General features: G+C 49.5%; 1 protein-coding gene across 2 annotated transcripts; it reads left to right on the top strand.

Annotated features, from left to right (window-relative positions):
- The first annotated feature begins 21,590 nt into the window (after positions 1-21,590).
- On the top strand, positions 21,591-47,213 carry LRRC73 (leucine rich repeat containing 73). 2 transcript variants are annotated; one of them, XM_030194603.1, is made up of 8 exons: positions 21,591-21,693; positions 23,555-23,892; positions 25,360-25,520; positions 28,716-28,838; positions 31,314-31,414; positions 33,807-34,002; positions 41,035-41,128; positions 46,910-47,213. In XM_030194603.1, the coding sequence occupies exons 2-7, from the start codon at positions 23,621-23,623 to the stop codon at positions 41,103-41,105; spliced, it is 924 nt and encodes a 307-aa protein (XP_030050463.1). In that variant the 5' UTR covers positions 21,591-21,693; positions 23,555-23,620; the 3' UTR covers positions 41,106-41,128; positions 46,910-47,213. The 2 variants fall into 2 exon arrangements, with proteins under 2 accessions (XP_030050463.1, XP_030050464.1); XM_030194604.1 differs by lacking the exon at positions 41,035-41,128.
- The last annotated feature ends 24,575 nt before the right edge of the window (positions 47,214-71,788 follow it).

Below are 71,788 nucleotides of genomic sequence, written 5' to 3'. Positions count from 1 at the left end.
CAGCAGCCCTTCCAGGAGACCCGGAAGAATGGCTCGAATGCTCTCCTCCAGAGTCGCTGTCAAGAAAAGCTGTGGGGCCGGTACCGGAGTCGAAGTCAGAATCTGCGAAGGCCTGGGAGGCGGTACCGGGCTGTCCGAAGCGTCGGCGCTTTCCGGGTGCCAAGTCCCTCAACGCCCCAGAGCTCCCGGTACCGTGTCTCAAGGGAGACCGGTGCCGATGCTTCTTCGCCTTCGCTCGCACGTCAATCCTCGGTACCGACGAGGACGTGGAATCCACATGCCTCCTTGGGGTCGGTGGGCCTGCACAGCAGGAGCCTTCGAGACCCACTCAACAGCTCACTACTTCCAGCTACAGGGGAAGTTCAGACAGCCATTACCTGCACTCCCGATGTCGATGCCATCCCCGGTGCTGATATCGACGCCACCGACCATTTATTAACATTTCAATCTCTGGTGTGTATTCTTTAGAAAATTTTACTAATTTGTTTGGTGATAATAAGTTGACCACTTACCTTGTTCTTCTTTGTCATTCCTGTAGTCTCTTCCTGGGTACTGTTTAGACCGTATACAAATGTTTAGTTAGCTTTCTACTTGATCCATTTTTCATTTACTTGTTACTGTTTGCACATTTTTTTTTTTTGGCCACTGTTCCAAGTTCTAAGAATAAGCACAATTGTTTGTTTGTTCTGCTTATCTGGACTGGTAAAGAATCCTGGTGGCTTGTGTGTTAGGTCTGTGAGTGCTTTTTGGGAACTCTTCAATATTGCTTTCGGCACCTAACCTTTATACCTTTGTACCTTTCATGTAATCGTGCATGCCCCAAATTGACTACCCCTACTTGACTGACTCTACACTTGTCCATTAGATTGTAAGCTCTTTGAGCAGGGATTGTCCTTCTGTGTTAAAATTGTACAGCGCTGCGTAACCCTGGCAGCGCTTTAGAAATGTTAAGTAGTAGTAGTAGTAACTGTTTCATGACATCCAAGTATAGCAAAATTACTATGGGATGTCTGTATGGGGGGAATTTAGTAGATGTGGTAGGGTAAAAAAAGATAGGCCCTGAAATGATGCACACTAAGGGGGATCGGTGAGGAACGATCGTTAAAGAATATTAGCTTAGCATGCATTTACTCCCCGGATTCTATGTATCGCGCTTAGGGCCCTGTTTACTAAGGTGCGTTAATGTTTTAAGCACGCCTACACTTAGCACATACGCTAACCATGTAGACGTCTATAGGGATATTGTAGGCACATACATGGTTAATGCGTGTTAAAAATGTTAATGTGCCTATAAGGCTACTTAGTAAACAGGGCCTTTAGACTTCCACACCGAAATACACGTGCATGTAGTAACAAAGTGTGTAACTTAATTGGCTTAACAAGGTAGTCAGCGTTGATAACAGGTCTTAATGAGCAACAATGAGCACTAATTGGCAATAATTAGAATTTACACGCACAATTCGCTAAGCATATTCTGTAACACTGCACCTAAATTCTAATGCGTGCAGCCAAAAAGGGGCGTGGTTATAGGCAGGGAAATGGTCATTTCATGGACAGTCCGAAATTTACGTGCACTCTTATAGATATGGCCCTGTGCGCCTAAATCTATGTGCCGGCATTTACCCCACGTTTTCTTTGGTGTAAATGGATGTGGGTAGTTTTAAGCGCTGCGATATTAAAGCGTATTGTATATACCGTGCCTAAATCTAGGCACCGCTTACAGAATATGGATAGGTGGAAACTTCAAACACCATATATCGAATCTGGCCCTTTGTGTCTAACTTTCGGTTTGAGCATTTAGGTGTGCAAACCCAGCTATTCTATAATGTCTCATCTAATTTCTGGAAATGCTCCTGACCCACCTATGCCCCTCCCATGGCCACACCCCCTTTGGAGTTATATGCTATGAAATGTAGGCATGCATGTAATAGAATAGGGCGTAGAGCAGACCCATGTGTATCTCCTAATTCTTTAGATTGTAAGCTCATTTGAGCAGGGACCGTCCTTCTTTGTTTATTTTGTACAGCGCTGCGTAACCCTAGTAGCGCTCTAGAAATGTTAAGTAGTAGTAGTAGTTATTGCCAATTAAGTGCTTGTTGACAGCTATTGTTAGCACCTAACTAAATAGTTTACTTGTGAATCTTTTTGTGTCCAAATTGGCAGCTACATGTATAATGGTTCACATTTACATATTTAAAATACCAGCAATGCTGTTGTTTTTTTTTTTTTTTTTTGGTTGTGTTGCTTACTAAGGGGCCCTTTTAAAAAGGCGCACAGATGTCTATGCGTGTCTAACGCGTATCAAATTGGAACTACCGCCCGGCCCTGGGCAGTAATTCCATTTTTGACGTGCGCCCAAAACACACGCTAGAAAATGTTTTTTACCGTGTGGCACTTACCCGGCGGTAATTGGCATTTTACACGCGCTGGCCGCTTACCGCCCGGTTAGTGCATGAGACCTTAATGCTAAGTCAGTGGGTGGCGGTAAGGTCTCAGGTCGAAAATGGATGCCTGCTGGTTTTAATTTTGCCACATGTCCATTTACGGACACAAAAAAAAGCCCTTTTTTTCTAGGCTCATTGAAAAATGGACCTGTGCACATCCAAAACACGTGCCTACACCAGCACAGGCCACTTTTAGGTGTGCCTTAGTAAAAAGGCCCCTAGGATGGCTATTCCCACTGAATGGGCCAATACATACATGTGATTTTTCCTGATGTCCATATACATATTTTACAAAAGGCTGTTTGTACCATGAGCCTTTTGTAAAATAGCTGAGAAATTGTACATATTCTGAGCTAGAAGTGCCAAATCCTGTCTAGATGCCCTATGGAAAATTGACCTTCATACTGCCAGTGCAAATTTCCACAATAGTGCTGTCTCTCTCAGAGGTGTAACTATATTATGGAATGAAAAATTTCCCCTCTCCATGTACCTCCTGCAATGAGTATGTCAGTTGATCTGTTACAGTGCAAGTAACAGACCTGCCAAGTCTCCCACACTCCCGCTGGGATGCCAAGAACTTCCGTTCAGCAGCCTCCATCTCTATAAGACGTCATCTCCTGCTGCTGTGGAACCAGTCTCGGGCTAAGAGCTGTGAAATCTCACAGCTCTTATTTCTATACTGGCCCCGCAGCAGCATGAAATTAAACTTTATTAAGATGTCTCCTGCTGCTAGAGAAGGAGGTGACTTGTTGATGCCACGGCCCTGGAATTGAGGTGTACCAGGAGGTCTCATTTGGAGTACTGTGTGCAGTGCTGGAGACTGCACCTACAAAAAGATATAAACAGGATGGAGTCGGTCCAGAGGGCGGCTACAAAATTAGTAAGCGGTCTTGAACACAAAAAAATATAGGGGCAGGCTTATGAACCTGAACATGTATACGCTGGAAGAAAGGAGGGAGAGAAGAGACATTTGAATATTTCCAGGGCACTAATGTACAGGAGGTGAGCCTTTTTCAACTGAAGGAGAGCTCTGGAACGAGGGGGCATACGATGAAGTTAAAAAGGAACAGGCTTAGGAGTAATCTAAGAAAGTATTATTTCACGGAAAGGGTGGTGGAGATGTAGAATGGACTCCTGGTGGAGGTTGTGGAGTTGAGGACTGTGTCGGAATTTAAAAAAGCATGGGATAAGCATGTGGGATCGCTCAGAAAAAGGAAGAGTTAGGGGTTATAGAGGATGGGCAGACTGGATGGGCCATATGGCCTTTATCTGTGGTCATGTTTCTAGGTAGAGGCAGAATGGATGGGACTGGGCTGAGTGGGTTGGGGTGTTGTCCTAAAATCTCCTGCTCAAAAATTGGGCCCCACTTAGCAGCTCTGTAGTAGTATACTGTATTTTTCTCTTTTGCTATAGTGCTATCAACTACCATTATAGTGTAGTACAGTGGTGTATTCAACGTGTGTGTTGCATACCCATTCCCTGTCAGACTGGGGGGGCCCCACCTGTGCCTTAAAATCATCTCCGCTCCAGTCTTTGCCCGGGCAGCGGCAGTGACACTCGTAGGCTGCCTGCGGCCTGCACCTGGACTTTCTCTCTGAGCCATCCCGCCCCTTCAGACACAACTTCCTGTTTGTGAAGAGCAGGATGGTTCAGAAAGGAAGTCTTGGTGCAGGCCGCAGGCAGCCTCCTGAGTGCCGCTGCCCAGACAAAGACTGGAGCGGAGGTGATTTTAAGGTATTGGGGGGTGGAGGGGGTGAGACAGGATGATGCACCCCTTGTTAAAAATTTCTGGCTACATCACTGGTGTACTACAAAAGACAGGGAGGCCAGCCACCCACCCACAGAAACACAGCAAGTCTGTCAGCTCATGTTTGTGCTTCTTACAAGTAACACTGACCTCTTCTGAGAGTCAAATCACTAAAACAGAGCTGCTGAAGTGTTTCCTGATACTACAGAACAGAGTGCTAATGCCTTGTATAACACCAATGGGAAGGATGGCCAAAGAGTGAATGACTTAAATTCATAGAGTGGCCTAGTGGTTAGAGTGGTGGACTTTGGTCCTGGGGAACTGGGTTTGATTCCCACTGCAGGCACAGGCAGCTCCTTGTGACTCTGGGCAAGTCACTTAACCCTCCATTGCCCCAGGTACAAATAAGTACCTAAGCAGCATTGAGCCTGCCATGAGTGGGAAAGCGCGGGGTACAAATTAAAAAAAATAAAAAAAAATATATATATATCTTTCAGCATGCTGTGAAATAAACAATGTCCTTTCATCTTATAGAGAGAGCAGCAGAGACAACCAACACCCTTCATCTACTGTCTGGGTCTCAGCTCAGGACTGGAGGCTGGAAATAGAAAGAAAACAATTGGCAGATGTATAAACTGTCAAGCTCCTCCCTTAGAAACAAAAGCTGTCACGGGATTGGAAGATTCAAGCTATGCAGCACCAAGCTCCTCCCTTTTAGAAACAGAAGCTGGCATGGGATTGGCAGATTCAAGCTATGCAGCACCAAGCTCCTCCCTTAGAAACAAAAGCTGTCAGGGGATTGGCAGACTAAAACTGTGAACTCCTTCAGGTTCCCTAGCCTTTCTCCCCCCTGTGCTCAATATTGAGATAAAATAGTTTTTCAAATACCTAAAATGGCTGCCTTACCATAGAAATGGCATAAACAGCAATATACAATAAGGTTTCTAGATTTTTGGTGTGTAGGTTTAGGACACTTGGAAGAGGCAGGATCTTCCCTTGCCCTGAGGACTGTCCCTTTACAAATTATAAACTAAATAGTAGTTCCTTCATATGTTAAAGTATATTATTTAAGCTTCTTACCAGGCTCAAGTACAAAATGGTTGTGCATGGAGGAGAACTGTGCTCTGAAAAAGCCAAATCACTGATAAAATGTAGCTGTTTCTAACCTGTAAATAGCATGTGTGACATATGTTCAGATTAAGAGACTGACCTGGGTCCTGAGACATTTTACACTGCTTAGTTATTTGTTATTCTCCACTAGACAATAAAGCAGATTCTAACCTTTGATTTTGGGGCTTAGCATCGCAAATGCTTTTTCATTATCTGTTTATTTCAGTTTATTATTTTATTTTCTGTCCATCTTCCTATTTTTGCTTTACTTCTTTCTTTTCTTTGTTTCTTTTCTTCATCATCAGACATTTTAATACTTCTTATTATCCCAATCTCTGGCTTCTTTGCTCCTTCCTCTGTTCTCCTTTCCCTGTTCCTCCTTCTCTTTTCCATCTCCTGCACGTCCTCTTCTCTTCCATGCCTCCCCATATTGTTTCTCTGGATTCCTCCCTTCCCATTCCAATACAGGGTGCTCTCTGTGTGCACCCCCCCCCCCCCCCCCACCAGCCCTAGTCCCAGGGCTTTTTTTGAGGGGGTACTTGGGGGTACTGAGTACCGGCACCTTTTCCACTGTCTGCTAAACTCGACCCATTGTTCTCACATTTTAATGAAAGAGCTCAGGTTCTACATACAAATTCTGCCTTGTCATAGATTCTATGACTGATTGCAGGGGTCCTGGCTATTGTGGGGTGAGTCCCTCAATGATCACTCCACCCCTGAAGGTTGGCCTGGCATTTGAGTACCGGCACCTTTTTTGCTAGACAAAATACACTGCCTAGTCCACTCACAAACACCCCTTCCTGGATCTACTACTCGCCCTTTCCATCATTCCCATCTATCCTAGGTCCTTTCTTCTCTTTCTCTCCTCCCCTTACAACCTCAGTGCTGTCCTTCTATTTACAGTTCTCTCTCACATACACTTATTGTAGGTCCTGTCTCCTCACTCCAAACCAAAATACAGTAGAGTCTCGATTATCCAATGTAACCAGGACTGGCCCATTTTCAGATGAGTGAAAAAAAAAACCCCATAGTAACATAGTAGATGACGGCAGAAAAAGACCTGCACGGTCCATCCAGTCTGCCCAACAAGATAAACTCACGTGCCATTTTTTGTGTATACCTTACCTTGATTTGTACCTGTCTTTTTCAGGGCACAGACCGTATAAGTCTGCCCAGCACTATCCCCGCCCCCCAACCACCCACCCCGCCTCCCACCACCGGCTCTGGCACAGACCGTATAAGTCTGCCCAGCACTATCCCCACCTCCCAACCACCAGCCCTGCCTCCCACCACCAGCTAAGCTTCTGGGGATCCCTTCCTCCTGAGCAGGATTCCTTTATGTTTATCCCACGCATGTTTGAATTCCGTTACCGTTTTCCTCTCCACCACCTCCCGTGGGAGGGCATTCCAAGCATCTACCACTCACTCCGTGAAAAAATACTTCCTGACATTTTTCTTGAGTCTGCCCCCCTTCAATCTAATTTCGTGTCCTCTAGTTCTACCGCCTTCCCATCTCCGGAAAAGGTTCGTTTGTGGATTAATACCTTTCAAATATTTGAACGTCTGTATCATATCACCCCTGTTCCTCCTTTCCTCCAGAGTATACATGTTCAGGTCAGCAAGTCTCTCTTCATACGTCTTGGAACGCAACTCCCATACCATCCTCGTAGCTTTTCTTTGCACCGCTTCCATTTTTTTTAACATCCTTTGCAAGATACGGCCTCCAAAATTGAACACAATACTCCAGGTGGGGCCTCACCAACATCTTATACAGGGGTATTAAAACCTCTTTTCTTCTGCTGGTCACACCTCTCTCTATACAGCCTAGCAACCTTCTCGCTACGGCCACCGCCTTGTCGCACTGTTTCATCGCCTTCAGGTCCTCAGATACTATCACCCCAAGATCCCTCTCCACGTCTGTACATATCAGACTCTCCCCGCCTAACACATACGTCTCCCGTGGATTTCTACTCCCTAAGTGCATCACTTTGCATTTCTTCGCATTGAATTTTAATCGCCAAACGTTAGACCATAATATGTCAGATAATATGGAAAACAATGAGAACCCATCACAACGCACAGAAAACATACTGTATGCATGAAGAACAGCAACAAAAACATGACAAAAATTGTACAGCAGGCAATTTGAGCACAAATACTGTACAGAGTAGTACACACAGCACAGCAATTGTATAGCAGGCAATGTGAACAGAAGTACTGTACAGGTACAGAACAGAGCAAGGGAAACCATGTTTATCAACTGTATCCACTACTGCCAACTCCAGACTTCGCCCCTTCTGTCTCGCTGCACCCTACGCCTGGAATAAACTTCCTGAGCCCCTAAGTCTTGCCCCATCCTTGGCCACCTTTAAATCTAGACTGAAAGCCCACCTCTTTAACATTGCTTTTGACTCGTAACCACTCGCCTCCACCTACCCTCCTCTCTTCCTTCCCGTTCACATTAATTGATTTGATTTGCTTACTTTATTTATTTTTTGTCTATTAGATTGTAAGCTCTTTGAGCAGGGACTGTCTTTCTTCTATGTTTGTGCAGCGCTGCGTACGCCTTGTAGCGCTATAGAAATGCTAAATAGCAGTAGTAGTATATACAGAACCAAGCAGAGCCCCATTTTTCAAGATCACTGTGTTGTGTTTTCCATTCAAAACCAGGGTGAAGCAGAAATCTAGGCAGCAGAACTAAAACTGGAAACCCTTCGGATCTAAGAATGAGAGTAAGAATAAAGAAGGCACTGTAAATGTAAATAAACAGGAATACAATAGGTATACACACGGTAATACATAAAACTCATTGCACACAAGCATTTTACCATGTTTCTGTTTCCGCACAAGCACAGCCTCAGATCAAAAATGGATCCCTGGCAGGAAAAGCAGCTCCAAAAGTGTCTGCAAAAGCACAGTCTCGTCTCGGATCAAAAATGTTTCCCTGGCTGGAATGCAGCTGAAAACATCTTTAATGTTCACTTTCTTTAGCGGTTCTTTTCTGCAAAAGTTTCTGCTCTATAGACAAAACAACTTTTTTTCCTTTTCCCAGTTTCCACTGGCCAAAAATTGCTGTCGTGCTGTAAAAGCAAGGACTCAGCTAGAAACTTCATCAACGGCTCCCTCGCTGCAAAAGCGGGGGTCACAGGTCAAAAAATTACTACCGTGATGACAATGTGATGTTATAAAAACAAGGTCTCAGCTTAAAAATTACATTACAAATGTAATTACATTACATTACATAAAAAAAAATTACATTGAGCCTGCAAATAGGTGGGGAAATGTGGGATACAAATGCAACAAATAAATAAAAACTTTTTTCTACATTTCCCTCGCCGCACAAGCAGAGTCCCACATCCAAAAAATATGGTTCTCTTGCATTTTTAGATTGTAAGCTCTATTGAGCAGGGACTGTCTCTCTGTGTCAGGTGTTCAGTGCTGCGTGCGTCTGGTAGGGCTATACAAATGTTAATAATAATAATAATAGAACCATGGTCTTAAAAAAATGCATGAAAGCATGGTGTCAAATAAAAAAAAAAAGTTCCTTCACTGTAAAAGCGAGGTCCCAGAAATTCATGCATAGAACGAAGCATGGGCTAAAATCAGAGCGGAAGAAAGTGGTGAAGGCGGTTAGCTTAGCAGAGTTTAAAAAGGGGTTGGACGGTTTCCTAAAGGACAAGTCCATAAACCGCTACTAAACGGACTTGGAAAACTCCAAAATTCCAGGAATAACATGTATAGAATGTTTGTACGTTTGGGAAGCTTGCCAGGTGCCCTTGGCCTGGATTGGCCGCTGTCGTGGACAGGATGCTGGGCTCGATGGACCCTTGGTCTTTTCCCAGTATGGCATTACTTATGTACTTATGTACTAACATGCTTCTTAACTCGTTTAAGGGCCACGAAGGAATAGCGACTGCACCACAAGGTTCCCTTGCAGAGAGGCACGATCTCAGATCAAAAACATGGCTTCCTTGCAGCGTGCGAAGCCGGAAAACAGGAAGAGAAGCCACGCGCTTCTTAACGGCGACACAATGACATCACCAGGGGATCTGTCAGATATGCCAGATGGTCAGATTAGCGAAGGTCAGATATTCGAGACTGTACTGGACTCAGTTCATCTTCCTCCACCCTGGGTTTTTTTCTCCCTCTATCCTTGATCCTGTCAACCTTTACTTCCCACCCACTACTTGGTCCTCTTTCACTCTCTCTTTCATCACGCGTCCCCTTTCTCCCTTCATATACCCCCCTCCCACAGACATCAGCTCCCTCTTTTCCTACGCCTTTCCTTCTCACTGTGCTTTGCCAGCCCCAGTACTCTCTCTCCTCCTTTCCCCACCCTGGATCCTTTTTCACTAGAGCTTTGGGGGAAGGGGCAGTGCCCCTACATCTATGGATAAAGGAGTGTATTTGCTACGTTAGTCCACTTTAAAAGTATTAAATAGAAATAAAGCAACAAAAAAAACAAGACTATACCTTTTTTATTGGACTTTATTAATTTCTTGACTAGCTTTGAAGGCTTTGGCCTTTGAAAACTAGTCACAAATGTTTTAAACTACTTTTCATATTTTATTTTCTCTTTTTGTTTTGTTTTATTTCTATTATTACCTTTAAAGTAGAGTAACAGAGCAACCACACGAAATCTAAAGAAGACAACAGGTATAACCACCAGTTTGAGTTGATAATGAAAACAGAAACGTTGAGGACAGCCTCTTGGAATCCATAATCAATGAGAAGTTACTGAAGTCAGCTTGTCAAAGGAGTGGAGGAGTGATCTAGTGGATAGAGCACCAGTCTTGACATCCATAGTTGGCTACTTCAAATCCTGCTGCTGCTCCTTGATTTCTTGGGCAAGTCACTTAACCCTCCATTGCCTCGGGTACAAAATGAGATTGTGAGCCCTCCAGCAACACAGAAATACCCAGTGTACCCCAATATAACTCACCTTGAGCTGCTATTGTCCTAGCCACTCTTCTGGCCAAATTGAAGCAGGAAATAGCTACAGGTAAAAGCATACTTCTCCAATTCGACATGTCGAGCGCATTCGACATGGTGAATCACAATATACTAATAAGACTCCTCACCCACTTCGGGATTGATGGTAATACACTAAATTGGATCAAGGGCTTTCTAACTTCGTTAAATCAAATACAAATATATCATCACCATGGAAAGCAGTCTGCGGAGTACCTCAAGGATCACCACTGTCACCAACACTCTTCAATATATTGATGATCCCACTGGCAAAGTCCTTATCCAATCAAGGCCTCAATCCGTTCATCTATGCAGATGATGTTACAATATACATCCCTTCAGAAATGACTTGTCAGAAATAACCAATGAAATCAAAGCAGGTCTGGATACTATGGACTCATGGGCTAACTCATTCCAATTGAAACTGAACACTGAAAAAACATATTGTATCATCCTCTCATCTAAACACAACAAGAACAAACCCACAACCATAATCACCCCAGAATACACCCTTCCTAACTCAGACAGCCTCAAAATATTGGGCGTTACAATCTACCGCAACCTCACCCTTGAGAGCCACATAAACTCAGTAACAAAAAAAATGTTCTGCTCAATGTGGAAACTTAAACGCGTAAAACCTTACTTCCCGAGGGAAATATTTTGAAACCTAATACAATCAATGGTTCTAAGCCAACCAGATGATTGCAATGGAATCTACGCGGGATGCAAAAAACAACTCACAACAAAACTCCAGACTGCCCAAAACACAGCAGCCATGCTGATTTTTGGTAAAGCACGCTTTGAAAGTGCCAAACCTCTCTGAGAAAAGCTACACTGGCTTCCAAACAAAGAACGAATCACCTTCAAGATCTGCACCCTTGTCCACAAAATTATCTACGGTATAGTCCTAGGATACATGACAGACCTCATAGACCTACCAACCATAAATGCAACTAGTTCATCTTGTATCTAAACCTTCACTACCCAACGTGCAAAGGACTCAAATACAAAACAACCTATGCATCAAGTTTCTTCTATATAAGCGCACAAATATGGAACAGACTCCCATAAGCTGTGAAAACAATCCATGACCACCTAAACTTCAGAAAATCACTAAAAACCAACCTCTTCAAAACGGCCTATGCTACAGATCCAACGTAAATCCCCACATCTGGCCACATAACTAAATCAAAGATCGTACTGGACATTATACAACCTCCCTTCTTTCGACCCTAATGGAACTTGGAATATATCTACCTCATTCGAACACAACATAACCTTGTATCTGTTCTCTACTGGATTGGCAACCGCCTTACGATACTGTGTAAGCCACACTGAGTCTGCAAATAGGTGGGAAAATGTGGGGTACAAATGCAACAAATAAATAAATTGAAAAAGGTGTGAGCAAAATCCAAATACAATGTTTGAAATCCACAACAAGTTTTGAGTGGCTGCCCTCCACTTTAGCTGTAACATCAAAGCAAACCATTTGATGATCACTACTGCCCTGGTGGGCAACCATTCAGACATTAGACACACTTTCTCCATTTGTGAGCACCAGATGTAGCATCGCTCCCTCCCTCGTGGGTTCCATCACCATTTGTCTGAGCAGAGCACTTTGAAAAGCATCCACAATCTCTCTACTTCTTTCTGATTCCACAGATGGAACTTTCCAATCAGCATTCGGCAGGTTGAAATCTCCCAACTTTTGCATATCTGTAACCAGATCTTTATTTTGGATATTTGTACCAGTTCTTTATCTTACATTGGAAATGAAGCATTAAATAAAAATGTAACCCAGCGGGTTAAATATAAACAATTTTTATGTACCTGGAGTCTGGGGGATTTTTCTTGGATTCAGGAGCTTCCTGGGTCATCTGGTGGCCTAGAGGAGCCATTGGTGGCCAGATTCCCTGTCTGAGATCTGGAGGCATTTTTTGGAGCCCCCCAGGCAAGAGCCGTGCTATTTCTAAACCCGGCGATCTCAACATTTGACCTAAATGTTGAGATTTAGCCAGCCCCAACCATATTAGTGAAAGAAAAGATGGCCAGCCATCTTTTTTGAAAATACGGTTGTCTCCGCCCCTTTGCGGAGCCGGACCCGAAGATGGCCAGCCATCTATTTGGCCGGCGCCATTCGATTATGCCCCTCAAGGTTAGTTTAATTGTCTCTGAGCTCAGGGGTGAGCTGTAAGCTTGAGGTATTCGGCCACGGATAATGGTAGAGCTCACATGGCCCTCTGAGACTCAGCAGGCTACAACAGTCTCTTGATAACTAGCAAGGAATTTTTAAGCAGAAAAAGGTCAGAGTTTGTGCCACGGACAAGGGAGAAAATGTTAGACTTGAGGGAAGAACAGAAAGGGTAAAAAGGTGAGACACAGGGGGTTGAAGAGAAGATGGGGAAAGGGGGAGATACTGGACATAGTGGAACCATGTGGGAAAGGACATGGGTGGGGAGGGGGAATCAAGATGAGTGAGAAAATAATTGAAATAAAGCTGTAGAGATGGTAAAAGAGGGCAGTTGGAGCCTGGGTGAAAATAAGAGACAGAAAATGGACTGGATAGAAGGACTGACAGGGAAGAAGCTTAAGCTGGTGAGGGGGGGTCAGAGACTGAGAAAAAGTAGATGATGGTTGGGAAGGCTGGAAGTGGGAAAAAGAGGGGAGTGAATGAAGCAGAAGGGAATAAAAGGCTGGGGAATATGTGAGATGGGGAAAGGGCAAGAAGGTCTGGGAAGGATGTGAGAGAAGGAGATGGAAAGTTGACAGGTGATGGATACAAAGAGGGAGCTTGAGGACTGGAGGGAGAGCAGGAGGGTGCAGTTTGAGTGGACAGGCAGAAAGAACATAAATGGAGGAAAGAGTTAAAAAGACAAATAAATGTCAGAGAATGATGTCAGGGAGAAATGACAATGGCAGTCTCGGGAAATAATTAGGAGAAAAGAGACCGGGAACAACACATATAGAAACATGGCGGCAGTTAAGGACCAAAAGGTCCATCCATTCTGTCCATCCTCAGTAACCACCAACTCTTTCTTTCCTAAGGGATTCCACATGATTGTCCCACACTTTTTAAAATTCTGACACAGTCCCCGTCTCTACGACCTCTACCGGGAGGCCGTTCCACGCATCAGAGCGGAGGAGTAGCCTAGTGGTTAGTGCAGTGGACTTTGATCCTGGGGAACTGAGTGTGACTCCCACTGTAGCTCCTTGTGACTCTGGGCAAGTCACTTAACCCTCCATTGCCCCTGGTACAAAATAAGTACCTGAATATATGTAAACCACTTTGAATGTAGTTGCAAAAACCTCAGAAAGGCAGTATATCAAGTCCCACTTCCCTTTCCCTTTTCGTGAAAGAGTATTTTCTTAGGTTCCTTCTAAGCCTATTTCCTCTTAACTTCATCTTATGCCCTCTCATTCTAGAATTTTCTTCCATTTGAAAAAGGCTCACCTCCTGTACATTAACGCCACTGAGGTATTTAAAATGTCTCTATCATATCCCCTCCCTCCCATATCTCTTCCAGCCTGTCCCTGTATGTTTTATGACCGAGACCGCTTACCAATTTCATAGCCACCATCTGGATCAACTCCATCCTGTTTATATCTTTCCGTATGTGCTGTCTCCAGAACTGCACACAGTACTCTAAACGGGGCCTCACCAGAGACTTATATAAGGGCACTATCACCTCTTTGTTCCTGCTGGTCGTCCCTCTCTTTATGCACCCAAGCATCCTTCTGGCTCTGACCATCGCTTTTTCTACTTCTTTGGAGACCTTAAGGTCATCAGACACAATCATGCCCAAGTCCCGTACACAGAAGCACTTCACCCCCTATATTGTACCGTTCCCCTGGATTCTCGTAACCTAAGTGCATGACCCTGCATTTCTTAGCATTAAATCTTAGTTGGCAATTATCGGACCATTGGGAAAGGAAATAAAATGCCCTGGCAACAAAGATAGAAAAAGTATTTTATTTTGGATTTATTAACTGGAATATGTGGGCTTTGGGAACTGTGTATCTTTGATGTCCTTGTACATTGCTCAGGACTAGGAAATGTATTTTCACTGCATGCAGAGTCTGACTAGTGGATTTCAGTCAAAAATTTCGTTTGCATATTTCTACTTATTTGCTCTGTATTTGGCAAGAGTCTGTCTGTGTGTCTCCTAGCAGTCCTGCTTCTTCTGTTCTGTCAGTAGAGGTCCCCTGCTGCTCCTGGTCCCAATATATTATGTGTAGTGCTGCCTTTCATAGCAGGGTTGGTGCTGTCAGAGTCCTGACACAGGTTTGCTGTAGGGTTTTGTAGTTTGTAACGTATCTGGCAGTCGGCACTGGAGAGAAGTCGTGTAGACGTTTAGTTGTCTTACTGCAACCCAGTGGCGTAGCTACAGGAGGCCACGGGGGCCTGGGTCCCCCCAAAATGGATCCAGGGTCCCTGGTTTGGCTGGCGGGGGTCCTTAACCCTGCCAGTGGAAGTGTTTCACTAGCACTGCTCTCCTTACATTGCCTGCCGTGCTTCCCTCTTGTCGCGTGCATGTTCAATTTTAGTGAAACGGAGAACGCGCGATGCTTCACGCATGCTCCATTTCATAAACTTGAGCATGCGCAATGTGAGGGGAAGCAGGACAGGCAACGTAAGGAGAGCATCGCTGGAGAAACGCTTCAGCTGGTGGGGGACAGGGACCCCCACCAGCCAAGGTATGTGACGTTGCGGTTGGGGAGGAGGGCCAAAATGTGCCCCTTCACTTTGGGCTCTGGACCCCTCCACTTTGAGGTCTGACTGTACCTCTGCTGCAACCCCATTGCACAAGTAAAGGGTGTTCAGACCAGGGGCGTAGCTACGCGGGGCCTTGGGAACATGTGCCCCCGTAGATTTGGCCCTGTCCCCCCCCCCCACCAACCCCTTCGACCCCCTCCTCCCGCTGCCAACCCTCCCACCGCTGCTGCCGTCGCTGTTGGCTACATTTGTCAGACTCACAGAAACAGAAGCCTTGCAGATCAGGAACGCGGCCGCGTCGGAGAAGAGGACTTCGGCTGGCGGGGGTTGGGGACCCCTGCCAGCAAATGTACCCGACGGCATGGGAGGGTTGGTAGCAGCGGGAAGGGAGGATCAAAAGGGTTGGCACGGGGGGGGGGGGGGGGGTCAAAGGTGGTGGTGGTGGCAGCGGTGTGTGTGGGGTCAAAAATGGCTAAAATGTGCCCCCTCACCTCGGGCTTTGGACCCCCCTCCCGCCCCTGGTTCAGACTCCCTTGTTGCTGGAACAAAGAGAAGCTTTTGAAGGGCTCCACCAGAATCCAGGGGGGCAGCAAAAGAAGCAGGAACCAGCCAGCCCTGTTTATATGTTGGGAGTATTTGGATTCTGCTGGCTGATTTCACTTTAGTGTATAATAATTCCTTCATACCCGCCAGCATTGAGGTTTTTGAACTTGGTGTGAAATACTTTGTGGTAAAATTTGAAAAGAAAAATGTGTTTTCATTTGAGAGTAGGTAACTTGCATTTGTCTATGGTGACAATCCACCAGCATCTTCCCCCCCCCCCCCCCCCCCCCCCCCCACCTCCCAAATGACTCCCTACAAGGAAGAAGTGTCCCTGGTTCCTGGGCCTCAAATTTAGTAACCTTATCCTAACTCTGCTGTGCTTGACTTGTGACCAACTGGAAACAATGTTCAAACATTCAAAATTACAGTTGGAAGGGGGGGGGGGGGGGAACAAAAGCTTGTGGCATGTTGGGGGGGGGGGGGGGGAGCAGCAGAGCAATAATTTCCAAAAGGCAGTAAAACAGGTAGAACCGGATCCAGCTGCAGTCTAAGCAACAGGTTCTGACAGCCACAGAAACACAAAGAACTCTGGGCAGGGTGTACTTTACCTGGAGAGCGGACATTTTTCAAATAATCCATTCAAAACAGGAAAATAGCTAGTTATCTAGGTTAATGGATATGGAAATTATTATTAACATTTGTATAGCGCTACAGACGCACGCAGCGCTGAACACCTGACACAGAGAGACAGTCCCTGCTCAGTAGAGCTTACAATCTAAAAACACAGACAGACAAGACAATTAAGGGCGAGGGAAGTACTGGGTGAGAAGGAACAAGGATAGGGGAATTGAGTAGTGGTTAGGAGCCAAAAGCAGTGGTGAAAAGGTGGGTTTTCAGCATAGATTTGAAAACAGGTAGAGATGGAGCTAGGCCCTCATTTTTGTAGTTGGCAGGTATTTTGAAAATCACGATTCTGCCCACGCTGTCCCAAAACACGCCTGTATGTGGATTGTGTGAACATGCATGCCTGCTTGTCACCGCATGTAGTTTCGCACACGTAACCCCAGGGATAATTTTTTATAAATCTTTTATATGCATAAAGAGGCCTTTACCTGTGAAAAGACCTGGATTCCCATTGTAGCTCCTTGTCTCTGGGCAAGTCATTAACCCTCCATTGCCCAGTACAAAATAAGTACATATGTAAACTGCTTTGATTGTAACCACAGAAAGGTGGTATATTGAGTCCCATCCCCTTTCCCCCTTTTCTAAAATTACCTCCATAATGTCCTGGGAGAGTTCTGGCAGGGTGCTCTTGGGGTAAGCACATTGTTGAGTTTAATTATCATAAGAACTTAAGAACAGTCATACTGGGTCAGACCAAAGGTCCATCAAGCCCAGTATCCTGTTTCCAAGTACCTGGCAGAATCCCAAATTGTAGGAACAGTCCATGCTACCAATCCCAGGGTATGCAGTGGTTTCCCCATGTCTACTTCAATAGCAGACTCTGGAATTTTCCTCCAGGAACTTGTCACTACATGCTGTCTGAGTAAGGCTTACCTTTTGCTCATCAGTCCCAAACATAGCAGCCCTTTTACAAAAGCGCATTAGGATCAACATGCATGCAGCATGCGCCAAAACAGACTACCGCCAGGCTACTGCGCCCCTGACGGTAATTTCAGATTTGCCGCACGCCCGAAACGCCTGGATGATTGTTATTTATTTCCTCCCACGTGCGGTGTTTTCAGCGGTAATCGGCAGTTGGCGCACGCTGACCAGTCACTGCTCGTGTAGCACATGAGCCCTGACTGCTAGATCAATGGGTGGCGTTAAGGGCTCAGGTTGGTTTTAGGTGTGCATTGGTTTCAGTTTTACTGAATGCCCTTTCACGTCCCTTAAAAAAGCCCTTTTTTATAGACATGGTAAAAACTGAGCTGGCGCGTGCCAAAAGCACGCGCCTACACTACTGCAGGCCCGGCCCAGTCTCTCTGCGGCCCTGTCTGTCACTACCAGCGATTAGAGGCTTGCACGGGCTTCCTTCTACTTTCAAACAGGGGTTTAGCCAGACTTCGGCAGGAGGGAGGTCCAGAACCTGAGGTGAGGGGGCACATTTTACCCCCCCCCCCGCTGACCCCCCTCATTTTTTACCTCCCTGCCGCCACCACCATCTTTGACCCCTCCCCCCAGCGCCAACCATTTCGACCCCCTCTTCCCACTGCCGCCAACCCTCCCCGCTGTCGGGTACTTTTGCTGGCGGGGGTCGCCAACCCTCATCAGCCGCAGTCCTCTTCTCCAGCGTGGCCACGTTGCGAATCTGTTTCTGTGAGTCTGACGTACCTGACAGTGGTGGGGGAGGGTTGGCGGCGGAGGGGGGGGGGGGCAGAGCCAAATCTACAGGGGCCCGTGGCCCCAAGTAGCTACAACCCTGCTTTCAAATTAAAGAAAAACTGGCGGCTTTTAAAGAAGACATTTGTGGGAAATCCTCTCTTCAAATACCCCAACGTGTGCTCTGAGCTGGCATTACGTTTTCAGCTGTAAGGGCGGCTTTGTTTCATGCATTGTTTTCTGAGCATCGGAAGGGCATACGAAATGACCTCATTAACATCAATTTGACTACATTTGCGTGTTATTCGCACTATTTGGCGTGCACACCAGCATTAGGTTTTGAGCGTCGGCCCACAGATTAAGCACCTTCAGCTTTGCACTCCCTCCCCCCCCAATTAACATTAGGCCCCTTGCCCCCCCCCCCCCCCCCCCCCCCCCCAGTCATGATCATCCCAACAGCACTCTTTCCAGAATACTCTAGGTACATGGGCTATTTGAAAGCTGCCCACTCTCCGTGCTGTTAAAAGCACCTCCTGCTATTTCTTTTGAATTTGTGTAGCTGGATCTTCATCCAGTCAACCCCCTGTTTGCTGGAATTGTGTAACAGCTGGAAACAAGCGGAATCTGGTGCCCCCCCCCCAGCACAGAGACCTTACTGCAGCAGGGGGGAAGGATGTGTGGAAACTGAGCCTCTGCCCCGCCCCCTCTCCTCAGGCTTCCAATCACAGCATGGGAGAGGAGGCAGGGGAGGGGCCTCATCTCTGTCTGAGCTGCTGGTTCTCTTTCCTCCCCCACACGCCCCCTCTTCATACGCCCTTAGTTATGTAGTTCAGTGCAGGGGTTTACGACAGTGTTTACTGTGCTAACCTGGCTTGCTCTCAGATCGTAGTAAGAATTTTTCACGTGGGAAAAGCAGCTGTAAACCTCTGCACTGAAGGGTAGCACAGTGGACATGCCAAATTGCTCCAGATGTACAACCTATGAAAAAAAATAGTATGTTTTTTTTACTCTTCTCCTAGTGCTGAATCTTTATGCCAGCTCAGACCTGACGTAGTAATGCAGCAAGGGAGCAAGATACTACTTCACACCTCCTGGATATCAACCCCCCCCCCCCCCCCCCGACACCCCCAATCCACACCACAAAAATTCCACAGTAGCCGGGGGAGGGGTCTAAGCAGTGTGTTTTTTTTCCAGCGAATAAGGTGCCGGTACTCAAATGCCAGACCACCCTTCAAGGGTGGGGTGATCACTGAAGGACCCACCCCACAATAGCCAGGACCCCTAGAACCAGTCACAGAATCTATGACAAAGCAGGATTTGTGTGTGGAGCCTGAGATCTTTCATTAAAACTTGGGGACCATGGGTCGATTTTAGCAGACAATGGAAAAGGTGCCGCTACTCAATACTCCCAAGTACCCCCTCAAAAAAAGCCCTGGGTCTAAGATGCATTAGGACCCACAGGGAATTTTTGTGGAGTGGGAACAATCTTTGAGAGGTCTCCTTTCTCTCCCTAAGCCACACTGCACACATACTGACAGAAATGGAGATATTTTACTCAAGATGCAGCAAAAGGGTAGAGTGATGCACTTGGGGTGCGGAAACCCAAAAGAGAGATACCGGATAGGAGGGGAGAGATTAGTAAGCTCGACTCAGGAGAGAGACCTTGGGGCAGTGCCGTAGCGAGGGTGCCTGACACCCGGGGCGGGTCGCCGCTGCGCACCCCCCCCCCGAGTGCAGGGCACGGCGCCCCCCCCCGAAAAGCACCCTACCTTTCAGCGGGGGGGGGGGGGCAGGCGGGAGGGCCGATCCGCCCCCAGTGCACGTCACTGGGAGCTGCATCGGCTCTGCTGCTTCCCTGCTTCTCTGCCCCGGAACAGGAAGTAACCTGTTCCGGAGCAGAAAGAGCAGGGAACCAGCGAGCCGACACCCCCCAGCGCGTGCACCAAGGGCGGACCGCCCCCCCTTCCTACGCCACTGCCTTGGGGTGTTGGTGTTGGAGAATCTGAAGGTGAAGAAACAATGCGTTCCAAACCATACGAGGAGAGACTTGCTGACCTGAACATGTATACCTTGGAGGAACGGAGAAACAGGGGTGATATGATACAGATGTTCAAATATTTGAAAGGTATTAATCCGCAAATGAACCTTTTCCGGAGACGGGAAGGCAGTATCTAGATTGTAAGCTCTTTGAGCAGGGACTGTCTTTTGTGTATGGTGTACAGCACTGCGTATGCCTTGTAGCGCTATAGAAATGATTAGTAGTAGTAGAACTAGAGGACATGAATTGAGGTTGAAGGGGGGCAGACTCAGGACTAATGTCAGGAAGTATTTTTTCACGGAGAGGGTGGTGGATATGTGGAATGGCCTCCCGTGGGAGGTGGTGGAGATGAAAACGGTAATGGAATTCAAACATGCGTGGTATAAACACAAAGGAATCCTGTTCAGAAGGAATGGTTCCGTGGAATCTTAGCGGAGATTGGGTGGCGACGCCGGTAATTGGAAACAAAACGGGAGCTGGGCAGACTTCTACGGTCTACGGACCAAGAAAGGGATCTGGGTGTCGTCGATAATACACTGAAACCTTCCGCTCAGTGTGCTGCTGCGGCTCAGAAAGCGAATAGAATGTTGGGTATTATTTGGAAAGGTATGGAAAACAAGTGTGAGGATGTTATAATGCCGTTATATCGCTCCATGGTGCGACTGCACCTTGAGTATTGTGTTCAATTCTGGTCGCCACATCTCAAGAAAGATATAGTAGAATTGGAAAAGGTGCAGCGAAGGGCGACTAAAATGATAGTGGGGATGGGACGACTTCCCTATGAAAGACTAAGGAGGCTAGGGCTTTTCAGCTTGGAGAAGAGACGGCTGAGGGGAGACATGATAGAGGTATATAAAATAATGAGTGGAGTGGAACAGGTGGATGTAAAGCGTCTGTTCACGCTTTCCAAAAATACTAGGACTAGGGGGCATGCGATTAAACTACAGTGTAGTAAATTTAAAACAAATCGGAGAAATTTATTTTTTACCCAACGCATAATTAAACTCTGGAATTCGTTGCCGGAGAACGTGGTGAAGGCGGTTAGCTTGGCAGAGTTTAAAAAGGGGTTAGACGGTTTCCTAAAGGACAAGTCCATAAACCACTACTAAATGGACTTGGGAAAAATCCACAATTCCAGGAATAACATGTATAGAATGTTTGTACGTTTGGGAAGCTCGCCAGGTGCCCTTGGCCTGGACTGGCCGCTGTCGTGGACAGGATGCTGGGCTCGATGGACCCTTGGTCTTTTCCCAGTGTGGCATTACTTATGTACTTATGAATAGATATGGATGGGCTGGAGTGTAATTTTTAAGGGGCTTCGACATTAGCTTCAGTACAAGAACAGTACTGGGCAGACTTCTATGGTCTGTGCCCTGAGAAAGGCAAGGACAAATCAAACTCAGGTATACATATAAAGTATCACATACCATGTAAAATGAGTTTATCTTGTTGGGCAGACTGGATGGACCGTTCAGGTCTTGATCTGCCGTCATTTACTATGTTACTATGTTACCAGCTGAATCTGTAGCCTTGAGTTGCTGGCAAGGCTAAGGGCAAGGAGGAAAACAACGAGTAAGTCCCCCAAGATGCCAGGATTGTGTCTTAGCTGTACAGTGCTGTGTACGTCAGTGCTTCTACAGTAACTTTCAGCAGTGGCAGGGGGAAAGCAGGGAGAGGAGGGAGCAGGTGCATGCAGCCATTCTGCGCCTGGGCGGCCGTGTGCATGGAAACAGGGGGGAGAGCTTTGCCAAGGATGAGAGGAGGCGAGCATTAGACCGGCGACGGGGCCCAGCATGTAAAGCAGGTAGCCACAAGATATCTATCTTTGTGTTGTGCGTGTGAGCGAGGGCCAGGGACAGTGGTGACCATTGTGTTCAGAGAGAGACGCTGCATTTGAATTCTGCATCTGGGCAGAGCCAGGGGGGCTTGTAGCTCTTCCGTGCCTGTGCTGAGGATCTGTTTTGGGCGCAGGGTTGCAATGGCAATAAATTCTGAGAGATTGGTGAACGGCTGGAATAATGCATCGGACGCGGCGGTGCACAAGTGGAGGCCTGCATTGCACGGCTAGATGTGTGGCAGGTGAGGGAGAGAGAGTAGAGTCGATGCAGACAATAGAAAGAGGAAACGGAGCCGGAGGAAAGGCCAGAATCGTTCATTTGTTCTCCAGAGCTGTGCATTAAATTTAATATGTCATATAGGGACAGAAATGGTTGATTTTTTAGCAGCGGTGGCCCGTGTAATATTTAAACGCTGGTGCATTAACATACACATATTCAGCACCACTTTATATAGAGAGAGAGGTTGGTTCATTGATCACAGGCGCTGTTAGCTGCTTATATCTTCAAAAAGAGAGCACAAAGCAGCAGAGATGATTTAAAGATTATAATGAACACAGGACTACTATAGAACAACACAGGTGTTGGGGGATGGGAGGGTCATAAGTGCTGGGAGGTGGGGAGTGAGGGAGGAGTCTGCAAGGGTCACAGGCACTGGGGGAGGAGTCTACGAGGATCACAGGCGCTGAGGGACGGGGAGTGAGGGAGGAGGAGTCTGGGAGGGGCACAGGAGCTGGGGGACAGGGAGTGAAGGATTCCGGGAGTGTGACATGACAGACACTGGGGGAGGGGAAGTAAAAGGAGTCTGGGAGGATCATGGGCATTGGGGGAGAGAAGAGTCTGGGAAGTCATTATTCCTGGTATTTTTTAAGTTGAAGGATAGAAATGCGTATAAACTTTCCTTCTCCATTTCCATCTAATGGTTAATGGATTGGTATGAGAACCTGGGGAACTGTGTTTGAGTCCCACTGTGGCTCCTTGTGACCCTGGGCAAGTCACTTAACCCTCCCTTGCCCCGCCCCCAGGTACAAAAAGTTACTGTGAAGCTCAGAGAAAGCACCTGTGTATAATAAATGTAAACCACTTTGACTGCGCCACAGAAAGGCAGTATTTCAGATCCATGACCTTTTAAAATTCTCACACTCTCATCCTGTCTCTCCTCCTCCCCACCATTCCCCACTTTAGGCATAACGTTATTTAACACGAGACTATTTCCCTTTCTCTCTGTCCCCTGCTTTTTTTTTCTTTCCCCAACCACCCCATAAGTCCCGCATATCCCAACTTCTGTGTGTTTCCTTCCCGCTCCTCCATTCTGCCATCAGTTGAGACTACTAGTACGGATCAAAAGAGTTGCAGACTGTAAGCTGTGTCTACCCTGCCCCTCTTCTACCTACTGCCTCTTGACTTAGGTGGGGAGGGGTTAATGCTGAAGTACACACTAGTTCCGCTTTCTTTTCCAGTCCCTTCCCCTCTTGGTTCTTCCCAGATGCTGCCTGCACTGTCTGTTACACCCCTTCCCCTCCAGTTGGGTCAGGAAGAGAAGTAACACCACTCTGCTCTCTTCTCCGGCTCCATCCCTCGTGCTCAGGTGCTTCAGCAATAAACAGCCCCCCCATGCTTTTCCCCAGAGCCACTTTTCTTTTGGTAATTACGATAATGTATGCAAATTTCCTGAATTTCCCAATCACAGACCCCCCCAGGGGAAATGGAATGAGAGATGAACCCAACTAGATCTGACGGGGGTGGGGGTGGGGGTGGGAGGTTTATGGGAGAGAGACTTTTTATGGAATGTTCTGCTGCCCAGGTTGACTTTTCCCCTTGTATCTGCAGGCTTCACACCTTGTCCCTGGCTGTTGCCTGGTTCTGTCTCCTACCCTCCCTGGCCCAAGTGGCGTCATGCTGCCAGGCTCGATCCAGATCTCTGGGGAGACACTGTCGAGCACCGAGGTGAAAGACATCTGTGAGGGCCTGAAAGAGAACTCGGTGAGGCTGCTGTCCCTGCGTGGCTGTCACCTCTCTGACCGTGACTTCAGCCAAGTGTGCCGGAGTGTCTCCGAGACCCACTCCCTTATCCAGCTCAACCTTAACCTGGGTGTACTGGCCACCATTAACCGAGTCAAGCAGCTGGCGGAGGCCCTGAACGGCAACAGATCCATCCAGTCCTTGTTGTAAGTCCTCATAGGCCAAAGCTTACAGAAGGGAGGTGAGAGGCAGCCGACTGCCCCCATCTGCAGCAATTGGCCCTCGCAGGAGTGAGAGGTGATCATTTTCCAGTCTGTCCAGTAGAGGGCATTATTTTGGTCAGTTCTTCTCACTGGGTTTCTTTCTCCCTTCCAACCTCAGATGTTTCTGAATGTCCTTCAGAATTACTTGAGGAAGTTCATCAGGTTTGGAATCAGGGCAGGGAGACTCTTTTGGAGCTAGAGTCAGTAACTGTAATTACTCACTTACCGGACGGACGATGTTCAAAGTCATTTCAGCAGGCGGGAGAGGCGCCTGCCCACTTAGGGGCCCCCTAACCACTGATATTCATTCAGTGGCACTTAACTGGGCAGTTCCACTGAATATTGCCTCTGAGTGGCCCAAGATAAAAGAGGCAGGTCAGGGGAGGAGCCAAGGGTTATATGCGTGCTGGCAATGAATTTTTAGGACAGCCTTTTCACCTGCTTAGCTATGCAGGCCCTGGCACTGAATAGTGGGCAGGACCCACATAACTATTGAAGAGCTCTGTGGAGCCTCTCGGCCCTCGCAAAAGCCCCCCTCCTCTTCCCCCTGCCACTATGCAGAACAAACCAACTTTTCCCCCTCCATGGAATAGCCTCCCGACCGCCTACCCCCCACCCTCCGGGCCTCTCTCTTTATCCCTGGTAGTCCAGTGGGGTTGATGGAGGCAGGAGCAAAGCTCACTCGCTCCTGCCCCTTGTAACTCTTTGAGTAAAATGACTGCCACGACCTCTCGTGGCAGCTTGTGGTACTAGTATACCATGAGCTTCCGTGAGAGGTCGCAGCAGCCATTTTCCTCAAGGAGCTGCAAGGGGCAGGAGCCAGTGGGTTTCGCTCCTGCCTCCATTGACCCCACTGGACCACCAAGGATGAAGGGGTAGACCTGGGGATCTACCCAGACCAGGGAGGGTAAGGTGTTGGGGGCTGTTCCCTGGGGGAGGAAGGAAGGTTGGTTCTTTTGCGTGGCTGCAGGGGGAAGGGAAGGAGGGGGGCTTTTACGGGAGCCGGAAGGTGGCTTCCAGAGCCCTTCAATAGTTATGTGAGTCCCAGCCGATATTCAGCTGGGTGCTGCATAACTGTCTTACGCGGGCCCCGGCTGAATATCAGCTGGGACCTGCACGAGCCCTGATGGCCAGCATCGGGCAAATTAGCCTCAGATATTCAATGCTGGGCCTGCACATGGCCCAGCACTAAATATTCGGGGTAACTCAACAGGCCACAGTCAGCATTTTATGGTGACTATTCCACCGGAGGCCTTTTTTCCTGTCCTGTCTCTAGTTTCTGCCATAGCTGAGTTCCCTGATTGGTTGTGCTAGATTTGAATATGCAGCAGGTGAAAGCCTGCTTGTCTTTGAACTAACCATGTCTCTAATTTATATTGGGTTCTTCACCCATATGTCTTTATCTCCCAGCCTCCATGGAAGTCCCCTGACAGATGCTGGCCTGGCCCTCTTGAACCCTGCCCTCGCCATGCACCCCTCACTGATATCACTAGATCTCGGTGACTGCATGTTGGCAGATGAAGGGATTAACCTTATCTGTGGGCTCCTCCCACCTGACGGGGCTAAATCAGGTAAGTGAAAGGGTGCAGTAGAGGGGTATGTACTAGAGAATGACATGGGGACAAGGACCCACGGTAACCGCAGGGACAGGGATGTGGGGACAGGGCAGGGACAGAGACTGAGGGGACAGGGCAGGGATGAAGACAGATCCCGCAGGGACGGGGCTGTGATGGGGATAGAGCCCGTGGGGACGAGGACAAGCTTTGTCCCCGTGTCATTCTCTACTTTGAAGTCTGTTAATGAGATGGACTGTTATGTATGTTTGTGTGATGCAGACGACCATATTTTGATTTTTTTGGAAAAACATGCAGGCCGCAACTAGCAAAATTTGCATGTGGAATCCTAAAATCTTTTAGTGCAGGAAGGACTGTGGAAGACAGGAGAGCTAGACTGAATCCTGAGATTGTTGATGATTTATTCAAACCCCAGATTAAAAAATCGTAACACTGCTTCATAGGCCATATTTCTCCCCCGCAAATAGAATGGGTTGTATTTTGTACCTCTGGACACTAACAGGGTGGATTAGGGTTCCCTGGGGCAGCAGAAGTCAGCTGTTGTTGGAAGGGTAGTGGGTGGGGGGAGGGTTATTATAGTTGCTCGTTATTATTATTTTCTATTTGTGATTTATAAACAACAGTTGCACAGCATATTGTTCCTTTTTATACTTTAATAAAAAGATTTAAATATAAGTGTTTGAGGCTTCTGCAGATGAGGACGGAGCCCACGGGGATGGGTCGGGGACAGGGACAGAACCTGCGGAGACGGGGCAGGGGCAGAGACAGGTTGAGGATGGAGACAGAGCTTGTGGGGACGGGACGGGGATGGAGACAGAACCTGCGGGAATGGGGTGGGGACGGAGACAGAACCTGCGGAGACGGGGCAGGGACAGAGACAGGTTGAGGATGGAGACAGAGCTTGTGGGGACGGACAGGGATGGAGACAGAACCTGCGGAGACGTGGCAGGGACAGAGACAGGTTGAGGATGGAGACAGAGCTTGTGGGGACGGACAGGGATGGAGGCAGAACCTGCGGGAATGGGGTGGGGACGGAGACAGAACCTGCGGAGACGGGGCAGGGACAGAGACAGGTTGAGGATGGAGACAGAGCTTGTGGGGACGGACAGGGATGGAGACAGAACCTGCGGAGACGTGGCAGGGACAGAGACAGGTTGAGGATGGAGACAGAGCTTGTGGGGACGGACAGGGATGGAGGCAGAACCTGCGGGAATGGGGTGGGGACGGAGACAGAACCTACGGTGACAGGGCACAAACTTTGTCCTCGTGTTATTCTCTAGTATGAACACTGGAACTAAGGGAGAGAGGGCAGTGGGACAAGCCATACGTGCTGGGCTGGGTGTGGGTGTTCTGGTAGAAATAGGGAACAGGTGTAAGCCGTGGGATGCAGAGTCTGGGAGAGTGTTGCTGTGTAAAAGAGTGTGGACTGGGAAACAGAAGATGCTGGGCAAGGGTTTGTGAGGTATGTTTTTTTTTATTCTGCCGTCATCTACTATGTTACTATGTTATGTTATGGGAGAAGGGATCCTGGGGTATGGGTGTGCACATAGAGTGTGATGGCTGTGGATGTGTGAGCTGTAGGAGAGGAAACCAGAAGATGCTGTACAAGGAGGGTTTGTGAGGTATGGGTTTTTTTTTCCTGCCGTCATCTACTGTGTTACTACCCTGCTTATTTTCGAACGAGAAGGCCGGCCATCTTCCAACACAAATCGGGAGATGGCCAGCCATTTCCTGAAGCCGGCAAAATCGGTATAATCAAAAGCCGATTTTTGCCGGCTTCAACTGCTTTCCGTCGCAGGGCCGGCCAAACTTCAAGGGGGCGTTTCGGCAGGGTATGGAAGGCGGGATGGGGGCGTGGTTATGAGATGGCCGGCTTCGGCCGATAATGGAAAAAAGAAGGCTGGCTCTGACGAGCACTTTGCCGGCTTCACTTGGTCCATTTATTTTTAGGACCAAGCCTCAAAAAAGTGCCCCAACTGAGTAGATGACTACCAGAGGGAATCGGGGATGACCTCCCCTTACTCCCCCAGTGGTCAACAACCCCCTTCCACCCAAAAAAACTTTTTTTTAGCATTTTTTTGCCAGCCTCTATGCCAGCTTGAAATGTCATACAGCAGTATGCAGGTCCCTGGAGCAGTTTTTAGTGGGTGCACTGCACTTCAGGCAGGTGGACCCAGGCCCATTCCCCCCTACCTGTTACACTTGTGGTGGTAAATGGGAGACCTCCAAAACCCACCTGAAACCCACTGTACCCACATGTAGGTGCCCCCTTTCACCCCTTAGGGCTGTGGTAGTATTGTACAGTTGTGGGGAGTGGGTTTTGGGGGGGATTTGGGGGGCTCAGCACACAAGGTAAGGGAGCTATGCACCTGGGAGCAATTTCTGAAGTCCACTGCAGTGCCCCCTAGGGTGCCCGGTTGGTGTCCTGGCATGTGAGGGGGACCACTGCACTACAAATGCTGGCTCCTCCCACGACCAAATGCCTTGGATTTGGCCGGGTTTGAGATGGCCGGCATTGGTTTCCATTATCGTCGAATAGCGATGCCGGCCATCTCAAACCCAGCTATCTCTGACATTTAGCCGGCCCCAACCGTATTATCGAAATGAAAGATGGCCGGCCATCTTTTTCGATAATACGGTTCGGGACTGCTCTTTGCGGCGCCGGCCATATAGATGGCTGGCACCGTTCGATTATGCCCCTCCACGTTATGTTATGTCATGGGAGAAGGAACCCTGGGTATGGGTGTGCACATAGAGTGCAGTGTGATGGATGTGTGAGCTATAGGAGAGGAAACCCTGGATATAGGAATGTACACTAAAGAACTACTACTGCTTAACATTTCTAGAGCGCTACTAGGGTTACGCAGCGCTGTACAAATTAACGAATAAGGACGGTCCCTGCTCAGAAGAGCTTACAATCTAAAGAAGAGAGGGTACTGCACTGCTGGTTGTGTGAGATGTGAGAAAGGGCCCCCTGGGTGTGGATATATACACTGAGGGAAAGAGGGTATTGAGTGGGGGGGGGGGGGGGTTATGAGCTGGGAGAGGGGGGAGCGAGAGGGTGCTGGTTGTGGGTGTTGGTCTCGTGAGAGAGAGAGGAGTCAGAGGATCCTGAATTAGAGGTACACAATTAGGGTTGGTGTAAAATTAAACATAAACGTGCTTCACTGTATGTCTGTATGTTCTCTCTAGGGCTGAAAGAGTTAACACTCAGTGCTAACCCAGCAGTGACATCAAAAGGCTGGGCACGGCTGGCCATTGCAGTGGCTCACAGCTCACAGCTTCGAGTACTAAACTTGGATTACAATCCCTTAGGTAATGTGCCAACAGCTTGTGCAAACGCAGAGTTTACGTTCATTTCTGATTTCAATCCATCCATAATTCTATGGTACGTTACATCTGCTGTCCTTATTACATCTACCACCACTTATCAAGGTCAATATTCAGCTTGATGCTAAGCATATAAGTCTACTAGTAAAACAGGCCCGTTTCTGACACAAATGAAACGGGCGCTAGCAAGGTTTTTCTCGGAGTGTGTATGTTTGAGAGAGAGTGTGTGTGAGAGTGACTGTGTGAGAGAGAGAGAGAGAGAGTGAATGTGCGAGTTGTGCGAGTGTGTGTGTGTGACAGAGAGAGAGTGAGAGAGAATCAGTCGCCTTAAATGCACGTCAGGCAGTTAAATATACACACATAAGTTTATAGATTTAAGCCAGCGACTCATGCGACCAGTTATGTCGTCAGATTCTATGGAGAGTCGCTGAAATTGCTGCGCTGTTCTCTGCACATTGCCTGCCCTGCTTCCTCTCACGTCGCATGCGTGCTCGGTTTTAGTGAAACTGAGCACGCACGACACTGTGAGTGTGCATCCGACGTGAGAGGAAGCAGGGCAGGCAATGTGCAGAGAACAGCGCTGGAGAAAGGCTTCAGCTGGCGGGGGTTGGGGACCCTCGCCAACCAAGGTATGTGGGGTTGCGGCAGGGAGGCGGGTCAAACTCTGCCCACCCCCCACACACTTTGGGCTCCGGACCCCCCAAACGTTGAGGTCTGGCTACTGCCCTGGTGCCAATGATTGCTTGTTAGTGGCCAATTATTGCCGCTGATTGGCTCGTTAATTAAGTTGTGTGTAGAATTTGGCCACGCGGCCAAATTACGTACGTACATAAGTACATAAGTATTTCCATACTGGGAAAGACCAAAGGTCCATCGAGCCCAGCATCCTGTTTCCAACAGTGGCCAATCCAGGTCACAAATACCCGGCAAGATCCCCAAAAAGTACAAAACATTTTATACTGCTTATCTCAGAAATAGTGGATTTTCCCCAAGTCCATTTAATAACGGTCTATGGACTTTTCCTTTAGGAAGCCGTCCAAACCTTTTTTAAACTCCGCTAAGCTAACCGCCTTTACCACATTCTCTGGCAACGAATTCCAGAGTTTAATTACACGTTCAGTGAAGAAAAATTTTCTCCGATTCGTTTTAAATTTACTACATTGTAGCTTCATCGCATGCCCCCTAGTCCTAGTATTTTTGGAAAGCGTGAACAGACGCTTCACATCTACCCGGTTCAACTCCATTCATTATTTTGTAGACCTCTATCATATCTCCCCTCAGCCGCCTTTTCTCCAAGCTGAAGAGCCCTAGCTGCTTTAGCCTTTCCTCATAGGGAAGTCGTCCCATCCCCTTTATCATTTTCGTTGCCCTTCTCAGCACCTTTTCTAATTTCACTATATCGCCATATATAGAATCTCAGGGATAGTGTCTTCCTGTATACAGCTGAAATTTACCTGTTTTTAAAAACTACATATGTGGTGCCGTGCTGACTACCAGAGGTGTAGCCAGACCTCGAATTTGAGGGGGCCTAAGTCCCCAAGGTGGGAGGGCACTCAACCCCTACCGTAACCCCATATAGCTGGGCTGGCGGGGATCCCCAAGCCCTGCCAGCGGAATCCTTCCTGTGGTGCTATTCACAGCGCTGCCTGCCCTGTTTACCCGCCCCGATGTGCATACTCCATTTTTTAGTTAAATTGAGCATGTGTGAAGCTTGCGCATGCTCAACATCACTAAAAATGAGCATGCGTGCGGGGGGAGGGGGAAAGCAGGACAGGCAGCGTGGCGCCAAATATCGCCGCAGGAAAGGTTCTGCTGGTGGGGATTGGGGACCACCGCCAGCCAAATCAGCAGATCTTGGGGGTCCGAAGGGGGGGGGGGGGGGACCCAGGCCCCCCCATGGCTATGCCACTGCTGACTACATAAGTGGTTTACAAAAGTGGGCCCTAAGTTATCCAGATAGCAGGTGAATATTGCTATGGAGATACGTTTTGGCTTCGCCCTGGCTCCTCCTGTAGTTTTATGGATAACGTCTGGTCAACTATCACCTTAAATCTTCAAAAGTTGATGTGTTCAGCGGGACTTAACCTTTTCATTATTGACTATGAACTTCTTATAAGTGCTATAGATCGAAGCATAACCTGTGGTATTCCTGTGGACCTGTTCTGAGCGTGTCACATTTCAGTCTCGTATTCCAGTGGCTTTGTGGTACCTGTCTCGGAGATAAGTCCACTTTGTATTATGCTGCTGTGGTGTCTCCGTGACTCTATGCCTGGGTTTCTCAGTGTCTCTGTGGGTCATGATTCTGTGGGCCCATGTTCCGTGGATGTCTGTGGGACTCCAGGGTAGATGGTCTCTATTCCACAGTATCTTTGTAACTCAGGAACTGGTGGCCTGTGAATGCTGTCGTGCGGAGGTGTTTCTGTGATTTGGGTTGGGGATTAAGTTCTCTTTCTTTCACAGGTGATCACATCGCTGGGATGTTGGCTGTTGCAGTTTCTTCAAGTCGAACGCTAGAGGTTTTGGATCTGGAAGGGACTGGACTTACAAACCAGTCAGCAGAGGTGAGTACTTTCTAAAATAGCCACTGTATGACTACAGCTCCCCTTTCCCCCTGACTCTTACAGACAGCTCCATAGTCTTGTGCTTTTTGTAGTATTGATCTCTAAAATGAACGTCCCGTCTCCCAACCGCAGTCATGTTCAGGGCCAGCTTAATCATTGGACCAGGTGAGGCTCTGGCCCAGGGTGCCAAAATACCCAGCCTTTAAACTCACCTGGTCTACAGGTTAAGCCTTTTCTCCATCCTCATCTCCCCCCGAATCCGGTCTCTCCCTTTCTCTCTTCCCCCTCTTCGCAGGTCTGGCACTGCTCCCTCACCTCTCTCACTCCCCCTTGGTCCTGTAAAGTTTTACATCAGTTGCTGGTGGTAGCAGCCAGTGGGGTAGCTACGTGGGGCCAGGGGGGCCCTGGGCCCCAGTATATTTAGCCCTGGACCCCCCTGTCGATGACCCTCTCGATCCCTCCACCCGCCGTCGCCTGCCTTTGCTGGCGGGGGACCACAACCCCCGCCAGCCGAGGTCCTCTTCTTCTCGCAAAAGGCTTCCTTCTGTTTCTGACATACGTGCAGAACGTCAGAAACAGAAGGAAGCCTTTTGCGAGAAGAAGAGGACCTCGGCTGGCGGGGGTTGGGGTCTCCCGCCTGCAAAGGCAGGTGACGGCGGGTTGGCGGCGGGGGGGGGGGGGGGGGATCAGCAGCGCCGGGGGGGGGGGGCTAAAATGTGCCCCCTCACCTTGGGCTCTGGACCCCCCTCCCGCTGAAGTCTGGCTATACCCCTGGTAGCAGCAGCATGCCAGGCTTTCCCGGGTCTTCCCTCTGTTGCGGTCTGCCTCTTCTGATGCAATTTCCTGTGCGGTAGAGGGAAGACCTAGGGGATGGCCGAACACAGCCTATCATACTGCAAAACTACTGGGGGAGACCAATGTAATTCCAACCAGGGGAAACAATTCATTGGTAATATTAAAAATCTGTAAGGTACAAAGGCTGATAACTCCAAAATATCAAGAAGACTGAATAGACGACGCAGTCCTGCGTTTCAGCATGGCCAGCACCTGCCTCAGGCGTCAGAGATATTCCAGTCTAGTTGACAATGCAAAATTGTTAGCCAGTGAATAGAAGGACAGGGATATCAACCAATGTCAAATTACAACATAAAGCTGCAACATTGCCAAAATGATGAAACAACAACATGTAGAAATAAGATCGTTTGTGCTGTCTTTTTTTTTTTTTTTTTTTACAACCATAAAGTAATAACATGAGTGACTAAGAATTAAGCGTACAAGCGAGGTAGCTCAGAAAAATAAAGGTAAGGGTTCTTATCAGGGAATTAGTCAGAGTAAACGCACATGAAACCCTAGGTCAGCCCAGAAATCAGGCCTATTATCACTACCTTTAGCGATAACAGAGCTGACATACAACCTGGATGTAGATGAGGCAGAAGGTCCCCGGCAGGTCCCAGCAGTGAGGATGTGGCCAGTAAAAACCTGAACGGCAGAAGTGTAAGGTGAGCAGTGGAGAAAGCAGAATGGCTGAGAATGGCTACCGGGGTGGAGATTGCAACCTTCTTCTCGCTGGCCTCCCGCTTAGCCATCTATCCCCCCTTCAATCTGTCCAAAATTCCGCCGTACGTCTTATCTACCGCGTGAACCGATACTCTCATATCACCCCTCTCCTCAAGTCGCTTCACTGGCTCCCGATCCGCTACCATATACAGTTCAAGCTTCTCCTTTTAACCTTCAAATGCACTCAATTCTGCAGCCCCCCATTACCTCTCTACCCTCCTCTCCCCGTATGTTCCCACCCGTAACAAATCACTCCTATCTGTACCCTTCTCCACCACCGCTAACTCCAGACTCCGCCCCTTCTGCCTCGCATCACCTTATGCCTGGAACAGACTTCCCGAGCACATACGCCATGCGCCCTCCCTGCCCATTTTCAAGTCCTTACTCAAAGCCCATCTCTTCTCCCTTGCTTTTCGCGCCTAACCACCTTCCCCATTCATGTTACCTACACTGACTACATAGTTTGTAACCTTTAGATTGTAAGCTCTCTTGAGCAGGGACTGTCCTTCCCCATGTTTAAACTTGTACAGCGCTGCGTAACACTGGCAGCGCTATAGAAATGCTAAGTAGTAGTATTGTAGAGAAGGAGGTGGTGGAATGGTCTGCAGTGGGGAGTATTAGGGAAGTGTAGTGAAGAAATGGTGTTGAACTGAGGTAGCTGGAATGTCCTGTTGATATAGTCCTTCTGTCCTGCCGGTGGAATTGGTGTGGCGTAGAAGAATGTCGTAGTCTTCTCCACCTGTCACGTGGCTCTAGGATATCCTGCCCTCCTTACCACCCTCTTTCTCCGTGTATTTTCTGAGACAGTCTCTTTGGTTTTCATGTTGTGCTTCAGATCCTGCTGGATATGGTGGAGAACTATCCCACAGCCCTGATGAAACTCATCCTTGTGGAAAACAACATAAGTGGCGAAATCCAGCAGCAGATCTGTGACCTGCTTTCTGAGGGGGAAGAAGAGAATGGCGAGACCCGACAGCTGGATGGGCGAAGCAAGAACAGGAACACCTGGGTGCCACAGCGCAGCAAAAGAGGTAAATCCCCAGGAAATGGGGGACAGGGGGCTGGATCTCTCTGCACAGACAGGTAAATCCCTAGGCAATGGGGGGGCAGGGGCTGGATCTCACTGCACAGACAGGTAAATCCCCAGGCAATGGGGGGGGGGGGGGGGAGGGGAACTGGCTTTCTCTGCACAGACAGGTAAATCCCTAGGCAATGGGGGAGAGGGGGCTGGATCTCTCTGCATAGACAGCTAAATCCCTAGGCAATGGGGGGGAGGGGCTGGATCTCACTGCACTGATAGGTAAATCCCCAGGCAATGGGGGGAGGGGCTGGATCTCACTGCACAGACAGGTAAATCCCCAGGCAATGGGGGGGAGGGGCTGGATCTCACTGCACAGACAGGTAAATCCCCAGGCAATGGGGGGGAGGGGCTGGATCTCACTGCACAGACAGGTAAATCCCCAGGCAATGGGGGGGGGAGGGGAACTGGCTTTCTCTGCACAGACAGGTAAATCCCTAGGCAATGGGGGAGAGGGGACTGGATCTCTCTGCATAGACAGCTAAATCCCTAGGCAATGGGGGGGAGGGGCTGGATCTCACTGCACTGATAGGTAAATCCCCAGGCAATGGGGGGAGGGGCTGGATCTCACTGCACAGACAGGTAAATCCCCAGGCAATGGGGTGGGGCTGGATCTAACTGCACAGACAAGTAAATCCCCAGGCAATGGGGGGGGGGAGGGGCTGGCTCTCACTGCACTGACAGCTAAATCCCCAGGCAATGGGGGGGGGGGGGGGCTGGATCTCACTGCACAGACAGGTAAATCCCCAGGCAATGGGGGGGAGGGGCTGGATCTCACTGCACAGACAGGTAAATCCCCAGGCAATGGGGGGGAGGGGCTGGATCTCACTGCACAGACAGCTAAATCCCCAGGCAATGGAGGGGGGGGGCTGGATCTCACTGCACAGACAGGTAAATCCCCAGGCAATGGGGGGGGGGCTGGATCTCACTGCACAGACAGCTAAATCCCCAGGCAATGGGGGGGGGGGGGCTGGATCTCACTGCACAGACAGCTAAATCACCAGGCAATGGGGGGGGGGGGGAGGGGGAACTGGATTTCACTGCACAGACAGCTAAATCCCCAGGCAATGGGGGGGGGGGCTGGATCTCACTGCACAGACAGCTAAATCCCCAGGCAATGGGGGGGACTGGATTTCATTGCACAGACAGGTAAATTCCCAGGCAATGGGGGGAGGGGCTGGATCTCACTGCACAGACAGGTAAATTGCCAGGCAATGGGGGGAGGGACTAGATTTCACTGCACTGACAGGTAAATTCCCAGGCAATGGGGGGGGGGGGGACTGGATTTCACTGCACAGACAGATAAATCCCCAGGCACTGGGGGGAGGGGCTGGATCTCACTGCACAGACAGGTAAATCCCCAGGCAATGGTGGGGAGGGGCTGGATCTCACTGCACAGACAGGTAAATCCCCAGGCAATGGGGGGGGGGAGCTGGATCTCACTGCACAGACAGGTAAATCCCCAGGCAATGGTGGGGGGGGGGGCTGGATCTCACTACACAGAGAGGTAAATCCCCAGGCAATGGTGGGGAGGGGCTGGATCTCACTGCTCAGTAAGATAAATCCCTAGGCAATGGGGAAGGGGGCTGGATCTCACTGCACTGACAGGTAAATCCCCAGGCAATGGGGGGGGGGCTGGATCTCACTACACAGACAGGTAAATCCCTAGGCAATGGGGGGGGGGAGTGGCTGGATCTCTCTGCACAGACAGGTAAATCCCTAGGCAATGGGGGGGGGCTGGATCTCACTGCACAGACAGGTAAATCCCCAGGCAATGGGAGGGGGGGAACTGGCTTTCTCTGCACAGACAGGTAAATCCCTAGGCAATGGGGGGAGGGGCTGGATCTCACTGCACAGACAAGTAAATCCCCAGGCAATGGGGGGGGGAGGGGCTGGATCTCACTGCACTGACAGGTAAATCCCCAGGCAATTGGGGGGGGGGGAACTGGATTTCACTGCACAGACAGCTAAATCCCCAGGCAATGGGGGGGGGGGCTGGATCTCACTGCACAGACAGCTAAATCCCCAGGCAATGGGGGGGGGGGCTGGATCTCACTGCACAGACAGTTAAATCCCCAGGCAATGGGGGGGGGGGCTGGATCTCACTGCACAGACAGTTAAATCCCCAGGCAATGGGGGAGAAGGGGCTGGATCTCTCTGCATAGACAGGTAAATCCCTAGGCAATGGGGGGAGGGGCTGGATCTCACTGCACTGACAGGTAAATCCCCAGGCAATGGGGGGGAGGGGGAACTGGATTTCACTGCACAGACAGTTAAATCCCCAGGCAATGGGGGGGGGGGACTGGATTTCACTGCACAGACAGCTAAATCCCCAGGCAATGGGGGGGGGGGCTGGATCTCACTGCACAGACAGCTAAATCCCCAGGCAATGGGGGGGGGGGGCTGGATCTCACTGCACAGACAGCTAAATCCCCAGGCAATGGGGGGAGGGGCTGGATCTCACTGCACTGACAGGTAAATCCCCAGGCAATGGGGGGGGGGGGGGAACTGGATTTCACTGCACAGACAGGAAAATTCCCAGGCAATGGGGGGGGGGGAGGGGCTGGATCTCACTGCACAGACAGGTAAATCCCCAGGCAATGGGGGGGGGGGGGAGGGGCTGGATCTCGCTGAGCTAAATCCCCAGGCAATGGTGGGGAGGGGGAACTGGATTTCACTGCACAGACAGTTAAATCCCCAGGCAATGGGGGGGGAGGGGGAACTGGATTTCACTGCACAGACAGCTAAATCCCCAGGCAATGGGGGGGGGGGGGGGGCTGGATCTCACTGCACAGACAGGTAAATCCCCAGGCAATGGTGGGGAGGGGGAACTGGATTTCACTGCACAGACAGTTAAATCCCCAGGCAATGGGGGGGGGGAGGGAGAACTGGATTTCACTGCACAGACAGCTAAATCCCCAGGCAATGGGGGGGGGCTGGATCTCACTGCACAGACAGGTAAATCCCCAGGCAATGGGGGGGGGGGGACTGGATTTCATTGCACAGACAGGTAAATTCCCAGGCAATGGGGGGAGGGGCTGGATCTCACTGCACAGACAGGTAAATTGCCAGGCAATGGGGGGGGGACTAGATTTCACTGCACTGACAGGTAAATTCCCAGGCAATGGGGGGGGGACTGGATCTCACTGCACAGACAGGTAAATCCCCAGGCAATGGTGGGGAGGGGCTGGATCTCACTGCACAGACAGGTAAATCCCCAGGCAATGGTGGGGGGGGGGGGGGGCTGGATCTCACTACAGAGAGGTAAATCCCCAGGCAATGGTGGGGAGGGGCTGGATCTCACTGCTCAGTAAGATAAATCCCTAGGCAATGGGGGGGGGGGCTGGATCTCACTGCACTGACAGGTAAATCCCCAGGCAATGGGGGGGGGGGGGGCTGGATCTCACTACACAGACAGGTAAATCCCCAGGCAATGGGGGGGGGGGCTGGATCTCACTACACAGACAGGTAAATCCCTAGGCAATGGGGGGGGGAGGGGCTGGATCTCACTGCACAGACAGGTAAATCCCCAGGCAATGGGGGGGGGGGGCTGGATCTCACTGCACAGACAGCTAAATCCCCAGGCAATGGGGGGGGGGGCTGGATCTCACTGCACAGACAGTTAAATCCCCAGGCAATGGGGGGGGGGGGGGCTGGATCTCACTGCACAGACAGTTAAATCCCCAGGCAATGGGGGAGAGGGGGCTGGATCTCTCTGCATAGACAGGTAAATCCCTAGGCAATGGGGGGAGTGGCTGGATCTCACTGCACTGACAGGTAAATCCCCAGGCAATGGGGGGGGGGGGGGGGAACTGGCTTTCTCTGCACAGACAGTTAAATCCCCAGGCAATGGGGGGGGGGGCTGGATCTCACTGCACAGACAGTTAAATCCCCAGGCAATGGGGGAGAGGGGGCTGGATCTCTCTGCATAGACAGGTAAATCCCTAGGCAATGGGGGGAGTGGCTGGATCTCACTGCACAGACAGGTAAATCCCCAGGCAATGGGGGGGGCTGGATTTCATTGCACAGACAGGTAAATTCCCAGGCAATGGGGGGGGGGCTGGATCTCACTGCACAGACAGGTAAATTGCCAGGCAATGGGGGGGGGGCTGGATCTCACTGCACAGACAGGTAAATTGCCAGGCAATGGGGGGGGGGACTAGATTTCACTGCACTGACAGGTAAATTCCCAGGCAATGGGGGGGGGGGGGGGACTGGATTCACTGCACAGACAGATAAATCCCCAGGCAATGGTGGGGAGGGGCTGGATCTCACTGCACAGACAGGTAAATCCCCAGGCAATGGGAGGGGGAGCTGGATCTCACTGCACAGACAGGTAAATCCCCAGGCAATGGTGGGGGGGGGGGGGCTGGATCTCACTACACAGAGAGGTAAATCCCCAGGCAATGGTGGGGAGGGGCTGGATCTCACTGCTCAGTAAGATAAATCCCTAGGCAATGGGGGGGGGCTGGATCTCACTACACAGGTAAATCCCCAGGCAATGGGGGGGGGGGACTGGATTTCACTGCACAGACAGATAAATCCCCAGGCAATGGGGGGGGGGACTAGATTTCACTGCACTGACAGGTAAATCCCCAGGCAATGGGGGGGGGGGGACTGGATTTCACTGCACAGACAGATAAATCCCCAGGCAATGGGGGGGGGACTAGATTTCACTGCACTGACAGGTAAATCCCCAGGCAATGGGGGGGGGGGGGGCTGGATCTCACTACACAGACAGGTAAATCCCTAGGCAATGGGGGGGGGGGGGCTGGATCTCACTGCACAGACAGGTAAATCCCCAGGCAATGGGGGGGGGGGGGGAACTGGCTTTCTCTGCACAGACAGGTAAATCCCTAGGCAATGGGGGGAGGGGCTGGATCTCACTGCACAGACAGGTAAATCCCCAGGCAATGGGGGGGGGGAGGGGCTGGATCTCACTGCACAGACAGGTAAATCCCCAGGCAATGGGGGGGGAACTGGATTTCACTGCACAGACAGGTAAATTCCCAGGCAATGGGGGGAAGGGGCTGGATCTCACTGCACAGACAGGTAAATAAATCCCCAGGCAATGGGGGGGGGGGAACTGGATCTCACTGCACAGACAGGTAAATCCCCAGGCAATTGGGGGGGGGGGGCTGGATTTCACTGCACTGACAGGTAAATCCCCAGGCAATGGGGGAGGGGACTGGATTTCACTGCACAGACAGGTAAATCCCCAGGCAATGGGGGGGGGGACTGGATCTCACTGCACAGACAGGTAAATCCCCAGGCAATGGGGGGGGGGAACTGGATTTCACTGCACAGACAGGTAAATTCCCAGGTAATGGGGGGGGGGGGGACTGGATTTCACTGCACAGACAGGTAAATTCCCAGGCAATGGGGGGAGGGGCTGGATCTCACTGCACAGACAGGTAAATAAATCCCCAGGCAATGGGGGGGGGGGCTGGATTTCACTGCACTGACAGGTAAATTCCCAGGCAATGGGGGGAGGGGCTGGATCTCACTGCACAGACAGGTAAATAAATCCCCAGGCATGGGGGGGGGGGAACTGGATCTCACTGCACAGACAGGTAAACCCCAGGCAATGGGGGGGTGGAACTGGATCTCACTGCACAGACAGGTAAATCCCAGGCAATTGGGGGGGGGGGGACTGGATTTCACTGCACAGACAGGTAAATTCCCAGGCAATGGGGGGAGGGGCTGGATCTCACTGCACAGACAGGTAAATAAATCCCAGGCATATGGGGGGGGGGGAACTGGATCTCACTGCACAGACAGGTAAATCCCCAGGCAGTGGGGGGGGGGGAACTGGATCTCACTGCACAGACAGGTAAATCCCCAGGCAATTGGGGGGGGGGGCTGGATCTCACTGCACAGACAGATAAATCCCCAGGCACTGGGGGGGGGGGGGGCTGGATCTCACTGCACAGACAGGTAAATCCCCAGGCAATGGGGGGGGGGGGGGGAACTGGCTTTCTCTGCACAGACAGGTAAATCCCTAGGCAATGGGGGGAGGGGCTGGATCTCACTGCACAGACAGGTAAATCCCCAGGCAATGGGGGGGGGAGGGGCTGGATCTCACTGCACTGACAGGTAAATCCCCAGGCAATGGGGGGGGGGACTGGATTTCACTGCACAGACAGGTAAATCCCCAGGCAATGGGGGGGGGGGACTGGATCTCACTGCAGAGACAGGTAAATCCCCAGGCAATGGGGGGGGGGGGACTGGATTTCACTGCACAGACAGGTAAATTCCAGGCAATGGGGGGGAGGGGCTGGATCTCACTGCACAGACAGGTAAATAATCCCCAGGCAATGGGGGGGGGGGAACTGGATCTCACTGCACAGACAGGTAAATCCCCAGGCAATGGGGGGGGGGGAACTGGATCTCACTGCACAGACAGGTAAATCCCCAGGCAATTGGGGGGGGACTGGATTTCACTGCACTGACAGGTAAATCCCCAGGCACTGGGGGGGGTACTGGATTTCACTGCACAGACAGATAAATCCCCAGGCACTGGGGGGGGGGGGGCTGGATCTCACTGCACAGACAGGTAAATCCCCAGGCAATGGGGGGGGGGGGCTGGATCTCACTGCACAGACAGGTAAATCCCAGGCAATGGGGGGGGGGGGGGAGGAGAACTGGATTTCACTGCACAGACAGGTAAATTCCCAGGCAATGGGGGGATGGGCTGGATCTCACTGCACAGACAGATGGGTAAATCCTCAGGCAATGGGAGAGGATGCCTGAATCTCACGGCACAGTCAGGGAGGGGGGTGTGGGATCTCTCTGCAGAGTCAGATGGGTAAATCCTCTTGCAAAGGGGAGTGGAGGGGGGGCAGGAGCTCTTGGATCCCATAGAACATTAACACATTTAAATCCCCAGCTCTTAGGAGGAGGGGGGCTTGGATCTCCCAGTATGTTCCCAGGAGTTGGGGAGGGGTCTGGGTCTCCCTCTGACATCCTTTTCTCTCTGTCGTAGATCTGGTACCACAGGTGGTGCTGATGACGTCCGGGCTGGGTGACGGCCTGCTTACTGAGACAGAAATGTGACGCTGAGAACCCAGTGTGTCTGTGTAAATATCTGTACATATCTGTGCATGCGTGTGTGATACGCGTGTACATGTGCTCACGAGATTCCAGATATATATTTGTGCATATGTATGTGTGTACATCTGTGCAAAGAACAAGGAGGCTGAAAGAGGTCACAAGACCCTAAGAACGACCCCATCTCAACAAGTATTCAGCCCTGCTTTGAGCAGCACCCTCTCATCATTCCCACTCTCACCATCTCAGTCGATCTGTCTCACCCCCTCACTGTTACTCAACCAGTATTTCCCCCTTCACTGTTGCCCAGCCAGTATCTCCTTCTCAGTCAATCCCTGTCTCACCACCTCACTGTTACTCAACCAGTGTTTCCCCCTCAGTCTGTCTCTCCCCTTCACTGTTATCCAGCCAGTGTTTCCCCCTCAGTTACTCCCTGTCCCACCCCCTCACTGCTATCCAGCCAGTGTCCCCCCCTCTGTCACTTCGTCTCTCACCCCCTCGCTGCTATTCAGGCAGGTTCTCCTCCTCAGTCACTCCCTGTCTCACTTCCTCACTGTTATTCATCCACTGTCCCCCCCCCTCAGTCACTCCCTGTTTCACCCCTCTCTGTTATTCATCCACTGTCCCCCCTCAGTCACTCCCTGTTTCACCCCTCTCTGTTATCCAGCCAGTGTCTCCCCCTCTGTCACTTCATGTCTCACCCCCTCACTGCTATCCAGCGTCTTCCCCTCAGTCACTCGCTGTCTCACCCCCTCACTGCTATCCAGCCAGCGTCTTCCCCTCAGTCACTCCATCTGTCTTCTTAGTCACTCCGTCTCACCCCCTCACTGTTACTCAACCACCAGTGTTTCCCCCTCAGTCTGTCTCTCCCCCTTCACTGTTATCCAGCAAGTATCTCCTCAGTCAATCCCTGTCTCACCACTTCACTGCTATCCAGACAGTGTTTCCCCCTCAGTCACTCCCTGTCCCACCCCTCTCTGTTATTCATCCACTGTCCCCCCTCAGTCACTCCCTGTTTCACCCCTCTCTGTTATCCAGCCAGTGTCTCCCCCTCTGTCACTTCATGTCTCACCCCCTCACTGCTATCCAGCGTCTTCCCCTCAGTCACTCGCTGTCTCACCCCCTCACTGCTATCCAGCCAGCGTCTTCCCCTCAGTCACTCCATCTGTCTTCTTAGTCACTCCGTCTCACCCCCTCACTGTTACTCAACCACCAGTGTTTCCCCCTCAGTCTGTCTCTCCCCCTTCACTGTTATCCAGCCAATATCTCCTCAGTCACTCCCTGTCTCACCACTTCACTGCTATCCAGCCAGGGTCTCCCCCTCTGTCACTTTGTCTCTCACCCCCTCACTGCGATCCAGGCAGGTTCTCCTCCTCAGTCAGACCCTGCCTCACTTGCTCACTGTTATTCAGCCAATGTCCCCCCCTCAGTCACTCCTTGTTTCACCCCTCTCTGTTATCCAGCCAGTGTCCCCCCCTCTGTGTCTCACCCCCTCACTGCTACTGAACCAGTGCTTCCCCCTCAGTCTGTCTCTCCCCCTTCACTGTTACCCAGCCAATATCTCCTCAGTCACTCCCTGTCCCACCCCCTCACTGCTATCCAGCCAGTGTCTCCCCCTCCGTCACTTCGTCTCTCACCCCCTCACTGCGATCCAGCCAGTGTCTCCCCCTCTGTCACTTCGTCTCTCACCCCCTCACTGCGATCCAGGCAGGTTCTCCTCCTCAGTCACACCCTGCCTCACTTGCTCACTGTTATTCAGCCAGTGTCCCCCCCTCAGTCACTCCCTGTCCCACCCCCTCACTGCTATCCAGCCAGTGTCTCCCCCTCTGTCACTTCGTCTCTCACCCCCTCACTGCTATCCAGGCAGGTTCTCCTCCTCAGTCAGACCCTGCCTCACTTGCTCACTGTTATTCAGCCAATGTCCCCCCCTCAGTCACTCCCTGTTTCACCCCTCTCTGTTATCCAGCCAGTGTCCCCCCCTCTGTGTCTCACCCCCTCACTGCTACTCAACCAGTGCTTCCCCCTCAGTCTGTCTCTCCCCCTTCACTGTTACCCAGCCAATATCTCCTCAGTCACTCCCTGTCCCACCCCCTCACTGCTATCCAGCCAGTGTCTCCCCCTCTGTCACTTCGTCTCTCACCCCCTCACTGCGATCCAGCCAGTGTCTCCCCCTCTGTCACTTCGTCTCTCACCCCCTCACTGCGATCCAGGCAGGTTCTCCTCCTCAGTCACACCCTGCCTCACTTGCTCACTGTTATTCAGCCAGTGTCCCCCCCTCAGTCACTCCCTGTCCCACCCCCCTCACTGCTATCCAGCCAGTGTCTCCCCCTCTGTCACTTCGTCTCTCACCCCCTCACTGCTATCCAGGCAGGTTCTCCTCCTCAGTCAGACCCTGCCTCACTTGCTCACTGTTATTCAGCCAATGTCCCCCCTAAGTCACTCCCTGTTTCACCCCTCTCTGTTATCCAGCCAGTGTCCCCCCCTCTGTGTCTCACCCCCTCACTGCTACTCAACCAGTGCTTCCCCCTCAGTCTGTCTCTCCCCCTTCACTGTTACCCAGCCAATATCTCCTCAGTCACTCCCTGTCCCACCCCCTCACTGCTATCCAGCCAGTGTCTCCCCCTCTGTCACTTCGTCTCTCACCCCCTCACTGCTATCCAGCCAGTGTCTCCCCCTCTGTCACTTCGTCTCTCACCCCCTCACTGCGATCCAGGCAGGTTCTCCTCCTCAGTCACACCCTGCCTCACTTGCTCACTGTTATTCAGCCAGTGTCCCCCCCTCAGTCACTCCCTGTCCCACCCCCCTCACTGCTATCCAGCCAGTGTCTCCCCCTCTGTCACTTCGTCTCTCACCCCCTCACTGCTATCCAGGCAGGTTCTCCTCCTCAGTCAGACCCTGCCTCACTTGCTCACTGTTATTCAGCCAATGTCCCCCCCTCAGTCACTCCCTGTTTCACCCCTCTCTGTTATCCAGCCAGTGTCCCCCCCTCTGTGTCTCACCCCCTCACTGCTACTCAACCAGTGCTTCCCCCTCAGTCTGTCTCTCCCCCTTCACTGTTACCCAGCCAATATCTCCTCAGTCACTCCCTGTCCCACCCCCTCACTGCTATCCAGCCAGTGTCTCCCCCTCTGTCACTTCGTCTCTCACCCCCTCACTGCGATCCAGCCAGTGTCTCCCCCTCTGTCACTTCGTCTCTCACCCCCTCACTGCTATCCAGGCAGGTTCTCCTCCTCAGTCACACCCTGCCTCACTTGCTCACTGTTATTCAGCCAGTGTCCCCCCCTCAGTCACTCCCTGTCCCACCCCCCTCACTGCTATCCAGCCAGTGTCTCCCCCTCTGTCACTTCGTCTCTCACCCCCTCACTGCTATCCAGGCAGGTTCTCCTCCTCAGTCACACCCTGCCTCACTTGCTCACTGTTATTCAGCCAATGTCCCCCCCTCAGTCACTCCCTGTTTCACCCCTCTCTGTTATCCAGCCAGTGTCCCCCCCTCTGTGTCTCACCCCCTCACTGCTACTCAACCAGTGCTTCCCCCTCAGTCTGTCTCTCCCCCTTCACTGTTACCCAGCCAATATCTCCTCAGTCACTCCCTGTCCCACCCCCTCACTGCTATCCAGCCAGTGTCTCCCCCTCTGTCACTTCGTCTCTCACCCCCTCACTGCGATCCAGCCAGTGTCTCCCCCTCTGTCACTTCGTCTCTCACCCCCTCACTGCGATCCAGGCAGGTTCTCCTCCTCAGTCACACCCTGCCTCACTTGCTCACTGTTATTCAGCCAGTGTCCCCCCCTCAGTCACTCCCTGTCCCACCCCCCTCACTGCTATCCAGCCAGTGTCTCCCCCTCTGTCACTTCGTCTCTCACCCCCTCACTGCTATCCAGGCAGGTTCTCCTCCTCAGTCAGACCCTGCCTCACTTGCTCACTGTTATTCAGCCAATGTCCCCCCCTCAGTCACTCCCTGTTTCACCCCTCTCTGTTATCCAGCCAGTGTCCCCCCCTCTGTGTCTCACCCCCTCACTGCTACTCAACCAGTGCTTCCCCCTCAGTCTGTCTCTCCCCCTTCACTGTTACCCAGCCAATATCTCCTCAGTCACTCCCTGTCCCACCCCCTCACTGCGATCCAGCCAGTGTCTCCCCCTCTGTCACTTCGTCTCTCACCCCCTCACTGCGATCCAGGCAGGTTCTCCTCCTCAGTCACACCCTGCCTCACTTGCTCACTGTTATTCAGCCAGTGTCCCCCCCTCAGTCACTCCCTGTCCCACCCCCCTCACTGCTATCCAGCCAGTGTCTCCCCCTCTGTCACTTCGTCTCTCACCCCCTCACTGCTATCCAGGCAGGTTCTCCTCCTCAGTCACACCCTGTCTCACTTGCTCACTGTTATTCAGCCAGTGTCCCCCCCTCAGTCACTCCCTGTCCCACCCCCCTCACTGCGATCCAGCCAGTGTCTCCCCCTCTGTCACTTCGTCTCTCACCCCCTCACTGCTATCCAGGCAGGTTCTCCTCCTCAGTCACTCCCTGTCTCACCCCCTCACTGTTATTCAGCCAGTGTCCCGTCCCCCTCAGTCACTCTCTGTTTCACCCCTCTCTGTTATCCAGCGAATGTCTCCCACTCAGTCACTCGCTGTCTCACCCCTCACTGTTACCCAGCCAGTGTCTCCTATCCTGTCACTCACCCCCTGTCACTCTCACTTTCACCCCTTCCCTGTTATTCTCTGCCACTTAGTCTCATTGCCTCACTGTTACCTGTCTGCTTTTCCTCCTCTCACTGTCACGTCTGTCCTTACCTGCCCCCTACCCCCCCCCCCCCCCCCCCCTCTTGGGAACATGGTCTCCTGCACTTCCTCTTGTTAGCAGACCTAGTGAAGCTGGCACTTTGCCCTTGTGTATTAGGAGTCACACATTTTTGTGAAACTTTCTAAGTATTAACCCAGCTTCTTTCAACATTAGTAACAAATATAAGACAGTTCCACTGCTGAATGTTAAGAACCATTGTAAGCCCTAAAAACAGACCTTCCCAAAGTTGCCTGGTAAGCTTTCAGGATGTCCCCAGTGAGCATGCACACGATAAATTTGCAGAGGTCACCACTGCATGGAAATTTCTCTCTTGCGCAGTCATTGTGGTATCCTGAAAACCCGGCTAGCTGCGGGGTCACTAGGAAAGGTTTGAGGATTCCTGTGCTAGAAAAATCTATACAGCTGAGGAGTCGCCTAGTGGTTAGTGCAGTGGACTTCGATCCTGGGGAACTGAGTTTGATTCCTTGTGACTCTGGGCAAGTCACTTAACCCTCCATTGCCCCTGATACAAAATAAGTACCTGAATATATGTAAACCGCTTTGAATGTAGTTGCAAAAACCTCAGAAAGGCGGTATCTCAAGTACCATTTCCCTTATGACATCACAATATCAGAAGTGAGCCAAGTATTGGGCGATCAAGGCATTGTGACATCACTGATGAGGTTGGCTTTTATTGGTGGAAAGAGTGGAGGCGTAGCCTAGTGGTTAGTGCAGTGGACTTTGATTCTGGGGAACTGGGTTCAATTCCCACTGCAGCTCCTTGTGACTCTGGGCAAGTCACTTAACCCTCCATTGCCCCTGGTACAAAATAAGTACCTGAATATATGTAAACCGCTTTGAATGTAGTTGCAAAAAACCTCAGAAAGACAGTATATCAAGTCCCATTTCCCTTTCCTGGTCTCAAACCCGTCCTGGGCACCTCAGCCAGTCAGGTTTTCAGACGTCTGCAATGAATATTCATGAGGTAGTTCTACATGTGTTACTTCCATTGCATGAAAATGTATCTTATGCTCCCCCAGGACAGCTTTGAGAACCAGTGCTGGGCCTGAGTTTTACCCCATTACATGTGACCTGGAACTGTTTGCGACCCCAAGTATTTATGGCAGTGTGACTGCAGAATGGCGTCCCCTGTGGCTATTATCCAGAAAGCCATGAGTGTGTCACATGATTGGTCAGCTGACATGCCTGTTCCTCGGGATCCTCCGTGAGACCCTGTCTTCCTTTTCTCATGGCACAGATGGAGACGTTATTTATTCAGAATTATCAGTATATTTGTTAACAAAGTCTATTTATATTTCTTTCAATGACACTGAAAGAACAATATGCGACTGAAAGTTTTATAAAGTGTGTGGACACTAATCATGTTTCTTTGATCTTCTGTTCTATGGGGAGAACTTGGGCAAGAGCTATAAATGTGTCGCAGCTCTTCTGCCTGTGATAGGAAACGTTGGTGGGGGGGATCCAATGTATGTGACACTCTCTGCTCCATGGCTTCCCAAACTGGTTCTGGGGAGTCCATAGCCATTCAGGTTTTCAATGAATAAACATACTACTACTACTTGACATTTCTAAAGCGCTACTAGGGTTATGCAGCGCTATACAATTTAACATAGAAGGACAGTCCCTGCTCAAAGGAGCTTACAATCTAAAGGACAAATGTACCAACTTTGCCCCCCCCCCCCCCCCGCCGCCGACCCTCTGGACCCCCCTCCCGTTGCCAACCCTCTACCGCTGCCGCCGTCACCTACCTTTGCTGGCGGGGGACCCCAACCCCCGCCAGCCGAGGTCCTCTTCTTCCGGCGCAAGGCTTCGTACGTGCAGGACGTCAGACTCACAGAAACAGAACGAAGCCTTGCGCCGGAAGAAGAGGACCTCGGCTGGCGGGGGTTGGGGTCCCCCGCCAGCAAAGGTAGGCGACGGCGGGGGAGGATTGGCGTCGGGGGGGGGGGTCGAGAGGGTCGGCGTCGGGGGGGGGGGGCAAAGTTGGTGGTGGCGTCGGGGGGGGGGGCTAAAATGTGCCCCCTCACCTCGTGCTCTGGACCCCCCTCCCTCTGAAGTCTGGCTATGCCCCTGCTTCTGAGTCCTTGAGACTACAGCTAACTACCGAAAAAGGCATGAGCTAAATCCAAAATCTCCTGCCTCCCCTATTTGCTTTCTGCTTCCCAGTACCCTTTCTGCTTCTGGTGTATCACTTTGTACCAACTGGTTCCTGTTTCTACTTGACTAGGCACAATTAGTGTATCTGATCCATTAAAACACTCTTCTGCTGCCTCTTGTAATGTGGCTTGTAAAAGTTTTCACACCTGTGTGCATTTTTCACCATTCAATTCAAAATGCATTAAAGTAAAAGTTTGTTCCACTAATCAATACAACGTATTCTACACTTTCAAGAGAAATTCTACCACTGGGAACCTTCATTTAGGTGCCTTGAGGATGCTGGCTATGTCCATTCGCTCCTGCCTCCAGTGCCGTCATCTACAAATTAACCCTTCTCGGTTCATCCCAGAATGCACTGTGTAGGGTTGGGCGCCACCATTTTGGAGATGATGGCGTAGTAGGCAGGAGCGAGTGGTCATCGCTCCTGCCTCATTTAAGTTACAGGGTCAGGGTGGCATAGGTAAGGGGTCAAAGGATGGGTGGGAGGGTCCTAGACTACTAGGGAAAGTTTTTGAAAATCCATGTGTAGCTTGTGAGAGCTTGTTGTATTTTAAATTTTCAAAAAGGATTGTGGATGTCATTTCCAAAATCTCAGCCTTCTATAACAGGGTTAAATCACAGCTAATATTCTTACCAAGGCAAATGAGTGATGGGTGTCCCTTTAACCACTGTTCTGCTCTCAGCTAGGCTTCTACAGGGGAAAAAAAAAAAAGAGAGACACACAAATTCAGTTTTTAAAACTTAGAAATATTTTTCAGGGGTTTTGCACTCTGTTGTTCAAGGTCTGCAACCGATTGCTGGCTGGGACTGGTGGGTCAGTAGCGCCTCGGAGAAAGAGTTCTAGCAATCACCTTACAAATCCACAGGGCTGCTTCCATCTTGCTCACCACAGGCCCACGATTGCCCTTCACCAGGCGGAAGCGGAGCAAGTGCAAGGAACAACCTCTCAGCGCTGCTGACTGCCAATGGTACTGGAATTCAAGTTACAAGACGAACCACGACGATTCATAGTGCTGTGAACTTTCTTTTTCCTTAAATGAAGTTTCAAAGAAAGGTTGCACTGAGGGGCCATCGCTGTATTTTATTTGTATGTAAATAGCCATCTATAAAATATGGCCTATTTTTGACCTATGTGAAGGGGAGGGGGCAGGACCACTGAGATACAGAGCTGGGCCCGGGGCAGGGCCACCGCAGCTGCTGCTCTCCCCCCATTCTGGCCACCACCCCAGCGTCTGCTTTTCCCTCGATCTGTCACTCTCCTGCTCCTGTGTGCCGGAACCCAGGTTATCACGTTAACGCGATTACCTAGGTCCTGACACGAAAGAGCAAGAAAGAGACAGACCGAAGAAGCAGAACCTTCTGGCGCCGGGGACCCCTTGGAGCCGGGCCCTGGGAATTTTGCCCCACCTGCCCCCACCCCACAGCAGCCCTGGGAGGGGGCTACTAGACACTAGGACTATTTTCCAGGGGTCAGGACAGGAGGGGAGTCGGTCATGGGGGGGGGGACACACCAGGAGATATGTTTTGGGGGGTGGGGGGACACCACGAGTGTTTTGGGGGGGGGGGTGCGGGGTGGGATGAAGTGTCAGGTTGAGGATTATTGTCAGGGTATTGGGTAAGGGGGCATGCTTGTGATTTTTTTAAATGTCAGCCTTCCTGTCGGTGCCTGAGCCAATCACCACTTAGGGACTGACAGGAAAGATTACATTTAGCAGTGAAGCACAGATTACTGCCGCAATTTTAATGTGACAGTAATTTGCATGCCATGGCATTTTTTTAGCTCTTTTTTTCGTGGCAGAGTGCGGGATCTACTACAAAGGCTTTCTTCATGGGCCCCTCTTTGGCTAGAGCTGCCTTTCAGTGCTCCGTCCCCACAGCAGGGCTGCCAAGGGGGAGGGCAGGGGGAGACAAAATTTCCCAGGCCCGGGCCTCCAAGGGGTGCCCGGTGCCTCAGTCCCCTCCACCCGCCCCCCTCCGTCCACCATCGGGCCGGGACTCCCTGAATTCAAATCATAGCACCTCGACCTCGCTCCGTGTGAAAGAAGCGCGGCAGTCTGCAGATCGCCTCCCTTCAGGCCTTCCCTCCCTGTGTCCCGCCCTCGCGCAAGTAACATCAGACAAGGGCGGGACACGGAGGGAAGGCCTGAAGGGAGGCGATCTGCAGACTGCCGCTGCTGCGCTTTCACACGGAGCGAGGTCGGGGTGAGGCACTATGATTTGAATTCAGGGGGGCCCGGCCCGGTGGTGGACGGAGGGGACTGTGGCGCCGGGCCCCCCTTGGATTTTGTAGACCTCAATCATATCTCCCTTCGTCCGTCACTGTTCCAAGCTGAAGAGCCCTAACCTCCTTAGCCTTTCCTCATACAAGAAGAGTTCCATCCCCTTTTTCATTTTGGTCGCTCTTTAAACTTTTTCTAATTCCGCTATATCTTTTTTTCAGCTATGGCGACCAGAACTGAACGCAATACTCAAGGTGCGGATGCACCATGGAGCGACACAAAGGCATTATAGTATTTTCGGTCTTATTCACACCATTCCTTTCCTAATAATTCCTAGCATCCTGTTTGCTTTTTTGGCTGCCGCCACACACTGAGCAGATTGTCACTCAGAACCTCCCTGTCTGCCCTCTGGGATGCGTTTCTTCTCTGCTAAGGCCCTGGAGGAAACTCTCCCGGTCTCCAGATACTTCCATTTTATTAGTTTCCCCTGGGGGTTACAGACGGAACATACAGAATAATGCAGGACCCTAGATCGTAGATGATTTAAAACTAATGCATGAATTCAAGATTTTAAAGAGATGATCTTTCTAAAAGCTCCCTAATATTTCTGAACTATTATTGGTTATCAATAGAAACCAAACAAAATAAAACATGGAAAAGAAAATAAGATGATACCTTTTTTATTGGACATAACTTAATACATTTCTTGATTAGCTTTCGAAGGTTGCCCTTCTTCCTCAGATCGGAAATAAGCAAATGTGCTAGCTGACAGTGTATATAAGTGAAAACATTCAAGCATTACTATGACAGTAAAATAGATACTATTGGAGATTCTACTTGGAATGTTGCTACTATTGGAGATTCTACATGGAATGTTGCTATTCCACTAGCAACATTCCATGTAGAAGGCTGCGCAGGCTTCTGTTTCTGTGAGTCTGACGTCCTGCACGAAGCAGAAGCCTGCGCGGCCACATTGGTGATCCGCAAGGGCCGACTTCTACATGGAATGTTGCTAGTGGAATAGCAACATTCCATGTAGAATCTATAGAAATCAAACAAAATAAAACATGGAAAAGAAAATAAGATGATACCTTTTTTATTGGACATAACTTAATACATTTCTTGATTAGCTTTCGAAGGTTGCCCTTCTTCGTCAGATCGGAAATAAGCAAATGAGGTAGCAGATAGTATATATGAGAGAAACATCAAAGCATTACTTTGACAGTCTGACAGAGTGGGAGGGTGGGGGTATGCATGGGGACATCAAAGCATTTCATTGATATTCTAACAGAATGGGTGTTGGTAGGTGAGAGGAGGGTAATAAACAGAGAAATACAGCTTATCTCTCTATATAAAAGGCAACCCCAACGTTCTGAAGCCTCCACGGAAGTTGGGGCGCCCGAGATATCCGGTGTGCCCTGGAGTGTCTGCACCGCCCTCGTGTCAAACGTCATGACGTCGAGGACGGAGCTATGACACTGGAGGCCCGAAACCGAAACGCCACAGCGAACTAACAAGGCAAGTAGCTCGGAGGGACGGAGGGAGGGGGCCCCTTGCTAGCGCCCGTTTCATTGCCCTCAGAAACGAGCATTTTTTCCTAGTGTTTTATAATGAGTTAGAAAACCCAGATCCTTATTAAGTCCTGTTTGTTGGGTGTCAAAATATTCAATCATTCTTATTTCAAAGGTCTTATGTTCCTGTATTGTTTTAAAATTACCTTTCAGTATTCTTACTGTGAAATCACTGGTGCAGTGTTCTGGTCTTGTGAAGTGTTGGCCCACAGGGGTGGGGGCCTGACTGGCACCGGCTATTTTCATGTGATGTCTGTGCAGATTGAATCTTGTCTTAAGCATCTGGCCTGTTTCTCCAATATAGCATCCTTCGTTACATTTTTTACACTGAATGATATATACCACATTGGAAGATGAGCAAGTGAAAGATCCCTTTATGTTGAATATCTTTCCTTTGTAAATGACTGTGGGGTCTTGTGAAATGTTTATTACCCTCCTCTCACCTACCAACACCCATTCTGTTAGAATATCAATGAAATGCTTTGATGTCCCCATGCATACCCCCACCCTCCCGCTCTGTCAGACTGTCAAAGTAATGCTTTGATGTTTCTCTTATATACACTGTCAGCTACCACATTTGCTTATTTCCGATCTGACGAAGAAGGGCAACCTTCGAAAGCTAATCAAGAAATGTATTAAGTTATGTCCAATAAAAAAGGTATCGTCTTATTTTCTTTTCCATGTTTTATTTTGTTTGATTTCTATAGATTCTACATGGAATGTTGCTATTCCACTAGCAACATTCCATGTAGAAGTCGGCCCTTGCAGATCACCAATGTGGCCGCGCAGGTTTCTGCTTCTGTGAGTCTGACGTCCTGCACGTACGTGCAAGACGTCAGACTCACAGAAACAGAAGCCTGCGCAGCCTTCTACATGGAATGTTGCTAGTGGAATAGCAACATTCCATGTAGAATCTCCAATAGTAGCAACAGAATCTCAATAGTAGCAACATTCCATGTAGAATCTCCAATAGTAGCAACATTCCATGTAGAATCTCCAATGGTATCTATTTTACTGTCATAGCAATGCTTGAATGTTTTCACTTATATACACTGTCAGCTAGCACATTTGCTTATTTCCGATCTGACGAAGAAGGGCAACCTTCGAAAGCTAATCAAGAAATGTATTAAGTTATGTCCAGTAAAAAAGGTATCATCTTATTTTCTTTTCCATGTTTTATTTTGTTTCATTTCTATTGATAACCTTAAGAGTGGACTAACACGGCTACCACACCTCTGAACTATTATTGAACTGTAAGGTGTGAAAGATGACTTCTAAAGACATTATAGTATCTTTAAAGGACAACGGAACTTGATCTAGAAGGGGGTTGAAAGGCAATGGGTGTCCCCTACGTAATATTTATTGATTTATTTATTGGGATTTATTTACTAAGCCTTTATGAAGAGATTCACCCAAGGCGGTGTACAGCAGGTACAGTTTAACATAAAACTTACAATTTTGTTAACAGCGTAACAATAGTAAAATAATCAAGAATAAACATAAATGAGGTGAACGGATCACCTTCAAAATCTGCACCTTAGTCCACAAAATCATATACGGAGTAGTCCCAGGATGCATGACAGACCTTATAGATCTGCCAATAAGAAACAAAGTCAAATCGTCAAGATCCCACCAAAACCTACACTACCCAAATTGCAAAGGACTGAAATACAAAACAACTTACGCAGCCGGCTTCTCCTACATAAGCGCAAAACTAAGGAATGGGCTCCCAAAAGCTGTGAAAACAATACAGGACCACCTGAACTTCAGGAAATCACTAAAAACCAACCTCTTCAAAACGGTTACCTCAATAACCCCACGTAAACGTCCCACCCAGCAACACAACAAGACTATAATCGTACTGGACAACACGCAATCTTCATCCCTTCCGACCGTCCAATTATATCTTATACGATCACTATACAACCTTGTATCTGTTATCAACTGACTGGGCAAGTGCCTTTGACGGTACTATGTAAGCCACATTGAACCTGCAAATAGGTGGGAAAATATGGGATACAAATGCAACAAATAAATAAACACATAAACAAACTTGAAAACAGTAAATTCCAACCTAATAATAGAACTGTGAAGAAGTATCAAAAATATACACATATAATATAATAACCATATGCCTTCAGATATCTGGGGGTTGAGTATTATCATGAACTTTATCAAAGGTAGAATTCAACGTGCTTTGAAAATGAATGCCGCTGAAAATCATTAGCTGGCCAGAGGCTGTAATCCAGGTAGGAGGAGCACCTCCTAGCCGGCTAGATGCCACTAAATATCAACCTCATCATTTTTATTGCATACTACTACTACTACTTAACATTTCTAGAGCGCTACTAGGGTTACGCAGCGCTGTACAATTTAACAAAGAGAGACAGTCCCTGCTCAAAGAGCTTACAATCTAATAGACAAGTGAACGGTCGGTCCGATAGGGGCAGTCAAATTGGGGCAGTCTGGATTCACTGAACGGTAAGGGTTAGGTGCCGAACGTAGCATTGAAGAGGTGGGCTTTAAGCAAAGACTTGAAGACGGGCAGGGAGGGGGCTTGGCGTAAGGGTTCAGGAAGGTTGTTCCAAGCATAGGGTGAGGCGAGGCAGAATGAGCGGAGCCTGGAGTTGGCGGTGGTGGAGAAGGGTACTGAGAGGAGGGATTTATCCTGTGAACGGAGGTTACGGGCGGGAACGTAAGGGGAGATGAGGGTAGAAAGATAGTGAGGGGCAGCAGACTGAGTGCATTTGTAGGTAAGAAGGAGAAGCTTGAATTGAATGCGGTATCTGATCGGAAGCCAATGAAGTGACCTGAGGAGAGGGGTGATATGAGTATATCGGTTCAGGCGGAATATAAGGCGCGCAGCGGAGTTCTGAACTGATTGAAGGGGGATAGATGGCTAAGTGGGAGGCCGGTGAGGAGTAAGTTGCAGTAGTCCAGGCGAGAGGTAATGAGAGCGTGGACAAGAGTTCGGGTGGTGTGTTCAGAGAGGAAAGGGCGAATTTTGCTGATGTTAAAGAGGAAGAAGCGACAGGTCTTGGCTATCTGTTGGATATGCGCAGAGAAGGAGAGAGAGGAGTCAAAGATGACTCCGAGGTTGCGGGCAGATGAGACGGGGAGGATGAGGGTGTTATCAACTGAGATAGAAAGTGGTATAGAAAGTGAGATAGAAAGCATACTGAACACACACGCAGCATTGTAAAATGGTGGTAAATAATCATATACAACATGTCCCTGACCCAGAGAGCTTACAATCTAAGGAGTGCATGCTAAACGATAAAGACGCCCATAGGAATATAGCCCGGGATTCTATGTATGGTTCCTTAAATTTTGCCCGGAAATCAAAGTGCATTCTATAACAGTGCACATAACTTAATTGGTCAACTAGCTAATTAACGCTGCTAATTGGACGTTAACAAGTAATTATTAGCACTAATTGGCATTAAGATTTATGCATACAACTCGCAGTGCACATAACTTAATTGGTCAACTAGCTAATTAACGCTGCTAATTGGACGTTAACAAGTAATTATTAGCACTAATTGGCATTAAGATTTATGCATACAACTCGCAAAGTGTATTATGTAACACGGTGTGCCTAAATTCTAAGTCGCATAGTTGAAAAGCGGGCGGGGTGTGGGCGTTTGTAAAATCTATGCACGTTGTTATAGAATACATCCGCTCTGCACCTAATTTAGGCGTCGGAGTAGAGTGGACAGATGTGAAGCGTTTGTTTACACTCTCAAACAGCAATAGAACCAGGGGACACAAGATGAAGCTAGAATACGGTAGATTTAAAACAAATATGAGAAAGGGTTTTTTTTACTCAGCATGTAGTTGGACTCTGGAACTCATTGCCGGAAAACGTAGTGACAGCAGCTGGCCTTATGGAGTTTAAAGGGGGTTTGGACAGATTCCTGAGGGAAAAGTCCATTGAACATTATTAAAAATTATTTTTTTTAATGGGTTTTGCCGGGTTCTTGAAGCCTGGATTGGCCGCTGTCGGAGACAGGATACTGGGCTTCATGGACCCTTGGTCTTTTCCCAGTATGGCGGTGCTTATGTCTGTGACTACATTTGGTCACGTGGAGAGGCGCTAGGTGTATTCTATATACCACGTGAAAATTTAAGCCTATTCTATAAAATTTAGGTGTACTTCACAGAATACACCTAGGCGCATTTTTTTTACCGTATGGAATTTTCAGCCGCCTTATATAGAATCTAGTCCTTATCATTTAGCGCATGCTAAATCCATTAGCGCGCTTTAGGTCAGAAAAACTGGCAGAGGCAGAAATGAGAACTGAAATCTGGCTTCCCGGCTTCTCAGCCCAGTGCTTTAACCACTAGGCCGCTTGTCCTCAACTGTGAGAGCAATGGGAGATTAAAATCTGAAAAGTGGAAGTCTGCTTTTCCACTCAGTGATGACGCAAGTCATTTTTCATCCAGCAAGACGGAACTATCTGATTGGCCAATACCCTCAAAATTTAGACTGTCAGCTCTTCAGGTCAGGGTACATTTCATCCAAGGCTTGTATCCTGCAGAATCTGGAAGTTTACTAACAATGCACATGAGTAAATCTCCGTGGGATAGAGATTAATATCCTCAGAGACAGCCCAAATAACATTCTGTGGAGCCTGAGAAAAATTGCAAGAGCCTGGATAGCTGTATACATTTAATGAATGACAGAGATGAGGGTTAATGGCGATCCGAGGCTCCTGCAAAGTGCTGGAAAATATGAAGTTTTACTGATAAGCAACTTCCCAGAGGTGCGCTTGGCCAAGACATCCACTGTAGTCAGCCATCAGCTGAAATCATACCATACTGATAAACTGTTTAAAAGAAGGAACATGTCCTTTCAAAATAATGTGCTTAAAGAAGGCTCACGCCATGTGACCTTCTGTGGTGCCGGCACAAAGAATATTGTAATGAAATTAAGTCCACAATGGAGATCAGACAATGAATGTAAGCATTTTTTTTTTTTTTTTTTTAGGCATGTGCACTCTGCTCTCACACTGTGAAATAATTCCCTTATCCTGGGAACTTGGCTTTCCCAGATCAACACAAATTTCTGAAAAGAAGTGAGCTCTGTCATAAAATCTTGAAGTCTCCCTTTTTGGTGAAATGAATTTCTAAGTTGCAGATAATATAGGAGTTCACAAACCTGTTTTTCCATTGGCAGAGCCACTGAGAGACTGAGCAGGGCCCCTGCTGCCGCCACCCCCTCCCCAGATCGCCGCTGCCACCCCTCCCCCTAGGATCTGAGATACTTTGGGTCTGGCGGGGATCCCAAGGCAATTAGGTGCTGGCACTGAATATCCAGGAAGTCAGTAGCCTGCTGGGAGTTACCTGGGTACCACTGATAATCAACAGCAGTACCCGGATAGCTATTCAATTAACTTAGACAAGCCATTTTTCTGTCCTACGCTAACAGGGTAGCTATCCAGGTACTGCCCTGAAGATCAGTGGTGCCCAGGTAACTCCTGGCTCCACCTTGACTCTGCTCCCAAACCACAGCAGTACTCACCACAGTGGTCTCGCTGGATTTTCAGCAGAATTATCTGGTTATGTGCCACTGACAATTTTGTGGTTGCTGGTGCTGCCCTGTTTTCTGATCCCTCCTCCCCTGTTTGCTCCATTGCCCAGTGCAGTGGCGTAGCCAAGGGTGGGCTCGGGTGGGCCCAGGCCCACCCATTTTGGGCTCAGGCCCACCCAGTAGCAGCACATCTATGATGTGGCTAGCAGGGATTCCCTAAGCCCCACCAGCCGAAAACTCCCAACTGTCCCTCCTGCATACCTTGTAAATATCAGATCTTCGCCTGCAGTGAGCAGTCCTGGGGAACTGACGAACTGAGTTCGATTCCCGGCACAGGCAGCTCCTTGTGACTCTGGGCAAGTCACTTAACCCTCTATTGCCTGCCGTGTTGAGCCTGCCATGAGTGGGAAAGTGCGGGGTACAAATAAAAAAAAAAAATCAAAAAATCAAATCAGCGACTGATACATACTGCTCACACCAGCCCCACAGCCTTCCCTCTGATGTATTCCCACCTATGCGGAAACAGGAAGTTACATCAGAGGGAAGGCTGTGGGGCCAACATGAGCAGTGTGTATAAGTTTCTGCTCACTGTCAGTGAAAATCTGCTATTTAAAAGGTATGCAGTGGAGGGGGTGATGTTTGAGAGACCATATGGTATGCAGGTAAGAGAAGAGAGACCAAATCACTTGTAGAGTACTTCTAGCCACCCATCTCGGGGCCAGGCCCACCCAAAATTGGGTGTCTGGCTACGCCCCTGGCCCAGTGACTCCCTTTCAACCTCTTCTTCCTGGGGGAGTGCCAACAGCAGAGCCTTTCTGCTCCTGTAGCACTGGAGCTCCTGCCCTCCTGCCCCCTCTGACATGCACTTCCTGTTGCCACAAGGACTTCAGCAGTATAAGAGTGTGAAAGCTCTGTGATGGTCACTGTTTATAAATTTGCTGTTGCTGCCCTGTCAGGAAGAGAGGTTTGAAAGGGGGAAGGAGGCAAGAAAGGTGAGGAAGAGATGCTGGAATTGAGGGTGGGGATGGAGAAGAGGAAAAGGGAAATATGATAGTCTGGGGCTGAGAATCACAGGGAGAGACACAGGATGGGGCGTATCTGGACTCCGGCGGTAGGGGGGGCCAGAGCCAGAGGGAGGGGGCGCATTTTAGCCCCCCCCCCCGCCGCCCCCCTCTCCGCCATTGCCGGACACCCCCTCCCTTCCCGCCGCCAACCCTCCCTCCCCGCCGTCATTTACTTTTGCTGGCGGGGGACCCCAACCCCCGCCAGCCGAGATCCGCTTCCTCCTCCGAGTCCTACCTTTAAAAATATTTCTTCAGCTGGCGGGGGACTCCAACCCCCGCCAACCATGGACACTGACCTGTGGGGTACCACAAGGATCGATACTGTCACCTATTCTGTTCAATATCTACCTCAAGCCACTAGCTGAGCTGATTCGGTCAATAGACACTCAGTTCTACATCTACGCGGATGATGTGAAGCTACTCATACCCATTGAACCTGACTTACCTACACCCTTGAATAAACTGATTACTTGTCTAACATCAATTCAAGAATGGGCTAAACACAACAAACTTTGCCTGAACCCAAGTAAAACCGAGCTTCTCTGGGTCCCTAACACAAGTGGATACATGCCTGACATCAAAATCCCTTTTGGGAAGTACAAACTCCCCCTCAAATCAGGAACCTTGGAATACAGTTAGATTCAACACATACTCTGATTCCCCAAATCCAAGCAACCTTCAAGAACTGCTTCTACTATTTGCGACAGCTACGCTGCCTCTCTCCTTCCATTGAGAAGGTAAATCTTATCCCAGTTGTGCATGTCATGGTAACATCAGGACTAGATTACTGCAATGCACTATACAATAGTCTGACTACAAAGGGCCTGCACCAGCTCCAGTTGATTCAGAATGGAACAGCAAAACTCATAGAAGGTTGCAAGCGATGTGACCACATCACACCATTTTGCAAAAACTTCATTGGTTACCAGTACAATACAGGGCTAAATTTAAAACTCTATGTCTGATCTTCAAGGCCCTGAAAGGAAATGGCCCTGAGTATCTGAAGAATAGGATAATCCTCCACACACCGCCAAGGACACTAAGGTCGTCCCAAGGACTTTCACTAACCACACCCTCTCTAAAAGACATTACACGAAGCAAGCCTTCTTCGGAGTAGCTCCCACACTCTGGAATGCACTGCCTGAAAGGCTCCTCTTAACACAAGACTATCTCTACTTCAGGAAACAGGTGAAAGCTTGGCTCTTCAACCAAGCCTTTAATGGAAGAAGTAACTAACTTGTTAGTCTCACTCACACACACAAGGATTGACTCGGGCTGCACATACTGCAGCGGGACATGTTTATCCACTCCTACCCTAGCTGAGATGATATTTAATCATCTCTCTGACCTCATGTGCAACTTTCTTCAAATCAGTCACCTTACTTTCTAATTCTTTCTACTTTCTTACCTACCTATATGTTACAACTTTGCCTTACCCCTCACTACCAATTATAATGTTCTATTACGTATTGTGTTGACATTGCTAGTACTATACCATGCCATACTTTGTATTGTTTTCGAATATTCTTAGTGTTGTAATTGCCTATTGCTCATGTTTGATCTATGTTACTGTACACCGCCTTGAGTGAACTCCTTCAAAAAGGCGGTAAATAAATCCTAATAAAATAAATAATAAGAAAAAAGGGAAATAATAGGGAGGGCTTGATGAGGGAGGATAAAGGAAGGAAGAGAGATTGTAAAGACAAGACAAAAGCAGAGATATGAAACAAAATGGAGAGAGAAGGAAGGAGGGAAGGGTGTCAATGAAGATGTAAGAAAGAGTAACATAGTAGATGACGGCAGAAAAAGACCTGCACGGTCCATCCAGTCTGCCCAACAAGATAACTCATATGTGCTACTTTTTGTGTATACCCTACTTTGATTTGTACCAGTGCTCTTCAGGGCACAGACTGTATAAGTCTGCCCAGCACTATCCCCGCCTCCCAACCACCAGCCCCGCCTCCCAACCACTGGCTCTGGTACAGACCATATAAGTCTGCCCAGCACTATCCCCGCCTCCCAACCACCAGCCCCGCCTCCCACCACCAGTTCTGGCACATACCGTATAAGTCTGCCCAGCACTATCCCCGCCTCCCAACCACCAGCCCCTCCTCCCAACCACCGGCTCTGGCACAGACCGTATAAGTCTGCCCAGCACTATCCTCACCTCCCAACCACCAGCCCCGCCTCCCAATCTTGACTAAGCTCCTGAGGATCCATTCCTTCGGCACAGAGGTTGACGATGAGGGAATTAGAGCAGGAGGGGAGGGAGTGGAGAATGGAAGAGTATATGATAAAAACAAGAAGAAAAAGGGGGAAAATAGAAATGAAACATAATATAAAAAAAGACAACAACAAGATGGAAAAATCTAGAGAATAAAATGAACAACAGAAGTAAAAACCTACCCCTTGATTTTCAAAACCATTTAACTGACCAGGAACTGCACATGGCCAGTTAAATGATACTTACCCAATATTAGCGCTTAGTGCCTTAGCTGGATGAAAGGCTACATTGTGTGACATAGCCGGTCAGCGCCGGCATTCCGCATCTGGCTGGCTACGTTTGTCGGCCAAAAATATGGCCGTGTCAACAGGTGGAATATCTTTGGCTGGTTTGAATTTAATCAGCCAGCGCTGAATATCGGCTTGGCCGGTTAAGTTTAGACCACTCAAAAACAAACCAGATATTCAATGCCGGAAACTGTAAGTGACCCGGCATTAAATACCCGGGTTTGGCACTGACCGCCGGAGTTAGCCGGGCCTGCCTCCTGTGGTCTGAATTTCGGGCCCTTACAAATCAATGGGGAGAGGAACTGTGCAACATGATATGATAAATTAATAAGGAAAGGCTAGAGAAATAAAAATTAAATCTAAACCAAATAACAAGAAGATAAAGGAAGATAAGAATATATTAAGAAATTAAAAGGTGTGAAAATGTTACAGAACAGATGTGAAGGTTTAGCCTGGTGACAACAGGCCTGTGTTAATGTGTAATATGTAAGTGTATGGAAGAGAGGGTGAGTGTTGGGGAGAGGGGAGAGAGAAAGCTAACAGATACCAATGTGGGAGGGGGAAGTGGAGAGTGGGGAAGCTCCCCCCCACCAATCTGAGGGGCCCTTTTACTAGGGTTACCATATTTTGTCCCCCAAAAAGGAGGACACATGCCCCGCCCCCCCACCACACACCCCAGCATGTCCCCTTTCACACCCTCGCTCCGTCCCCTGTCACATTTTCCCCTCCCCCCCGTCACCCCCCCTCCTCTTACCTTACTACTGCCCTGGTGGTCTAGTGATCTCTTCGGGGCAGGAAAGAGCCCCCTCTTTCCTGTCTGGAGCGCTGCCCTGCATGCATCCTTCCTGTTCCTGATCTCGGTGCCGATTCAAAATGGCCGCCGAGAGTTGAAGTCTCGCGAGGTCACTTCAACTCTCGGCGGCCATTTTGAATCAGCACCGAGATCAGGAACACAGTAACATAGTAGATGACAGCAGAAAAAGACCTGCACGGTCCATCCAGTCTGCCCAACAAGATAAACTCATATGTGCTACTTTTTGTGTATACCTTACCTTGATTTGTATTAGTCATTTTCAGGGCACAGACTGAAGGATGCATGCAGGGCAGGACTCCGGGCAGGAAAGAGGGGGCTCTTTCCTGCCCCGAAGGCGGAAGAGGTCACTAGACCACCAGGGCAGTAGTAACTAAGGGGAGGGGAGGCTAACAATCTGCCCGTTTGTCCAGATTTCTGGACAAATGGGCAGGCTGGCGGGCGGGCTGGCCTATAGGACAAACAGGCAGATTCCGGGTAAATCCGGACATATGGTAACCCTACCTTTTACTAAAGTGCGCCGAAAAGTGGCCTGCGCTGGTGTGGGTGCATGTTTTGTACGCGCGCAGGTAATTTTTTTCAGGCGCCAGGAACGAAGGCATTTCTTTTACTTTGTGGCCAAAAACGGATGTGCAGCAAAATAAAAACCAGCACCTGTCCATTTTGGGCCTGAGACCTTACCGCCACCCACTGACTTAGCGTTAAGGTCTCTTGCGCTAACTGGGCAGTAGGAGGTCAGTGCACATAAACTGCCTATTACCGCCGGGTAAGCGCCACGCGGTAGAAAATAGAAAATATTTTCTACCGCTTCTTTGGACATGCGTACAAAATGGAATTACCACCCAGGGCATGTGGTAGCTCCAATTTGACGCATGTTGGACACGCGTAGGCGCCTACCTTGCCTTAGTAAAAGGGCCCCTGAGTTCCCTAAGCCTTGCCCCCTCCCAAACAAAGAAGGCAAACTATGCTGATGTGCCAAAGGATACCCTCTTTACATGCAGGTGGCACAGGCCCAGAGCAGAGGACTCCCATGCTCACTGAGACCATTTCTTTTGGCTCATACAATTGGAAACTTTGACTGTTCCAACAGATTTACATCCTGTTTATAATTGAGATGTGAGGACAAAGCTAATTCTGCCAACGAGTCACTGGGAAACCCATTAAAAAGCAGCTTATTTGTAAAAGAGTAAACAGCTGTAGAATTCTCACACCAGGATGCAGGAAGAGACTTGGGGTGTTGGGACACAAGACATGTTTCTCCTGGACCACACGCACCCGCTCAGGACAATCCTCAAAAAAAGTCTAGGTGCCGAGGCATGGAAACAGGCTTTATGATTACTTTTCACCCAGGGCCCGGAGGAGGGAAATGCTTGTGTGCAGGGCCTGGTCTAAGCAATTGTGGGGCCCTGTGCAGACCAGTTCGGCAGGGCCCCCCCCCCCCCCCAGCTCCTTACCTAGCCCCGCCTCTGGGTTGAGGAGGGTGGGGTCGCTGCCGCATACCACCAGAGCTGGATGATGTCAGCCGGCGAGAGGAGGATGTAGAAGAGCTCGGAGCTGAGCACAGGAGGGAGGCAGCATGGTGTCCCGCAGCCCCGGCCTCCAAACTTCCAGGCTGCCGGCACTGGCAACGATGTAAGCGCCGCCTTCAGCCTGCCCCGGAAGCCTTCTCTGTACAGCCACTTCCTGTTCCCGCGTAGGCGGGACGCTGTAGAAAGAAGGCTTCGGGGACAGGCTGAAGGCGGCGCTTACATCGCTGATTCGCTGCCTGCAGCGGGCAGGCAGGTGAGCGGGCGGGGGTGTGGAGAGAGGCAGGAGAAGAATACTGCACCAGTCAGGGAGGGGGACAGGCGCTCACGGCAGCATTTCTTTATGATCGGCACCCAAGGAGCACTGCCCACCCCGCCCCACCCCTAGTATGTTACTTCACCAGCACCAGTGTGCTTTGCATTAAGGTAGGTTCAGGGAGGGCCATGGGGCCCCGGGGAGCGCAAGGACACCACATCTACAAAAGGAGTTTAATAGAAAAACTAAGAAGTTGAAGTGCACCCTGTCGAAAAGAAAAGGAGGAACGGCAGAGGCATGACAGAAACATTCAAGTGTGTGGCAGGCTTCAATAAGATGCTCTAGGCCGACATTTTCTGAAGAACGCTAAGATCAAGGAGAAGGGGGTCACTCATTGCCTCAGGGACAAGCTTTGCCAGGGACAGGGAAGACGCCTCGTGTACCTGAATGTAACTCATCCTGAGCTACTACTGAAAAGACGCACTACATTATGGGACAACTCTAAAATAGACCGTGGCATTCAGTGCGTGCCAGTTGAGCCAGTGTGTACCTGGCGGTAATCGGGCAAGTGCCACATGCTGCCCGGTTACTTCCGGGTTAACGCAGGAGCCCTTACTGTCACCTCAATGGGTGGCGGCAAGGGCTTCCCCCGAAATGGCCTTGCGGCAAGTGCTTTTACTTGCTGCCCAGCCATTTCCTGTAGGAAAGTGAGCCTTCCCTTTTACCAGCTGCCAATGCCAGCGCCAGCCCCCTTTTGCCGCAACTTGGTAAAAGGGGCCCTTATAGCATACTCTCTTGCAATCTGGACGACGAAGTCTAAGGTGGTCCCTAGAACCAGGGAATAGTTATTAAGGGCTGCATATAATCCGGTGTAGGGTTACCATATGCCTGGTTTTACCTCATTTTGAGGACATGGCCGGGCAATCGGGTGGGGTTTGCCACCCCCGGGGCCCTGCCCCCACCTCCCGCCGAGGTCATTGTCGCCCCCTGAATTCAAATCATAGCGCCTCACCTCGACCTCGCTCCGTGTGAAAAAAGCACAGCAGCGACAGTCTGCAGATTGCCTCCCTTCGGGCCTATTCAGGGGGGCCTGGCTCGGTGGTGGACGGAGGGGGGGCGGGTGGAGGGGACTGTGGCACCGGGCCCCCATTGGAGGTCCGGGCTCAGGGAATTTTGTCCCCTCTGCCCTTCCCCCTCTCAGCGGCCCTGCCTGCAATTGCAGATCAGCAACGTGGCCGCGCCGGAGAAGAGGACTTTGGCTTGGGGGTTGTTGGGGACCCCCACCAGCAAAGGTACCCGACGGCAGGGGAGGGTTGACAGTGGGGGGGTGGGGGCAGGGTCATATGTATGGGGGCTCATGCCCCCGTGACCCCACGTAGCTACGCCCCTGTCTTGGAGCAATGCCGATTAGACTTCCGAGATACTTGGAGGCCATTTTACTAAGCCACCTAGGTGCGTATGCGCGTCCTACGTGCGTCAATTTTGAACTACCGCCCGACTACTGCGTGGCCTGGGTGGTAATTTCATTCTTTATGTGCATCCACTACACGGCGCTAACTGGGCAGTAATTGGCATTGTATGTGTGCTGAGGATTACCACCCAGTTAACACATGAGACCTTGCCGCTAAGTCAAGGGGTGGCAGTAAGGTCTCAGGCCCAAAATGGACGCGCGCCAATTTTCATTTTGCCGCATGTCCATTTTCGGCCCCAAAAAAGAGAAGCCTTTTTTTGCAGGTCCGCTGAAAAATGGACCTGTGCGCGTCCAATACACGTGTCTACACCAGCGCAGGCCATTTTTCGGCGCACCTTAGTAAAAGTTCCCCTTGGAAACTTTAAATTTAAAAGACGTAACCCTATCAATTTTGTAAAAAAAAAAAACTACCCTTCTTGGAACAACATACATTTTGTGCTGCTGTTTCTCTGATTCCCAGGGTTCGTGGGTAGGACTTGAATTAATGGAATTAAAAGCAGTCAATATTGGCTGTAATGTACCCCATAATAATAATATCAGCGGTTTTTAGCAGTTAATTCAGGGGGTCTTGTACAGAGGCGTGGTAGCGTTTCTAGCGCATGCTAAACGCTTAGAGACGCCCGTTGGAATATGAGGCACTGGTTAAGCGTTTGGGAGTTGTTCTGTGCTGATCCGGCGGTATTTCTCTGACGCTGTTCAGTACAGCGCCGGAGCTTTGAGCATCTGCCCCTATGAGAGGGAAAACTGCAAAGAGAATGTTGAATAGAGTCGTGCGCAAGGGAGAAGGAAGCCTGTGGAAATCTTACGTTTGCCTCCCCTTTTTCTGTCATCCTCTTGAAACACTATAGAGAATGGAGGCTTCAAGCGTTGATTCAGGTGGGTACCTACTTCTGTCCTGAGATTTCCAGCAGTGTTAGCTTGAAGCACTGGCGTAGCCAAGGGTGGGCCCGGGTGGGCCTGAGCCCACCCACTTTGGGCTCAGGTCCACCCAGTAGCAGCACACCTATGATGTGGCTGGCAGGGATCCCTAAGCCCCACCAGTCAAACTCCCAACAATTGTCTCTCCTGCATACCTTGTAAATAGCAGATCTTCACCTGCAGCGGCCCCACAGCCTCCCCTCTGATGCATTTCTGCTTATGCAGAAACAGGAAGTTGCATCAGAGGGAAGGATGTGGGGTCAACATGAGCAGTGTGTATTAGCTGCTGCAGAGGAGGGGGGATGTTTGAGAGATCATATGGCATGTAGGCGAGAGAGGAAGAGACCAAATCACTCGTGGGACAAGGCAGAGTTCAACTGCCCACCCATCTTGGGCCCAGGCCCACCCGAAATTGGGTGTCTGGCTACGCCCCTGGCTTGAAGCATATTTTTAAGCCAGTAAATCTTTGGCCCTAGACCAGGCAGGTTATTCCCCAGTATAAGCATGTTCTTTCTAAGGTGTCTCGTAGAGCGCAGTTGCTGGAGAAAGGGACGTGGAAGCCGTGTTAAAAGAAAATAAGATGATACCTTTTCTGATCTGAAGAAAGAAGGTTACCTTCGAAAGCTAATCAAAAGATGTGTTAAGTTAGTCCAATAAAAACGGTATCATCTTATTTTCTTTTCTCTGTTTTGATTTCGATCTATTTGTTACCTGGAGAAAGGAAGCCACTGGAGAAGCGTTGCTTCAGGCATTCCTTCCCTTCCAGGCTTGCATGCTCACAGAATGTGACAAAGTGGGTGATGTTCTGCCTCCCCCTTCTCCTAATCTGGCACCCACACTGGTTGCCCTTCCTGGCCACCCCCTGCAGTAGCACCTAGTTCCAGCTAATTTTTATTGGGCTCAGCTATTTTCACTGTAATCGGATGGGTAGAGACTCTTTCACTAGTGCTCTTGTACAAGAGTGCCATCTTGTGGCCATCAAATATAATTCGTATCTCCACTGAAGACTCCAGAACTTATAAACAATCTTTTATTTTATTAACAATAAATATATCAGTCACTCATACACAATTACATATATTCACCATTACATATATTGTATAACATGGTTTCACTTGAATATCCTTACGTTACTGCCATCCATATATTTATACACAACAATGTGTGGTTATCAGTGATTCTCTCAAGACCAGTACATCAAGACATGAAAATAAATTTAATCTGATGCCAAGTACTCAATCATTACTTCCATAATATACGTGGGTTCTAAAAGAAACCCGCGTGATCTATTGTTCATTATTCCATTAAAGCATCGATCAAAACAAATGTATGTAGGGTTGGACTGTGCTGCCAACCACAGTGATGTTATTTGTTGAGAGTAAATATCGCTGAAAATGTCCAAAACCCACACAAAATGGAGGCTAGGAGCGTGTATCCAAGTTTGAAAACATCTCTCTATGCCAGTTCCTCGATGCTGATCGGCATTTCGTCTCCTTCGTCAGGAGGAACCACAATAATAATATTATCTCAGGCTGCGCACCGCGTGGGAATCGGCCGGACTTCCGCCCCAGGACCGCATCACCGGAAACACTCAAACATGAACCAAATATAATGTCAAACTCAAAATAATACTCCTGAAAAATTCTTCAAGTATATGTTATGTTCAACATTTTACAGGACCAGGACACTGTACCAGTGACTTCACAGTGAGAATCCTGAAAGGTAACTTTAAAACCATACAAGAACGTAAGACCTTTGAAGTCAGAATGATTGAATATTTTAACACCCAACAGAAAGGTCTTAACAAAGGATCTGGGGTTCCTAGCCCATTATAAACCATAAAGCTGTATGTCTCTGTTGATCACCCTCCCCTCACCTATCCACACCCACCCTGTTAGAATATCAATGATATGCTTTGATGTCCCCATGCATACTTCCTACCCACCCCCCTCCTCCCACCCTGTCAGACTGTCATAGTAATGCTTGAATGTTTTCACTTATATACACTGTCAGCTAGCACGTTTGCTTATTTCCGATCTGACGAAGAAGGGCAACCTTCGAAAGCTAATCAAGAAATGTATTAAGTTATGTCCAATAAAAAAGGGATCATCTTATTTTCTATGTTTTAATTTGTTTGATTTCTATTGATAACCTTAAGAGTGGACTAACACGGCTACCACACTCCTCTATTCAAGTATATGAAATGCCGTACTGGGTCAGAGCAGACCAAAGGTCCATCAAATTCATCACTCTAGTTCTGACAGTGGCCAAACCAGGTTAAAAATGTCTGTCAGGATCTCAAAGGGTTGATTAATTCCTTATTATTCTCCCCTTATGGTTAAGTAGCATAGGGGTCAGAAAGAGCTGGGCCACCTGGTACCCTGGTACAGACAACTTTTGAAAAGGCTCATGTATTCTCTTCTGTGTGGTAGCAGGAATGGCCACTGCCAGCATTGCATCACTCTGTGAGTACGCAGTGTGCATGCGCTGGTCTTGTCAGACTAAGAGGGGCATTTTCGAACGGGGATGCCCATCTCTAAGGGCGCCCATCTCTGAGGACGTCCCCGTGAAGGGCGGGGCATCCCATATTATCGAAACAAGATGGGCGTCCATCTTTCATTTCCTGGAAGCCTACACAAGCTAGCCTCAACCACTGGACACAGGCTGTAGTGTGCATCCAGGGGAGTTAGGCCTGTTGCCACAAATGTCCATTATACTAGTCAATCTTCCACCATCTGGAGCTGTACCACCTGTTACACCAGTGATGTCTTAGAATCTACACATTTTTTTCTCTGCCTCCGTCTGCTGTTAAAGGGACATAAGCCTCTAGACTGGACTGCTCCAGCAGGAGCTAACTTTTCAAAATGATTGGGGGTGCTACACTCAACACAAGTGAACGCTTCTTTGTCAGAGTAATAGAGTTTGCGCCACATTGGGGGCAGGGGCGTAGCCAGAGTTCGGCGGGAGGAGGGTCCAGAGCTCGAGGTGAGGGGGCACATTTTAGCACCCCCCCGGTGCCACCGACCCCCACGCCATTGCCGACCCCCCTCTGTCGCCGCCACCAACACCAACAACTTTGACTCAGAAACAGAATGACACCTTGCACCGAAAGAAGAGGACCTCGGCTGTCAGGGGGTTGGGGTCCCCCGCCAGCAAAGGTAGGCGACAGCGGATTGGTGACTGCAGGTTGGCGGCGGGAAGGGGGGAGGTCGAGAGAGTCATCAGCAGGGGGGTCCAGGGCCAAATCTGCGGGGGCCCAGGCCCCCGTGGCCCCATGTAGCTAAGCCACTGATATGGGGTACTCAAGCACCCACAGAGCTGGCACCAATAAGGAAATATGTATTTTTCACTGGCCACTATCCATTTAATTTAGGTCAGCAGGTCAGAGTGGCCCTGAGTCCAATGCTGCAAAGGAGCAGTGCAGAATATTGTCAGTGGATGGAAGGACTGGACTTTGAGTCAGTACAAAATCTCCCTGTTTTCACATGTAAGCACTTCTGTGTTTGAAGAAGCACCACTGGCAGGATCACTATTGGGTAAGTTTGCTGATGACCTGTTGCTACCGCTGCTCTCCACTAGGGGGATCAGAGATACATCTCTGTGCATGCTACTACTACTACTACTTAGCATTTCTATAGATGGGGCTCAGTCTGCCTGAGTGAGAAGGAGTCATCTGGCAGACCCAGGGGCCCTTTTACTAAGATTTCCAGGCGCCTACACGCGTACAACACTTGTTGAATTAGAACTCCCGCCCGGCTACCATGCCCCGGGCAGTAATTCTAATTTCTACGTGCGTCCAAAACGCGCAGCAGAAAATAATTCCTATTTTCTACCAGTGTGGTGGTAATCGGCAGTGTACGCGCGCTGATTACTCCCGATTAACACGCGAGACCTTACCGCTAAGTCAGTGGGTGGTGGTAAGGTCTCAGGCCCAAAATGGATGCACGCTGATTTTTATTTTGCCGCACGTTCATTTTCGGCAAAATACACGCGTCCAATACACACGCCTATACCAGCGCAGGCCATTTTTTCAGCGCACCTTAGTAAAAGCCCCCCCCCCCCCAATCTCTTAAGTTTAGTGTTCTGTTGTGAAATTGGACTGCTGCAAATCCTTCCACCCCCAGTCTTCAGCTCACAACAAGTGGCCTAGTGGTTAGAGCACCACTCTTGACATCCCGAGGTGGCTGGTTCAAATCCCACTGCTGCTCCTTGTGATCTTGGGCAAGTCACTTAACCCTCCATTGCCTCAGGTACAAACTTATTAGGGGAAAGGGAAATGGGACTTGAAATACTGCCTTTCTGTGCTTTTGAAACTACATTCAAAGCGGTTTACATGGTATATACAGGTACTTATTTGTACCCGGGGCAATGGAGGGTTAGGTGGCTTGCCCAGAGTCACAAGAAGCTGCAGTGGGAATTGAACCCAGTTCCCCAGGATCAAAGTCCACTGCACTAATCACTAAGCTACTCCTCCACTAGCAACATTCTATGTAGAAGCCTGCCTTTGCAGATCAGCAGCGTGGCCGCGCAGGCTTCTGTTTCTGTGAGTCTGACGTCCTGTACGCGCAGGACGTCAGACTCACAGAAACAGAAGCCTACACAGCTGCGTTGCTGATCTGTAAGGGCAGGCTTCTACATGGAATGTTGCTAGTAGAATAGCAACATTAACATGCCATGTAGAATCTCAAATAGTAGCAACAGAATCTCAATGATAGCAACATTCCATGTAGAATCTCAAATAGGGAAAGGGAAATGGGACTTGATATACCACCTTTTTGAGGTTTTTTGCAACTACATTCAAAGCGGTTTACATATATCCAGGTACTTATTTTGTACCAGGGGCAGTGGAGGGTTAAGTGACTTGCCCAGAGTCACAAGAAGCTGCAGTGGGAATTGAACCCAGTTCCCCAGGATCAAAGTCCACTGCACTAATCACTAAGCTACTCCTCCACTAGCAACATTCTATGTAGAAGCCTGCCTTTGCAGATCAGCAGCGTGGCCGCGCAGGCTTCTGTTTCTGTGAGTCTGACGTCCTGTACGCGCAGGACGTCAGACTCACAGAAACAGAAGCCTACACAGCTGCGTTGCTGATCTGTAAGGGCAGGCTTCTACATGGAATGTTGCTAGTAGAATAGCAACATTAACATGCCATGTAGAATCTCAAATAGTAGCAACAGAATCTCAATGATAGCAACATTCCATGTAGAATCTCAAATAGGGAAAGGGAAATGGGACTTGATATACCACCTTTTTGAGGTTTTTTGCAACTACATTCAAAGCGGTTTACATATATTCAGGTACTTATTTTGTAACTGGGGCAATGGAGGGTTAAGTGACTTGCCCAGTGTCACAAGGAGCTACAGTGGGAATTGAACTCAGTTCCTCAGGATCAAAGTCCACTGCACTAACCACTAGGCTACTCCTCCACTCCAATTAGTATGACCTGAATGTAAGTTACATTGAGCTACTACTGAAAACGGTATGAGCTAAATCCAAATAAATAAAAGTAAGAACCCTGTTTACTAAGCCCATGAGCATCTACAAGGTTAGTGCATTTTAATTTTTAGCACACACTAAAAACACTAGCTCACCTTAGTAAACAAGGCCCTAATTTCAATAAAATCTTCCTGTGCGTAGGGGACACAGCTGCTGCTTTCTAATCTGGAGTTGAGTCACTGTTCTGATCTCAAAATATTTCATAATCTGGTACAATCAATGGTACTAAAGTCACCGAGACTACTGCAATGCACGTTGGTTGTAAAGAACAAATCAAGAAGCTTCAAACAGCCCAAAATACTGCAGCCAGACTCATATTTGGTAAAACAAAATACGAAAGTGCCAAACCCTTAAGAGAGAAACTA

The sequence above is a fragment of the Microcaecilia unicolor genome, chromosome 3, assembly GCF_901765095.1.
Source record: "Microcaecilia unicolor chromosome 3, aMicUni1.1, whole genome shotgun sequence".
Classification (NCBI taxonomy): domain Eukaryota; kingdom Metazoa; phylum Chordata; class Amphibia; order Gymnophiona; family Siphonopidae; genus Microcaecilia; species Microcaecilia unicolor.
The sequence above is the reverse complement of the archived record's forward strand: the minus strand, read 5'-3'. Positions and strand labels throughout refer to the sequence as shown.

Bases quoted from the DNA above. Each gene is read 5' to 3' on its own strand.
- LRRC73 (XM_030194603.1), top strand. From the start codon at position 23,621: ATGCTGCCAGGCTCGATCCAGATCTCTGGGGAGACACTGTCGAGCACC. The intron at 25,521-28,715 runs GTAAGTGAAAGG...TGTTCTCTCTAG, and splicing joins ACCTGACGGGGCTAAATCAG to GGCTGAAAGAGTTAACACTC. The intron at 28,839-31,313 runs GTAATGTGCCAA...TTTCTTTCACAG, and splicing joins CTTGGATTACAATCCCTTAG to GTGATCACATCGCTGGGATG.